We start from the raw sequence: 72,089 nt of genomic DNA on the forward strand, positions 1-72,089 counted from the left end.
TTACGCATTGAAGATGCAATTATTTCCTTATTCCTTGTAGGGAAGAGCTCGTACTTGGTTCCTTGGGTTACCTGTCGGCTCAATTACTTCTTGGAATGCACTAGCAACATAGTTTGTTTTGTGATTTAACTCGCCAACAATGAATACTCGTCTCTGAAATGATATTACAGCTTATCATTAGCTAGATGATGAGAATCTTTACACCACATGGGAAAATTATAAGTCTTTACTTCAACATTGTCCCTTGCACGGCATTCAACAGGAAACACAAATTGAGATTTTCTATAATGGGGTGAATTCACACACGAGGAATCTTGTCAACACATCAGCCAATGGTCCTTTGTTGGATTGTACTTATAATGATGCTATTGGAATTCTTGAGAGAATTGGTCAGAATGATTATCAATATCCTAACTCTAGAACTGCACAAGCAAAAGCTACTTCAGGAGTTATTGAATTGGACACAATATCTGCACTTAGTTTTCAATTTTCTTCTCTTGCAAATATGATGAAAAAATATGCAAGGGACTAGTGACGTTGCACCTATACAAGTCGCTCAACAAGTCGATGTTCCTACTTTTTGTTGTGAGATTTGCAGTGATAACCACAGCGATGAAGATTGTCTACAACATGCAGAGAATGTCCTTTATGTCAGTAACATCTGCAACAATTCTTATGGTATCTCTTATAATAATTCTGCACGCAATCAACAGTCTTAGGGAACTCACAATGCAGGACAAAATGCTGCGACATTTTGATATAGGAATATATCTACTCAAGCCAATTATAATTCATGATAAGGGAATTACAATCAACAACAGCAGAACTACAATCAACACACTCAGATGCATCCAAACAAAGCCAGATGCTTTCATACCAGAATCAGACGCAGCCACAACACTCTTTAATGCTGAATCAACATGTTCAAGAACATCGACGATAATAGTACACGCAAGCTTCTCCTTCTAACTCATTAGCAGCTCTTGAAACTTTAATGCATGAGCATATGACTCGTACAGAAGTTATTGTGCAAGGGAATTCATCTTCTATCCGGGCATTGGAGGCACAATTAGGACAACTTGTGTAACACTCTTAACCCATATCCGTCGCTGGACTAGGGTTAAGAGGCATTACCGAACAATTAGTATCACTATACAAACATTTCATATACATTGATCATGTATCATCATATCAAATTCATTCATAATCACATTGTCCATTAAATAGGTTTACGAGATCTAAAACATGATTTTAAGAAGGTTCGGGACTAAACTGGTTACACATAAAAATTTCTAAAACTTTAAGAATTTTCTAAGTAACAGACGTCTCACACCTGTGTGAACAGCCGCGTGGACGAATATAGGCCATTTGCAAGGCCAATTCGCCAACCATAAGGGTCAACCCTACACAAGCACATAATATACCATTATTCATCAATTGTGAATATCAATTTTGAACACTTCCACTAATGCATCAATAACTTTACTAAAGCTTACCATATAACCACAATCACATTCCAATTATAAAGTCATCTACATATCAAACCTCACATTATAAACAAGCAAAATCTCATGGCTCAATACATTTCAAACATATAGGCACCAATAGCCAAAATCACTTATACACTTAACAAACCAACTAGCCTATACATGCCACATAACCAAAATTTCAAACCTTTTAAGTACCGAAACCATAGCTGAATAGTGTGATGAGATCAACAATTTCCAACTCGAGCGAGCCTTCGGAACACTATAAACATAGAAAAATAACATAAAGTAAGCTATAAAGCTTAGTAAGTTGATATGTAAATAATAAGCAATCTATTAACCTGCTTTTACCAATCCTCACAACATGTTCTCAAGATAATACAATCAAAATTGCACATAGTTCCACTATTTACTCATGTTCACATCAATCTATCTACTCGAGCCATAGTCACTAAATTATTTATATCTTGGGCTATAGAACTCCAAATTAAGATCTGCTTGATTTTCCCAAAACTAGACTCACATATCTTCTTACCATAAAATTTTCAGAATTTTTTGTTTAGCCAACAACTACATTTAATTCTTCACAATCGTCCCTATTCTGCTGTTTGACAGTTCCGACCCTTCTTCTCTAAAAATTAATTATCTCTTAATACGAGATTTGGATGATATTCTTGTTTATTTCTTTTGAAAATAGACTCATTAAGAATTTTAATCATATAAATTATAACCCATAATTATTTTTATACAAATGATTTTTCAAAGTCAAAATACGGGATTCCAAAATCATTCTGACCTTATCTAAAAAAATTCAAATATCTCATAATACGAGATTCTTTTGCTTACACCGTTTCTTCTATGTGAAACTAGACTCAATAAGCTTTAATTTAATTTCCTATTCAACCTCTAATGCGATTCTCACAATTTTTAGTGATTTTTCAAAGTTATACAATTGTTGCTGTCCAAAACTGTTTTATTGCAAATTTTACTCTTTCATGATTTTTTTCATACATTTCATAAAATTTTGTTTCCAATTCCATACATCCTCATAACACATATAATATTTCATCTATACAATTCACATAGATCATATTTCATTTCATTCTCAATCATATAATCATTTATATAGCTAACTTTAGCTTTCACAAATTTAATCAATTTAATTCTCATATAACATTCAATCCATACTTCCATATAGCCAAATGAGCACATTTTGGTATACAACATATTTAAACACATACCTTTCTCATTTCATATACATGATATAGTATGAACTCACCAATTCACTTTCATTCGATTCTCACATAGGTTCTGTGTTGTCTTGCTTAACTCGATCATACTTCCATTCTCAACTTTCATTTACTTGTTGATTTCTGTCACGACTACTTTGCTTTCGTTGTACCATCACTTATAACCATGTTTCATCCACTTTTCTTGTTGAACCATTTGGAATACTAAAGGATACTCAGGGATATCGTACACATAGTACCGTAACAATGCCATATCCCAGATATGGTCCTACATGTATCCCGTATCAATGCTACTAGCCCAACCATGGTCTTACACAAAATCACATATCGATGCCAATGTCCCAGACATGGTCTTACATGAATTCTCATATCGATGTCATATCCCAGATATGGTCTTACACGTAATCTCGGTAATCCTAATGTCATAACATTTGTATCCTATCTATTCCTAAGGTTCAATCGGGACTTTTACTTTGTCGAATCTCTGTCGAACATTTCCAAATCATTGTAATCATAATTAAATTAAATATTTAAGCATTCGCCATAATTATATCAATTAAGCATTTAAACATGTATAATTTAATGCTTATTAAACATACGAACTTACCTCATTCGTTGAACCGACAAATTAGGTCAACTAATTCGATACTTTATTTTCCCCCTGTTTTAGATCTAAATCTCGTTTATCTCAATCTACATAATATAAAATTTTACTTATTTAATCATCATTTCATTCAATTTAGCACAATTTACACATTTTGTAAAAATTACATTTTTGCCCCTATTATTTCACATTTTTGTAATTTAGTCCTTATCATATAAAATCACAATTTCATGAAATTAAACACAAACCCAAGCTAGCCCAATTTTCCATATATTACTACCAGCCCATATTTTCAATTTATTTCACATTTTAACCACTAAATTTCCACATTTCATAATTTAGTCCAAAATTGACATTTTTCTAAAAAAATTCACTTTACAAAAGATGAAAAATCTAACATCATATATTCATAATCTATCATAAATAATCAATTTACTCAAGCATTAAACAATGGAAACATGTTAAATCTTTAATAGTTTTGAATTCAGAGGCACGGGGTAGCTAGATTACGAAACAATGATCACAAAAACATAGAAATAATTAAAAATGAGACAAAAATACATACCACACAAGCTAGGAAATAATTTTCGAATGTAAAAGCTCTCAAATGGCTTTTCTTGCCCTAAAATTTGGTTGAAGATGGAGAAGAAAAGACGATACATTTACTTTATTTTACTTAATTTATCATTATTAATTAATTTACTTTTATAACCTTTAAACCATTTAAAATTTACACAAATGCCAAGCTATCACATTCCACTATCAACATTAATGGTCTAATTACCACATAGGGACTTCCACTTTAAATCCCTATAGCTATTTAATACCTTTAGCTATTAGAACTCAACTTTTACGCTTTACGCGATTTAGTCCTTTTTACCGAATTAAACACTTAAACGATAAAATAATAATAAAATAAATTTTATAACCTCAAATTTGTGGTTCTAAAACCACTGTTCTGATTTAGCTAAAATCGCACTGTTACAACTTACTTCGAAACTGAATACTCGACCACCGGGCACACTACTTAGTGACACAAAAAATCCTAGTCCGATGGGGAAAGAACACTGCAAGGCTATCACTCTTAGGAGTGGTAAACAAACTGGCGAGCCGACTACAGACTCTACTGTAGCACCTTAAGATACTAGTGAAGTGATCCCTAGTGAGAAGGTTGAATCTGAAGAGCTTGTCGATGTACAAGTCAAAGAAGTTCCACAAATTGTCACTCATATGCCTAATGTCTGACCCTCGAAAGTGTTGATGCAATCAAAGGTGTCGGGGCAATCAGATGTACCTCCACCTTTACCTTTTTCACAAAGATTTAGGGAGAATGAGCAGGATAAACAGTACCAACAGTTCCTGAACAAACAAAAGCAACTTCAGGTCAATATTATTTTAGTAGACGCTCTTGTAAAAATCCTGAATTATGAGAAATTTATGAAGGAGCTCTTGTCCAAGAAGAAGAAACTCAATGATATAGAAACTATTTTACTCACAAAGGGTTGTAGTGTTGTTTTGACAAATAAGTTGCCCCCCAAAATGAAAGATCCTCGGAGCTTTACTATCCCATATTCAATTGAAAACCATTATTTGGGAAAAACTTTATGCGACTTGGGAGCTAGCATCAACCTAATGCCACTATCCACTTTCCCTAATGACATTGCAACTAGCAAATCGATCATTGGCTCAACTTGAAAGGCAAATCAAAGATATCTTAGTTCATGTGGATAAATTTATTTTTTCGACTGATTTTATCAAATTTGACAGCGAGACAGACAAGGAGGTTCCCATAATCTTGGGACGACCATTTTTAGCCACCGGACGAACTCTTATTGATGTTTAAAAAGGTGAACTAGCCATGCGACTTAATGGTAAGCACATTGCCTTTAGTGTTTTTAAATCTATTCAATGCAAGGATAAAAAATAATGTTATACTGTCGATGTGCTAGATGATCTAATTGAGGAAGAATTCAATGACCAAAGCACATTACTTTTTGAAAAGTTTGCACTGACATCTAATGATGAATTCTTAGATAATTTTGATAGCATGGTTGAAGCTAATAATATTGAACTCAAGCATGGATGGCAGATTGAATCCTTAGACTTAGCCAGCAAAACAACTCCAATTTTCAAGCCATCTATTGACGAAGCTCCTACTCTGGAATTGAAACCACTACCTACTCATCTTAAATACGTCTTTCTTGGTGATAACAATACTCTTCCAGTTATTATCTTTGTAACACTGGATGTAACTCAAGAACAGAAATTGGTCTATATTCTTAAGCAACATAAATGAGCTATTGCTTAGAGTATTACCGATATTCGAGGCATTAGTCCATCTTTTTGCATGCACAAGATCAAGTTGGAAGATGAAGGCAAGCAATCGATTGAGCAACAAAGAAGATTAAACGAGAAGATGAAGGAAGTTGTTAAAAAAATTATAAAATGGCTTGATGCTGAAATTATTTACCCTATTTCTGATAGCAATTGAGTAAGTCCAGTGAAATGCGTTCCTAAAAAGAGTGGCACAACTATGGTTAGCAACAAAAAAGATGAATTAATTCCTACGCGCATTCCTACGGGATGGCGAGTCTGTATGGATTATCGCAAACTTAATGCTGCCACAAGGAAGGACCACTTCTTACTTTCTTTCATTGACCAAATGTTGGATAGGCTTACTAGAAGAGCCTATTACTGCTTCTTAGACAGCTATTCTGGGTACAATCAAATTGCTATTGCACTAGAGGATCAAGAGAAAATAACTTTCACTTGTCCCTTTGGTACTTTTGCTTTTCACCGTATGTCTTTCGGTCTTTGCAACACACTAGCCACATTTCAAAGGTGCATGATGGAAATATTCTTGAATATAATTAAAGATACTTTAGAGGTTTTTATGGATGATTTCTCAATCTATGGGAATGATTTTGATTATTGCGTTGACAATTTGGATAAAGTATTGCAGCAATGTGAAGACACACATCTTGTTCTAAATTGGGAAAAATGTCATTTCATAACAACTGAAGGCATCGTGTTTGGCCACAGCATCTGTAGTCAAGGCATTAAAATAGAAAAAGCTAAAGTGGAAATCATTGAGAAATTACCTCCACCAAAAAATGTGAAAGGTATTAGTAGTTTTCTTGGGCATGCGAGGTTTTACCGAAGATTTATTAGGGATTTCTCAAAAATTACAAAGCCCTTATGCTCATTACTGGAACAAAATATAGAATTCCTCTTTGACGATGCATGTCTGGATGCATTCATTCAATTAAAGACACAGCTAGTAAATGCACCCATTATCGTTGCACCAGATTGGTCTCAACCTTTTGCAGTTATGTGTGATGTAAGAGACTTTGTTGTGGGTGTTGTTTTAGGACAACGCAAAGGAAAAATATTTCACTCCATCTATTATGCTAGCAAAACTCTTACAGAGGCTCAAATCAATTATACCACTATAGAGAAAAAAATTTTGGCTATAGTATTTGCTTTCGATAAGTTCCGTTCTTATCTTGTCGGAGCAAAGGTTATTGTATTTACTGATCATTCAGCGTTGAGATATCTTTTTTGCGAAGAAGAATGCAAAACCAAGACTGATACGCTGGATCCTACTGTTGCAAGAATTTGACATCGAGATAAAAGACTACAAGGGTTCATAGAATCAAGTTGCAGACCATTTGTCTCGATTGGAAGTTGGCAGCAAAGATGGAAACATATTTCAAATTGTCGACGCATTCCCAGATGAGAAGTTATTTGTTGTATATGCAACCTCTTGGTATGTGAATTTAGTTAATTATCTAGTGTGTGGAAAACTCCCATTAGGTGTCACAGGCCATAAAAGAAAGATTTCTTTGTAAAGTAGTGAAGTATTATTGGAACGAGTTGTATTTATTCAAAGTATGCAATGACAACATTATTCGGTGTTATGTTCCAGAAGAAGAGATGCTTTCAATCCTTAAGTAATGCTCCTTTTGGAGGTTATTTCGGTGGCATGCGAATTGCTGCTAAGGTTCTCCAATCAGGATTTTACTGGCCTTCATTATTCAAAAACGCCCACAATTTTATGAATCAATGCGATAGGTGTTAGTCAACTGGTTCTATATCCCGACGCAATGAAATGTTGTAGTAGCCAATTATGGAGGTTGAATGGTTCGATGTTTGGGTATGAATTTTATGGGACATTTCCAAGTTCATTTGGACATCTTTATATCTTAGTAGCTGTTGACTACGTCTCGAAGTAGGCTGAAGCTGTTGCAGTTCCAAAGGGTGATGCAAAGACAGTGCTTAATTTTTTTCACAAGCATATACTCACCCGTTTTGGCACACCAAAGGCATTGATTAATTATCAAGGTACACACTTTCATTGCAACTAAGTGGCAGTCACACTGAAGAGATATGGATTTAATCATAGAATGGTTACTACTTATCATCCACAAACTAATTGACAAGCTGAAGTATCGAATCGACAAATTAAAAACATTCTTGAGAAGGTTGTGAACCCTTTGAGGAAAGATTGGTCTTCCAGACTGGATAATGCTTTATGGGCATTGTGGGCAGCATACAAAACTCTATTAGGGATATCGTCGTATCAGTTGGTTTTTGGAAAAGCATGTCACTTGCCAGTTGAACTAGAACACAAAGCAATATGTGCAATTAAGCAAGTGAACATGGACTATGAAGCTGCTGGAAAGAAAAGGTTGTTGGGAATCACTAAACTAGAGGAGATTAGGCGAAATACCTATGAAAATGCTGTAATTTATAAGGAAAAGACAAACGATGGCATGACAGAATTATTTTGCAGCGACAATTTATCGTGGGTCAACAAGTTTTATATTCAGTTCTAGACTGAAACTTCACCCGGGTAAATTACGCTCTTGTTGGTCTGAACCTTTCGAAGTTGTCTTAGTATTTCCTCATGGTGGGGTCACAATAAGATATTTACATGATGGACACAGGTTCAAAGTAAATGGCCAACGATTGAAACATTATTTTGGGAATATTGATCAAAAGTAAGCAGAGACCATTAAATTGGTCAAAATTTTTAAATTTTTATGGAATTTATTATTATGTAATTTTATTTTGTTTTTGTTTTTGTTCAAGTTTGTTTTACTTTTTTGTGTGTAGAATAATGAGGTACCATTATCGACGTACTTGGGCTTTATTTTCAACTCATTAGCGATAGTGGTCTATACCGAACCACTGAAGGTGACCCCTCCTATACAAGAAGCAACGATGTTGCCAGGGCAACACCAAAATTGAGGAGTGATTCAAGGACCGTGCAAAGCCCAAAGAAAAGAAGAGAAAGCACTCCAAACACAATAAGCGCAAGAAGGAGGAGAAAAATAGGAGGAAGAAAAAACATTGTGCAGCCACATTGATGGTTGAGGAAAACTGAGTTAGATTATTTTAAGTTTTAGTTGTAGTATTCATGCATTGCATGCAGCTGTAATTTTCATTTTGTTAGTGCATATTTTCGTTGCATTGTTATTGTCATTACATTTTAATGTTAGTGCATTGGGGACATGCAAACTTTAAGTTTGGGAGAATGCATATGGGGTTTGGAAATACACCTACATTTAAAAAAATAGTTTAATGAAGCATGTAAGGTTTATTTATGGTTAATGCAAATGTGTTTAAAAAGTTTTGTTACATTCGATGCTTAATTCTTGAATCATGTGAATTATCAATGAATGAGTTGGTTAAATTTGACTAAATGTTGTATCCTCAATTCTTTGATGAATGATTTAGGTTGCATTAGTAATGAATGACTAGTAGCATTCCTTGAATCTTGAATGAATTTTCCTTTTATAGCTACTTATATATAAAATTATGAATAAGAGACACTCTAAAGTGGGTGTATTGTAAAACCCCAAACTCGGCCTAGACGTTATGGCCGTAATTGGTGTGTCATATTGAAGTATCTCTCAAGATTTAGACTTGTTGATTAAACTCGTTTCTTAAGTTCGGAAACCTCTTTAGTAATGTTTAACGGAACATTTAACCAAATATTTTCCTTATTAACTGCTATTATTATATTAAGTTGATTTAAAATGCGAAAGCATTTGAAAACTCTAACGTTTAAAACTCCTGTCTTTGAAAACAGTAATTATTTTAAATTCGTCATCTCCTAATCTAGCAATTTAAAATATTCAAGGAAAACCCAATTGAAAATTTAAACCAACTTAAAGGCCTTATTACAAAAACAAAACCCAATATATAAACTAAGTTAAAATAAAAGCAAATGTAACAGTAGCAGTAGTGTGGCCACCTCCGAGTCCCTTGCAACACCGAATCGTCTATGGCTGAGAATTACCTACACAATTAAAAGGAGAGGGTGAGTTTACGAAAACTCAGTGTGTAATCCTCTACCAAACAGTCAACATACAATATGCAGTAACAGTCTGGGCCTGATCCCTATTCAATAGCAGTACAGTGTGGGCCTTAGCCTATTACAGTAACAGTGTGTGGGCCTTAGCCCAATACAGTAATAGTACAATGCAGTAATGCAACCCATTCCAATCCAGCCAACACACCACTCCGTACCACCAACACACCATGTGGGGATAAAATCGACCTACCCAACCAACACACCAATATCACAACAAAGCTGCAATAGTAGTGATGCAGCAACGCTGCCAATAACAGTAACGCAGCAAAGCTGCCAGTAACAGTATATGTGGCAAAGTCACCAGTAAAATATATTCCCCTATACTAGAAACCCAACCCTGTGCAGTATATCATGTCATAAATCATAAGTGTATGCAGTCTGTCATACTCAGTAACAGTCATATATATATATCATAGAGCAAATCGGTCTTATACGTATTTCAACTCTTAGGGGTATAACAGTAATTTTACCTTTCGAGGGTATTTTAGTTATTTTACCCTTCGAGGGTATTTCGATCATTTTACCCTTCGGGGGTATTTTGGTCATTTTACCCTTCGAGGGTATTTCAGTCATTTTACCCTTCGAAGATATTTCAGTCATTTTACCCTTCCAGGGTATTTCAGTTATTTTACCCTCTGGGGGTATTTCAGTTATTTTACCCTTCAAGGGTATTCTAGTCATTTTACCTTTTAGGGGTATTTTGGTCATTTTACCCTTAAGGGTATTTCTGTCATTTTACTCTTCGAGGGTATTTCAGTTATTTTACCCTTTGAGGGTATTTCGGTCATTTAACCTTTCGAGGGTATTTCGGTCATTTTACCCTTCGAGGGTATTTCGGTTATTTTACCATTCGGAGGTATTTCTTTTATATTTCTTTTCTAAACGCTGGTGATTATTTTCTATTTCATGTTTGTACGGAAGTATACATGATTTCTGGGTTAAATGTTATTTTATTCAATCTTGCTTCTACTGTTTAATCTTTGGGTTTGAATGTTTTTAGCATGGAAATGTTATTGCAGCCACTGACATTGGAAAGTGCAGCGACAGTTCAAGCTAACAAGCATGACAACGGAAGTTGCTTGAGGATTAGAGGAATTTAATCCACTTGTCCTTAATAGTGTTCCATTGCCATCATCGGAAGGTGTGGCTAATGTGCATGTTTAAGTCTTAGATTAAATATAGAAGTTGAGATTGGTAAGATATTAATTACAATTTAATGTATCGACAATCACTTATCATTTTTTACCTTGTAAGCACTTAGTATTCTGTTGAATATTCACATTGGGGATCCCAGTTTATCATTATTATATTTTATCTTATTTTTTTCAAGTTATTGCTTTGACAACTACTCTCACAATTTATCTCGTTTCTATATATTTATTGCATTGACATTGATAGACAAAAGATAACCATCCTCGTGTGATCGATACCTGACAGACTCACATCTGTCTATTATACTTGCATCGATAGTGTACACTTGCACATTATTGCTATGACATTGTGAAAGACAATGATCGATAGCGGAGGAATGTTGAATGGTGATGGTCACCTGGTGGACGCCGGACAGTGGTTAGTGTTTCGAGCTGTCGGGTTAGGGCGTGTGTCGGATGGTGGTGATTGATGTCGAACTCGAAGGTTCGTCACTACATTGGGTTAGGGTGGGAAATATGATGGCCGATGGCGGATGAGCATCGAATGGTAATGGTGACATGATGGACGTCGGACGGTGGTAAGTGTTTCGAGCTATCGTGTTAGGGTGTCATTCGAAGGTAAGTGCTGGATGGTGGTAAGTGAAGTCAAACTTGAAAGTGCGCCACTGCATTGGGTTAGGGTATAAAAAACGATGATGGTGACTTGGTGGATGCCAAATGGTGGTGATTGGAAGTAGGGATTTTGGGAGATTTTAGCTTAGGGATTTTCAATTTTGGGAGATAACTAATAAGCTTAGGGATTAGGTTTTTAGTTTTCATTTATTAAATTATTTTTAGTTTTTTGGAATTAGTTGGGTTTATAAATGTATATTGGATTGGGTTTATATTGGGTAGGAGTGTTAGGGGCGGGTCAGTGGGCTAATACATATAATATATAATATTAATTATTAAGTTCAATTAATTACCAAATTTTGAACCGAATTAACTGATAACCAAAATTCTAAAAAACTATTAACCGGCCTTCGACTGAACTAAGTTCGACAATTGACCAATTAACTGAATTATATCGGTTCAATCGATTAATTCGATTTTAACCAAAGTTTGAACACCCTTAATTGTAACATCCCAAAAATCTCAATGTCACTAATAGTAGTATTTCGAAAGATAAATAGCAATCTTTTTCCAAAAAAAGGTAAGAGGTTATCAATTGAATAATGATAATAAAATTATATTTTGACATTAGGAAAGAAAGCGTGAATAGTGAAATTTTAGTAAAGACTAAAGTGAAAACTTGTGAAAGATGGACTAAATGTAACACCCTCATACCCAACCCGCTTGCCGGGACCAAATACCGAAATGTTACATTCGTTGCCGAAGCAACTTGAGAGAAATTCAGTTCAAATACTCTTCCTAATCAAGTTAACAAAAAAATTTGTAGTTAGTATTAAATTTATAAATTACATTCTAAGCTTTAATCGAGCTTTTGTTAACTCCATCTAAGTTTTATCAACCACTTAGGACCTGTTTACAAACTTTCCTTTTCTAACATCAGAAGCATCGTTGCGACATCAGATGGCCACGTCGCGACATGCAATTTATTTTTCTCAATTTCTCTAAGTTTTAAAATTTCTTTGTAGTCTAAAACCTACTTCCTATTCCACTTTTTACTTCATTCGCTAATCATTCATTCATGTAACTTATTCTTAACTCTTAGCATCATATATTCACACTAAAATACTATATTTACACTTTATGCAATTTAATTACTATATCTTGAAATTCACTATTATTCCTATGCTTATATTTTCCATTTCAACACAATTTGATTCTCAATCAAATTTATAAGATTGACACAACTATTAAAGTTATACAAATAATTCCATTAAGTCATCATATTACATATGATTCTCAAACAAATTATAAGATTACACATCTATTAAAGTTTTACAATTCATTTAAACTATTCTTATGTGCTAGTAGTTCTATCACTTAAAATAATTTTTTAGCATCATACTCTTCTACTATTATTTCCTCCTCCTCCTCTCCATTCCACATCATTTATGTACGTTTATTTTTATGAGAATTTATGGCTTTTAGTATTGTATGCCTATATGCAACATTAATTTCAATTTTACCAAATACATAATTTTAGCAAAGTTGTCCACTTCAGTAACAATCACTAAATTATTTATATCTCAATATACATAATTCAAAATTAATATCCTCTTTTTTTTTTTTTGAAACTAGACTCATTGAAGTTTTTACTATAAAATTTTAGAATTTATACCTAAGCCAATAAATACAGTTTATTCTTCAAGTCTTCTCATGTTCTGCTTCTAAGCAGCAATGACCCTTCTTCACTAAAAATTAAATATATTTTAATACAAATCTCGTATTATGTTACCATTTGTTTTTCTTGATAGACTCATTAATCTTTCAAGTATATAAACTTAATCACCTAAACATTTTTGTACAATTTATAATGAATTTTCAAAGTTAGAATAGAGGGACCCAAAATCATTCTGACATTGTCTCACAAAAATTCATATATCTCATAATTAAAATTCTTTTGCTTACACAGTTTCTTCTATGTAAAACTAGGATCAATAAGATTTCATTTCACACTTTAATTAACCTCTAATTTGGTTTCTATAATTTTTGGTGAATTTTCAAAGTCAAACTACTGTTGTTGTCCAAAACTAATTTAGTGCAAAATGTTGATAACCAAGTTCGTAATACCCTCATTTCCTTTCTCTACAATATTTCTCATACTCTACTTTAATATCATTTTCATGTCTTTTATATAATATCAAACTTAAAAATATATTGAAATCTTGATATTCTTACCTTGTCCTATTGATTTAAAACTTTAACTTGATTTTCTCTCTCCTCCAACTTCTAGTTTCTTGAACCCCTGGTGATATTTTTGTTCCCCATAGTCTCCTTATCATTTTTCTCTCTTAGTGGTTATGGAAATTCCTTGAAATTTTAGGTAAAAGTGGTAGATTTTTGTGGAAGGGCCAAATTGTAAAGAAAGAAAAATTTTCTTCTTCTTTCCCCCTCACTCACGTTGGAAAGGTCAGAGGATAATCTTTTTTTCTTCATCTTTCTCTCCTTTTATACTAGACATTTATAATAAAATATCTTATTAAAATATTAATAAAGGAATATTTATCTAATTAAATAATTATAGAATAACATCACCATTGCCTTCTAGAATTCTCTCTTTCTAATTAACCATTTTACCCTTTATGATTTTCAAAATTCCATCCTTGAATCATCACTTAATTTGGTAAAATTACAATTTAGTCCCTTATACTTTTTTCTTATTCAATTTGGTCCTTATTCATCTATTTTCCTTAATTTTTAAATCCTTCCACTTTTAAGATATTTACACTATTGGCCCTTCACTTCAACTATTCCATATTTATACTTGTTTCACAAAATTTTTTTGTATATTTACAATTTAGTCCTTCCTTAATTTAATACATCATGTCATGCTTCTTGATTTAACTTTCTTTGATATCCTGCAACTTTCACTTTTTTGATCTTATACCTTGTTTCACTAAGATTTTATGTCATATTATTTACGACTAAGGGAGTTTTGAGGATGTTACACTAAAAGTGAAAATTTACCATTTTAGAAAAAGGGGAAAATTTAACATATATATTTTTATGAATGTGACATGGATATGAATTGATAGGTGGAGTCGAAAAATTGAGATATGGACTAGATTGAAAATTGGTTAAAAGTACACGAACTAAAGTACAAGTTTTCCATTTTAGAGGAAGGATCTAAGTGCAATTTCTCACTTTTAATAGATATTTGGAGACATAATCATGAGGTTAGAATATCTAAATGCTAAGGTGTAAAGGAGAAAATTTATGGAAATTAAGGAAGAAATGTGTTGAAATTTGATTGGTTGGTAATTAAAAGATTAAATTAAAAGAAAAATAACATGTAGATTTTTCTACATGTTATAAGGGGAAAATGGCAGCAACAATAAGCAACTAAATAACAATAAATAAATAAAAATAATAAAAGGAAGAAAGAAAAGTAAGGAAAGGAAAAATCTTTAAAAAAGAGAATATTATGTAAAATAAGAATATTTGGCTTTTAGGGGTTGAATTGTAAAACTATGTAAATTTGAGATTTTATAGACTAAATCGTAAAAATTGTAAAATTTGAATTTCAAGAACTATTTTGTAAAAACTCTAAAATCTAAGGTATAGAGATTGTTTAGTAAATTCTGAAACATTTAGGTATAAACATGGACACAATAGTTATATACTTGATTCCATGAAATATTTGATAAATAATTATGTATGAAATTAAATAGTAGAAATTTGAAGTTGGTAAGTTAGATTTGTTGTTATTTGTATGTGATTTGGAATATTTATTTGAGTTATGTATACAAATTTGTGATAAATTAGTGTGAATATGTAAAATTAAATTCTAAGGCTATGAATAAGCTCAAATGGTGAATAGATGTATAAATTTTGATATAAAACACGCAAATGAATTTCAAAAGTTAAAATTGAGTCCAATAATAGCAAATTAAGTGTTTGAATTATGAAATGTTATTGAAAATTTTAAATGTGGCATCTCTTATCTGGGTCTGTTATCGGGGGTAAGGGGTGTTACACTTATTTTTCTTTGTATACCACATTGATGTTATGTTTGTTAAGAATGTGTCAATTTTAGTTTTTTTTTTCGTTCTTGACCAACCTCTTTTCAATGTTGGCCATGAGTTCTTTAGCCGTGGTAATCTTATCAGACATAATGTCCCAAAATGTTTCAATGCATGCAATGATGTTGGTAGGTATAATAATTGATGGATCAAACAAAACAATCTCACAGACTTCAAATATAAACCAAAATAATAATATAAACCCCATCTCAAGATATTTAACACTCCATTAACCATTTCCGTTAGCCATTGAATGAAAAAGGTCACGTTATTATTTTAGTTAACTATTTAATGAAAAGTGACCAAAACAAAAAAGATCACATTAGTGATGAAATTGAAAATTTTTATAATTTAGTGACCAAAATAGAAACACACTAATAGTTGGGTGACTAATTGTAAGTTTACCCAAAAATAAAAAACTAAAAATGGGAAAATATATTAAAAATGGGATAATGTCACATTTAGTACCTATACTTTTATAAATGTCTACTGTGGTACTGATACTTCAAAATTGTCCAATGTGGTACCTGAACAACCAATTGCTGTATTATTTGGCACTTGTACTTTCATAGAATGTCCAATGTGGTACATGAGCTATCAATTTATGTATTATTTAGTACATATATTTTCATAAAATGTCCAATGTAATATGTGTATTTTTATGATAATTGGAGTAAACATCCATAGTAAATGCTAAACCAACCAATGAAAACACAACACGTGGATTTTTTCACCAAATCATTAATTCCACATGAATGATATAATATTATGTGAAAAGATAAATAAAACAAACAAAAAAAAAGAAACGATAGTTGAAGTCAAGTTATTCAACCTGTCACACCCGAATTTCCAAAATACCTGAACTCAATGAGGAGTCAGGGGACTGATTAAATAGTAATGGAAAGTTATGGGTACTAGCGAGAAATTTAGAGAATTAAGTGGCTCGTTAGGAGAAAGTTAGACTCCTAATCTGGTTTGGTTAGATTGGGACTGACTAGTTACATAGTGGGAAACATAATAATTAGGGCTGTGTGGTGGTGACAGCTTGTGAAGATTGCGCTATAAGGGTATATTTATAAGTAAGAGGACGAGAGAAGAGGGGGGATTCCTCAATCCTGTTTACACATTCTTCTTTTCAAAATTATCTTCTTGTTCTTCAGTCGTCTTGAAGAAGAAGAGGTTGTAATCGTGGGAGGAGGCTTTGCATATTGTAGCAGTCGTAAGCATGGATGTCAAGGAAGGAGAAATTGAGAGACTACTGCCAGGTCTAAGGAGACACTAGCATTCGAGCAAGCCATGGTGACAAGGATAAGGAAATAAAGTGAGTTTTTGCATTCTGCTTTTGAATGATAAACGATGATATGCTGTTTGCATGAACTAGGGAATGCATAAGTAATCTGTGCATGGATATTGTAGTTGAGTCATGACAAGCTAATTATTGTTTCTTTAAGATAGATGATGATTAGATGCATGTATTACATGACAACTGAGGAAAAAATCTCAATGGGATAAATGAAGTTAGGATGGGAAATGAAAAGTGAAACCTATTAGTTACTGCCTCGAGCGAAGCTCCGGAACTTATGAAGGGAACACTACGGTGTTTGAGCATCAATGTTGGGTGGTGTAAAGGAGGTAATGGGAGGAGGATTCGGGTAATATGAATTATGGAAAGGTATTTACCACGACGATGATATCGACTAGTCCTTTGGGGTGACACCATGATGACGGTATATGGCATAAGATCATAGACAAAAGACGATATGACAGTCTAGTATGAAGCATGTTGCGTAAGACCATGGATGTAAGACTCCATGGTAGCATAGTACAAGGTACAAGGTATATGGTGTAAGACCATAGATGAAAGATGCTATGACAGCCATGTATAATGAGTAAGACAATAGATGAAAGACTTTATGGCATTATAAGATAGTACGTTAGGATGGCGAATCGGTGTAAGACCATGGATGAAAGGCTAAACCATGGTGGTATGATGTCAAAACATTACAAAAGGCCCGCCGGATTAGTAATGTGGAAAGGGCTATTAAGATGTAAGACATTGGACCCCCAACGGGAAAGTTCACCACACTAGAGGTATGCCATAAACTAAAATAAAAAAAACAACATGAATGAAACGATAAAGTGTATATATGCATAAGCAAGGTGCGCCCGAGGGGTGTGGGTTTTCAAATTAATAAAGAGATTCGCCAAAGGCAATGCAAAATGGGGCCAACAGTACGACAATCGAGTCCACTAGAGAAGCGGTGAATCTTATGAGGAAAAGCAGATATGGGGAAAAACTTTGTTACCCTAATGTCATGAACCTTAGGTTGATGGAAGGACCACCGGCACTCAGTAGAGAGAAGAGGTGGCAAATGGGTGATTAAGTGGAACTCGGACAATAGGGATTTGTAGGTGAGGGTCCACCAGCGGCGAAATAAGTCTGCTGACAATCTTGGGGAAGATAATTCGTCAAGTAAGAGATATAAATTTGGGGAAATTTTGGCTGGTATAAATATTGGAAATTTTAGGGTTTTTAAAAAAATAAAGAAATTTTGAGTTAAAAATTGTTTTTTTTAAGTAAAACTTATATTATTTAGGTTTAGTTTTTTTAAATTTAGTTTAATTTTTCATTTTTTGTTTTATTTATCTTTTCACATAATATTATATTATCTATATGGAATTAATGATTTGGAAAAAAATCCACGTATAAAATTTTTTTTGGTTGGTTTGATATTTACTATGGGTGTTAACTCTATGTTCCATATTAATACAAAGATTGATAGTTCAAGTATCACATTGAACATTTTCAAAGTATAAGTACTACATTGGATATTTTATGAAAAGTATAAGTACCAAATAATACAAAAATTAATAATTCAAGTACCACACTGGATATTTTCAAAGTATAGGTGCCAGATTGGACATTTTATGAAAATACAATTACCAAATAATACACAAATTGATAGTTTAAATACCATATTAGATATTTTGTGAAAGTATAGGTACCAAATGTGACATTGTCCCTAAAGAAATTAGTGGTAGATTTTTGGAATACCGAAAAGGCAAGATTCTCACAACATCCATCTACACCGTCCGAAACGCAGAAATCAAACAGTACAGTACATGGCTCCACCTTCAATAATCAAACATTCCGAGAATCTTTCTCTCTTATCTCTTATTGGTCCGTGGATTTCACTTCCTTCCTTGCGCCTTTATATTATATCAGCCCATTTCCCTTCCCTCTCATAGAATGCATTGGGCTCAAATGCTTTAATTTCTTTACTCCCACTCCAATTTTTCAAGCACCAAAAAAAAAGAAAGAAAGGAAACAGAAAAAGAAAACTGTAACCCGCTCTTAACTTCTTCGCATGCAGTCGGAGCTCCGGCTCCCTTAACGGAGCCCTGTTTGATTGTCCAATTTTCAAACTCTTTTAGATCTCTGTCCTTTTATCTTTTTAGATCTCAACTAAACCAAATAATAAAGCAAGGAAAAACAGGTGGAAATAATATAAAAGATTTCAAAAAATGTCGAAACCCTGGGGTGGCGTCGGCGCGTGGGCCGCCGAGGCCGAGCGAGAAGAAGCGGAGGAACGTGAAGCTGCGGAAGCCGCAGCCGCTGGGCCCACGGCTGAATCGCGGAGTTTCCCTAGCCTAAAGGAAGCCGTTAGCGCGAAGCGCAAGAGTAAGAAAATGACTCTCTCGGAGTTCACCATGGGGACTTATTCGTCGTCCGCCGGCGCCGGAGTTGGTGGTGGTGCTAGGGTAACGGATTACAACAAGCTTACGCCCGAAGAGATGATGCTCCTCCCCACCCGACCCAAAGAACGTACCCCCGAGGAAATGCAGTATGGCCGTCTGGGAGGTGGATTTTCGTCTTATGGTAGGTCCGGTCCATCTGCGGGTCGAGGTATGCGTGAACGTGACGGCAGCGACGGCTCATGGGGCTCCGGAAGAAGGCAGTACGGAGGTTTTGATGAAGAACGACGGGGTCCGCCTTCTAGGGTTTCTGATTTTGATCAGCCGTCGCGTGCCGATGAGGTGGATAATTGGGCAATAGCAAAGAAAACGACTCCTTCGTTTGATTCGGGCCGGCCTAATCGATACGGTGGGCTTGGAAGTGGGGGAGGTGGTGGGAATTCTAAGGCCGATGAGGTTGATAATTGGACGGCTGAGAAACGGCCAATTCCTGCTCGACCTTCGTCGTTTGGTTCAGGTTTTCGTGACTCTGGACCGGAGCCTGATAGATGGACCCGAGGTGGTGGTGGGAGTGGATTCAGAGAGGAAAGGCCTAGAATAGTTTTGGATCCTCCTAGAGGGGAGGTGAATGAGACGGTGGTTAAGACAAATAAGTCTAATCCATTTGGGGCAGCGAGGCCCAGGGAAGAGGTATTGGCGGAGAAAGGATTGGATTGGAAGAAACTGGATTCTGAAATTGAAGCAAAGAAGGTAACTAGCAGGCCTACCAGCTCTCACTCCAGCCGGCCATCAAGTGCACAATCTAGCAGGTCTGAAGGTCCCCAGCTGCAAGGAATTGAAAATGTACTAAAGCCGAAGCCAAAGGTCAACCCGTTTGGAGATGCTAAGCCTAGAGAAGTTTTGCTGGAAGAGCGCGGTCAGGATTGGCGAAAGATTGATCTTGAACTAGAACGTCGTAGGATGGACAGGTTTCCCTTTCATTCCTCTAATCAACTTGTTCATACTTTATTTTGAAATAGTCTTGATGGTATTTTGTTTGAACTGATTTGCATCTGTTTCCTTTAATGTTGTTGTTAACGATGGTTTGAGATATGCTTATGTTCTTAGCATGTTTGCTTGGTAAAGTTTGTACCACTTTGCTGTCATCGCAGATTATCTTATAGTGGGTATACTGTGTTGTCTTATGAGCTATCATTTGTTGCTAAGACTGAAGTTGATGTAGAACAGCTCAAATGTCATATGATGAATTCAGTTTGATTATGACCTTAGATTTATTGAATGATGTTGCACCACTATTTCTTTGGAACCACAAAACCATAGTTCATGATCAGATTGTTATCATGGTGGCATTGTGACACATGTGGCATGTGAATTTCTCTGGTACCCTAACAGAATATGTAGTGGTTGAGCACACAGCTTACAGTGGCTGAAGTAGTTGATGTTAGGGCTCCATTTTAGAAACTAATTTTGGATTATGTTCGAGTTCTGACGGATTTCTAACTTCTCAATCAAGTTTGAGCAGCTTTTTCATGCGTTAAATACACACAAACTCTTATTTTCTTAAAATTGTTCCATGTATGAAAATGTAGATTGCTCTATTATGACTGAAATATATTCTTGGTTATGGTACCATAGCTCTAGGGGCTCGTTGAATAAAAAACTATGGTCAATTCATTTTTCTTTTTTGGTAGGTTAGAGGAGTTAATTTATTTCTTTTTTTATGTCCTCTTCTTGCTAGCCCAGGAGATTTCTTTTTCTATTTTCTTTTTCTTGACAGCAAAGCATTTCTCTATCTATGTTCCCAAAATTTACTTACATTTTACGAATAAAAGATGTTATAATTCAGTGTTGCTTTTAGTTCTTTATCTCCACTTGATTGCTTTCCAGTGCAGGAGATCAATGCAAATACAATATCCTAAACTTTATGTCAGGCACATGTAGGTAGCATATGCACCAGTAGTTGCATAGGAAACAGTTGCCTAATAAATTTTTTTTCTCTTCGGTCAAAGATTACATGACGATCCTACTGCATTTTTTTTAAAACATTCTGCCAGGCTTTTATGCTTCTTCATAGTTCATGAAGTGCTTATTTATTTTAGTTATAGTCCTTTTCTCCTTCATTCCTCCACTTTCAATCTTGTTCCTTTTATGGAAATTAAATCTTTGGTGGTATTTTGATTTGTGTGCTTCACTTCTTCTTTAGTTTAGTCTTGTTTCTCTTTGAGTTACCTTAATCCAACATCATCTTTATTTCATTTGCCAGATTTCTAATGCAACATAGTTGAATGCTGCTGCTTCTTTGTCAACTTCCTATCTGATTTACCATTTTTCTGTGGTGATGGAATGCTTTGTCTTATTTATATTATTACTTGTGATTTCCTGGGTAAGGTTGTCATCTAGGTTGGTTCAGATGCCCCATCTGTTCCTTGTGCTTGCTCCTAATAGTGTCTAAATTCCATTTTGCTCCCTTCTTGCTTACAAGCAACTTTGAATATATTTGCCATATCATCATGTTCTTCATTTCTAACGAGAAAATTGTTTCAGACCAGAAACAGAGGAGGAAAAGATATTGAAAGAAGAAATAGATAATCTGAAGAAAGAGCTTGAGAAGGATTCAACTCCAGCTTCGGAATCTGCTTTGGACCAGTCTGCTTTACGTGACACACTACTTCATAAGGAGAGGGAACTAGAGAAACTTATCCGAGGTTTGGAGAACAAAGTTAAATTTGGGCAAAAAGCTGTTGAAAGGCCTGGTTCTGGATCAGGCAGGATTGGCGGCAGCTACTCTGATAGACCACCCTCTCAGTCTGGTTCTAGTGATAGCTCTAGAAATATGGAGTTCATGGATAGGCCTAGATCTCGTGGTACTGTAGATGGGTGGACAAGACCTGCTGATGACCGAAGAGGATTTCAGGGAGGATTTCAAGGTGGCAGGGATAGAGGATATCCTGGAAACAGAAATGTGGACAGGTAAGGAAATAAATCATTACTAGTTAAATCTCTCGTCTTTCTGCTCTTTCTTTATCTATTTTCATGGAAAACTTGGCCTACTTATCTGGATATTTTGTTTTTTTCTCCCTTTTTCTCTTTATAGATATAATAAATAGGATAATTTGCGAGTTTTAGGAGTGTATTATCCAAGGTCCTTTTTCATGTAGATCAGAAGCCTTTGTTCTTTTTTAAACTTAGAAACTGAGCAATTTTATAAGTATTCTTTGATCCCTGTATAAAACTAATATATCTTGATGAATTGAACTATTTACCATTGCTTTCATTGTCTCTAATTCTATTACCTGTACATAATCTTCTGAGATTTCTAGCTATATATTGGCATAATTTGGCCTTTCATAGCGAAACATTTAGCTAAATATTGGCCATTCTAATTTTTGTGTATATATCTGCTGATGGAAATCACTGTCTCGTATATATGGCTAATGGGAAGTATGTTGGTTTTTGATATGGCAGGCCAAGGTCGAGGGAGAGATGGTGAGCCCTGGAATTGGCATTGTTTTGTTAAATTCTGTCTTCAACTTTTGACTACTTGAACCAATAATATTTTGTCGCCTCACATCTTTTCTTTAGTTGTTCTCTTCTTTTCTGCTCTGGTAAAGTGGAGCAATGATTCTTCAGTGTCGGAATGCCGAACTCTGCGTTAATCTATTGTTAAATCTTTGAAACTATGTATGGCCTTTCCACCACTCTCTCTTTTTTTTTTTTTGTACACTTTTGACTCAAATTTTATTTAACATATGCACTGTGGGATTCACCAGTTCATTGTTGAGATTCCTTTTGAAATGTTTAACAGATATTCTGGCATATTGTTCTCTTTTGTTGGAAGGTTGAGGATGGATGGTTCCCGAAATTATTACCTTTTATTTTCTTAAATTTTGGTACGAGGTAATTTGTAATTGAGATGGAACCATCGGAGCTCGGATTATTTGTTCTCGCTAAAAGGAAAAGAAATTAGGCTTAAAACAAAAATAATTCAAGTAGTCATTTGAGGTTGTTAATGTAGGGCTAAAGGGTTTGTTAAGAAGGAAGAGTATGAAATGATCATATTACGAAACTACATATCCTTTATATTCAAATAAATGATGCCAATAATTTGAAGTTATTGTTTAAATTTATTTTGGTTGGTTCAAGTCTAAATTTATGATTTTAATTATTATTATTATTATTATTATTTGTAATTATAGTTATAGTTATAAATTAAAGAAAAAGAAGTCTTAACTAATTAAGCTTTATAAGCGAAGCTGGAAAGCTTTTTCCTTTTCCTGGATGTTATAGGGCATGATTGATTATTCAATATGTATGTTTAAGAATGATTAAATTTTATGGTGATGCACGAACACCTGTGAGGTTATGAAGTAAGGGTTGGTGTCAGTGTATCAAAGTCCACACGATTGATTGTTTCATGGTCAGCGCTGTTTGCCGGAAGTTCAACACCACTTCAAAAATCTCGTTGTTTGCATTGACAAAAAATAACTCAGTGCTCTCTTTCCCCTTCAGCCAACTCTCTCAACTTTTCTCATTATTTTAATGCCTACTTGCATTCGTCACAGACTAATTTATCCTATATATATAAAAAAGTACAAATAGAATTTGTTTGGATAGATTTGGGTTGCCCAGTTCCAGGTTTGAATATTTACGGCTGCTGCGGATCCACTTCCATAAGTTGAGTTGACCTTCACATCTCAATCTACAACTAAACTATTACTAGATCTTCTCCATCTAAGGTATCTATATTTCCTAAATCTCCCTTTTTATCTTCTAAGCATATTCGTAAGTGTTTCAGACTCTTTTATCTTTGGCATTGTAGCAGAAAATTTGTCTGTTGTATAACATAATCATAGTAGTTTCCTATTTGACCTTAACTCACAAGTTTAAATTTATTCTCATAATCTTCTCAATCGCTGAATCTACAAAACTTACTCTATTATTTCATTACTCAGTTTTATGAACGGTGTTATTGATTTTAGGGGAAGCCTTGGTAGTATTAGCAGCAAGAAGACTGTAATGGCAGTCGCAATCAGTTTACTACTTGTGGCTTCATTGCTTGGTTCATCCTGTGGTTGTCATTTTCCAGCTATTTACAACTGGGGGGATTCAAATTCCGACACCGGAAGTGTCTCCGCAGCATTCGGTCGGGTTCCCTGGCCTTGCGGTGAGTCCTTTTTTGGTAAACCTGCTGGTCGGTATTCTGATGGGCGTCTCATAATTGATTTTATAGGTAAGGGTGGCTCGATTCGCTTGGCATAGATGGTTTGCGAACCTTTATTTGTTTGTTTTCATACCTCCATAGATGAGATGATCTCTTCAAGCCCATTTCTTCTAAGCAAGAAGACCTGAGAGACTTATTTTGTTATCAATCTGTGCACAGCTAATGAGTTGAAATTGCCATTCTTGAGTGCATACCTTGATGCAATCGATTCAAACTTCAGACACGGAGCGAATTTTGCAGCAAGTGGATCGACGATTCAACCAGCCGATGACAAATTATTTGATACTGGTTTTAACCCCTTATCTCTTGATATACAGCTCTTGCAGTTCCAACAACTTAAAGAGCGCACCAATGAGCTTTATGATCAAGGTTAGATATGCATACTTTGTAGACTGCTCCATAAATTGATATGCAAAAGGTTTATATCTGTCATGAATGGCAATGACTAATATATTTCTTGCTTGTTTTTCAGCCAAGAATCCGGATATTACAGATAGGCTCCCTAGGCCAGAGGAGTTTTCAAAGTCCCTTTACATATTAGATTGTGGGCAAAATGATCTGCATTATGGCATTATAACAAGTATAGAGGATCAGTTTAAGGCATTCATTCCCAATATAATCAAACAGTTTGCTGCAGCAGTAGAGGTATTTCTCATGCTACTTGTACAATTGTGATGATCCGCTTCGGTGTAGATGACATTGAGTTGAAAGTCGTGATTTTCTACATTTTCAGAAGCTGTTTCAACAAGGAGCAAGAGTGTTTTGGATACATAATACAGGTCCCATTGGCTGCTTGCCTACTGTCATCATAAATTTCCCTCCAAAGCCCGGGAATGTGGACCAAGCAGGCTGCATTAAATCCTACAATGAGTTGGCTCAAGAATTCAACAAGCAGCTTAAAGACACAGTTTCTCAACTTAAGGCCAAGCTCCCTGGTGCAAGGCTTATATATGTCGATATCTACTCGGCTAAATTTTCTCTAATTAGTGAAGCCAATAAATATGGTATGTCTTTTAACCCTGTTATTTGACCTCCATTAGTACCCCAAGTTCCGTAACACCGCGGATAGAATATACTGACGTACATACTTGAATTGGCGATTGCAGGCTTTGTTGATCCATTTGTAAACTGTTGCGGTGACCATCATGTGGAATGTGGGAAGACGGCAGTGGTGAACGGTACTGAAATCTTTGGTGCTTCATGCAGTGATCCTTCAAAACATATTAGTTGGGATGGCATTCATTATACTGAAGCTGCAAACTATTGGGTAGTCAATAGGATTTTGGATGGCTCTCTCTCAGATCCCCCTCTTCCTATTACCAAAGCTTGTCTATAATAACCTCACATATCTTGTCCTGTATCAAAGAATTAACCTCATTTATGTAATAATAACAAAATAAATTCGATTATTTATACTTCTCACAAACTAGTTAAAAAAATTTCCATTGAATTCACAAACTACTCGAATCAAACATTGAAATATTCAAATTGGATTCGCTCCTTACTTTAAGCTTAGCTCCACAATGAAACTTGAGAAGAAATTCAAGGGAACTGCTGTATTTTAATCAGTCCTGATATCGGTAGGCATTGGAGTAATCTTCAAGTAGTAGCTAACAATAAAATAATCAGCAACGTTTGAGTTTGAGGTTGTTATGAATTAGGTGATGCACGCTTGTCGATTCCATTACTATAATATTATTCATACAAGGTCCACTTTAAATTTCGGATTTGCAAGAAAAAGGTTAAGTTCCACTCGCCAAGTACGGTCAACGTGTCAAATATCTGCTAGTCGTCAACCTGTTTGATAAAAGATCTGAAAGAATCAGTATGGAAGGGCAAAGGCCCAGTGTTGGTAATGGTATCATTGGGAGATGGAAGACTGCTTGGGCTTCAAGAAACAGCGTGAAAACTTTTACAATAGCAGCTTTCTTTGCCGTCGCTTTCTCTCTTTTCATACTGAGTGGAAGGCAAAGGAATCTCGGTGGATCCGGTACTTGTGATTTTCCTGCTGTATTCAACTTTGGGGATTCCAATTCTGATACGGGTGGAAAGTCTGCTGCTTTCCACCGAATTCCTTTGCCTAATGGCAATACTTTCTTCCAAAAGCCATCTGGGAGATATTGGAATGGAGAACTTATTATTGATTTTATAGGTCAGTCTTTTTACTCTTTCTGATATTCATGAAAATTTCTAATCTTTTTAGATGCATCCGTACGAAAGACTTATCTGTTCGCCACAGGTTGTGGTTTTCTTTTAATTCACTGGTTTTCTATATCTATCCGCTAAAGGTTAGAATTTGAGGCTTTCCATCGATTTAAAAGTTTAAACTTGGGTTTTTGATTGTGATTTTCTGTTTTAGGGATTAAGATGGAATTTGCCTCTATACTATCAGTCAATGTTGAATGTTGCTGTCATATAATAATTTCATTGAAGTTTTTCACTGTGCTTAATTCTTGAACATAGATACCAGAATTGACAGAAATCTATTATTTGAACTTAATAAACTATTCAATGAGCTAATTCTGAAACACAGTGGCAAAGCTCAATTTTGAGTGAAAATATAGTGATAAATTTCATGTTAATCCTGTTTTATAAGTGATCTGCTGACTGCTGAGTAGTTTACAATCTCTACTTTATAAGATTGATCTTGACTACCTTGTTTCTAAGAGATTCTCTTGCGTTTCGAGATGAATCACCTATTAAGGTTCCATTTATTCAAGTTTTCAGACTGAAACTGAATGTACACTCTATTTCTCTCTTCTACTAAACTCGGTTATTGTACCTTGCAGCTGAGAAACTGGGACTGCCACATTTGAGTGCGTATCTGGACTCAATTGGTACAAATTTTCGACATGGAGCTAATTTTGCTACGGGAGGGTCTACAATTCAACGACTTGATGCTAGAATGTTTAAGATAGGGTATAGCCCCATCTCTCTTGACATACAACTATCACAGTTTGAGCAGTTCAAAGAGCGAATAAATGAGCTATATAAAGAAGGTAATTCAAAAATTAAGGGCAAAAGTACTGTAAATTCTAAACTATTAATAATACTCAAAACATTTTGGCACGGATTTTTTTTTTCAGGTGTGAATTCAAACATTAAAAGCAAGCTTCCAAGACCAGAGGACTTCTCACAAGCACTTTACACATTTGATATTGGGCAAAATGATCTTGATTGTGCATTCAAGTCAATGACAGAGAAACAGGCTATAGAATCAGTTCCAGGAATTATTAACCAGTTTGCTCAGGCTGTTAAGGTAACTAAGATGTTATGCTTACACAATATATCAGTCTTCGGTTTCTTAGATTAGGAGATTGTTTTGGAAAATACCGTATCTATGATTTTTGCACATGATACTCCATGCTTGAAGCTTACTTTAAGCATAAATGAACGGTCTAATACTAAGTATTAACTTTCTTCATGTGGTTCCTTTTGTTGGTTCCGATTGTTAGCACAAATCAATAAATGGTGCTACTGTAAGTAGCATTTTGATGCTTTGAAATATTAGACATCCAAGCGGAAAGGAAATATATTGGCACCAGATATCCTTTTACATTTATTATTTCCCTAGGAAGAACTGGAAATGGCTTTGCTTATTTGTATATTATTGCATTTCCATGATAAGACTGGAACAAGGGGAAAACTCTTGAGAACTGATATCACAGCAACTTCAGGATCTTATTAGCCAAAACTAAGGACCAGTGTTTTCCTTCCCTGCAGCAACAATCATAATTTACCAGGAAACTTTACAGATTGTAAAATCTTGAAGGATTTAAAAAATGAATTGCTTCTCCATCATGTTGGCCAAAAGTAGTACTGCAGTTTGTGAAGTCTATTAACTGAAACGTAAGAAAGGGAAAGAAGCAGTTTTGACAATTGGCTTCAATATAGTCCATGTAGTTCAGCATATACTAATAAGAACAACATAATATAAATTCCCTTTGAATCTCCTATATCGCAATTAGGTTAACAAATGTGAATAATGTAAAACTTAAAATTTATGTTTTAACTCTATTTTTGTTTATCTTTCCCTTTTCAGCGGCTACATAATCAAGGGGCAAGAACATTTTGGATACACAACACAGGTCCAATAGGCTGTTTGCCCTTTGAGGTTCTGGATTATCCTCAGCAACATGAAAATGTGGATCAAAATGGTTGCTTAAGGTCTCTTAATGAGATTGCTCATGAATTTAACAGGCAGCTTAAAGATAGTGTTATCCAACTTAGGCTGCAATTCCCAGATGCAGCACTGACTTATGTTGATATTTACTCGGCTAAATATTCTTTAATTTCTCATGCAAAGCACCATGGTAAGCTTAGTTGCCTAATCATTTTGTTTCCACAACCAAAATTAATAAAAGATAATAAACCCCTATTAGAAACTGCAAAAACTGCAACTTTCTATAATGAGCTTCACATGTCATTCTGTGTTATACATTTAACACCGTTCCCCTGTTGCAGGATTTGCAAACCCCCTTGGATATTGCTGTGGGCATCACCGGGATAATCTGTGCTGGAGGAAGAAAACATCAAATGGAACTGAAATTTCAGCGACTCCATGCAGCAACCCTTCAGCTTATATAAGTTGGGATGGCATTCATTATTCCCATGCTGCAAATTTGTGGGTAGCTAACAAGGTTCTTGATGGATTGGTTTCAGACCCTCCAACTCCCATTACTGAAGCATGCCACAGGTCTCTTAATTTGTAATTTGTAAGCCCAATGCAGCAGTTTAGGTCTCAATAACCTGCAACATGGAAGTTACCAACGGTTGAATGATGGCCAACTATGCTGGTTCATTTAGTTCCATTGTAATTCAGTTCTAAACCAATGTATTTTGTTTATGCACTGATATGTTAGGTGCTGATTGACATGTTTTAGTTTATGTACAAGTTATGTTTTTTAAGTTTCAAGATAGTTAGTGGTAGTGGTTAAGTATTTGGTAGTTTTTTTTACTTTAAGATGTAATGTTTTCTGATGAAAGATGTGTGAGTTTCTTTGCATCTGTTTATCTTTCTTGTTCCCTTTGTTTTTACTCTCTTTGAACACCAACAATTGGTATCGATAGCTGCTATCTTTGAGGGCTTTTTGTTTTCTTTGTATGTGTTTTCTTGTGTTGAAAGAAAGTTTCTCTTTTCTCTTGTTGTTGTTACAATGTCATTAGGCAGCTTCTCACCAACTCCACCTCCCATCTTTGCTAGAGAAAACTACCACATTTGGATAGTGAAGATGAAGACTTATCTCCAGGCTTATGATATTTGGGATGTGATCGAGTCAAACAGGGAGCCACTACATTTGAGAGCCAATCCAACAATAGCTCAAATCAGGTAGCATAATTATCGCATCGTCGTGACGAGAGGAAGCTCCTCGTCACGACTTCAAGTGCTTTCCCGGCCTTGGCATCTTCATTGTGCTATTGGGCTCCCATGTCTCGCGGCTCGATCATCATCCCTTGTATTCTTAGACCTGAATTGGCATCCTACACACTTAAATAGCCCATTTGTCCCTCACGAGGCCCAAGTCGGCCTTACGGATCATCGAAATGGTACAAAATGAGTAAAAACGTTTATTTTATTAACTTTTAGTTTCTAACCTACTAATACTGAAAATGCAATAATTAATTATAAAAGTGTTAGAAAACAAGCCCATCAAGTGTAGAAATGACCTAAAATAACTACTACATTTGACATCAAGCCACTTCGTTAACTCATTGAAACCAGAAATGAATTGCGTGTTTGAATAGAAATAAACAAAATGAATAGAAAACAGGAATGGGAAACATTCAGGAATGATTATGGTTTTTCCCCCAAATGGAAAAATGAAATAATTTGGAAAAAAATGTAGGTTTCCAAAATGGAAATGGAAATGATTCATTTGCAATTCTATATAGATTACTTAAAAATAATAAGAAGAATGAATTAATGTTTTTTGAGCTGTTTTGAATCCCGAAAATGAAAACAAACCACTCGGTCATAGTGAACATGTTGATTTGTGAAATATTAAACATATTTTCTCAAAATTTTACCGGGGGTAAAATCGTATTAGGGGTAAAATAAGGATGAGAAAATTGTTTAATATAGAATATTAAAGTTTTAATCCAACTGAATCGGGTTGGATTGCATTACAAAATATTGGGTTAAAAGGCCCAGAAAGTGCTCGTAATTGAACTCAATGTAAGAGAGGCCCTAAACCCCTCATATAATATGAAGGGGGAGACAACCCTAGTAGGAATACTAGGGTGTGTTGTCCACCCCACTCCTACTCTAAGTAGGAAGCTGTTTTTCTATTTGAAATAAATCACTACAACTCATCAAGGGTTTTACCTTCTCTTCTTATAAATAGATGGCACAGATAATGCATAATACACAACTTTGAGAGATTATTACTTTGTCGAAAAATAGAGAGAATTTATTCTCAACTATTAAATATATTTTTCTAAAATAACAATTCTATCGGTTTCTATTAAAGAAGAGAGAATTTACATTTTCACCCCAAATAAAAGAGAGAAAATTTTTTCTAATTCTGTGTTTTGATTCAATTGGTTTGAGCTCAAACACGAAGCAGTTCGTGGTATGAGAATAGCGAAGAAGGTCTTTTGGTTGAAAGTTGAGAACAACGAACGTTCGCTAAGTCAAAAACATAAATATGAATTCGGTTAGGGTTTATTGCCATAAATATCACAAATCGGGTTGACTTCAAATTTTTAATTTTTTGCTATGCAAGAAAATTGTTTTCAAATCGGATTTTTTCCAATAGAAACAACAGTATAAAGGCAAGCTTTTACCTTTGCCTTCTTTATGTTTCTCTCCTTATGAAGTTTGATCTGGTTTATATTTAGATTGTTGGGAAGTGGAGCCACTTCATAATCTTCCTCAACAACTTCCCAATAATAACAACCCTCCATTATGCTTGCATTCTCACAGCCCATGCTTGATAGTTCTCTCCATCAAACACATGTGGGGCTAAGATAGGTTGCTTGATCCTGATTCCATTTTTCTCAAATCCTCACAAGTGTATCTCTCAGTTTTTCTCTTAGGATTCTCACTAGGCTTCTCTCATAGGTCCCTTAAGAAAAAAATAGGCTCTTGATACCACTGTTGTTTCACTAGAGAGCTAACTGAAGGCACATAAACTGAAAATGGAGAAGGATGATCAAAATTCATTAACTAAGTAATTGTTATATACATATCTTAAGCTAACAAACTTTAACAAACTCAGCTTTCTACTCCTATTAATAAGCTAACAAACTTAGCTTCCTTCTACTACTAATAAGCTAACAATCTCCCTAGAAACTAGGACTTTGACTAAGACTATCTTAATGACAAAAAAAAGACTTTTCAACTCTTAAGACACTAACACTAAGGATTTAAACATGGTTTGGAACTGTATTTTCTAACATACATGTGCTAGCAACCCCCATGGCATACCAATTATATCCTCACTAATCTACTACGTTTATTAGGGCATTTCATAATATGATCACATTAACACTTATAACATGGTTCTCATGCAAATAAAGATGATATCATGTTTTATGATATAGGGCAAATGTCCAATTCAGATCATTGGAGCTCTTTGAGCATCATCTATTGTCTCATACTTTCAATTTCCATATCATGTTTCAAATTCACTTATTAAGATTTTCAAGCATTTAGTGCTCTCAACAATATTTTCAAACATGCGTGCACGCACGCGCACACACACACAAATTGCACTTTACAAGATTTTCACCATTTCTCTTTTTTAAGATATCTCATTATATGAACTTTTACTTTTAGCCCAATTTAACAATAAAATCACATTATGTCATGTTCATGAATTTCATTGTGTTTCTTCTAATTATCACAACTCACTAGCTATTATTTTTCTCATATAAGTAATCTTAATCACATTTTGAATATACAATCATTATATACTTTATAACACCATTTTGTTCTAACAATTTTCGTAAACATTTTATTTAGGGAAAGTTAAAAAAATCCATGGTAATTACCTTTAGTGCACTATAGCTCAAATCAAGCTTCTTTACTCTTTCTCAAAACTTAAATCCATTTTATTTAACCACCTCAAGTCTTCTTCTCCACCCATCCCACACATCTCATTACAAAAATATTGACAACAATATTAATACATATGCTCCAACAACTTCTCTTACTAAATACCACAAATAAATAAGGTAGAGATGTCAAGAACATAATATTTCACATTGGTTTGGAGCTTTCTCACACTAACCAAGTTTTCTCTCACTAGCCATAGAAACACTAAGTCTTGGACAGGTGATATTGATGGAGAATATGAACTTAGAATTAAGTTTTCTACTAAATTTTAACAAAAGATCAAAGTTTGGAGGTTGGGATTTGGATGAGATAGAAGATAAAACAATAAAACAAAGAAAAAAAATTGGAAAATTTGTTTTCTCTTTTATTTCATGTCCAGCAATCATTATTAACTCCTATTTTCACAATTTAGTCAATTCCATTTTAGTCCTCTAACTTCTTAAAATTTATGGCTTGACCCCTAAGTACCATAAGCTTAGATAATCATTCTTGCAATTTCCTTTCCTAAAAATCAAATAGATTCCTTATGTCTTCATTTGTTGATTTTTTTTTTGAATTTTCCTTAGAATTTCATTGAATCAGACCTTGAAACTGTGTCATTTATTGTACCAAAGATTTGGGGCATTATAATGAACTAATACATGTATGATGCTAATATAATAGAAATAGTTGTGTAAAATATTTTGAAAATGGTAGAAAAATTACATACTTCGAGTTGAAGTTGAAAAAACTATTTGGCAATATAATCTAATATTCAATTTACATTTCCATTGACCAGGACAAAAAATGCATTCAAAGTATGATCGACAACAACAACAATGAACTTATATCTAATTGTAAAAAGACAATATGTAATGGTTTATTTGTTTTGACATGTCTAAAGTAAAAATGGGAGGGATAATTAAGATTTACAAATGTGATACCGAAAAGGATGTTTTGTGTGTGAAAAATGCAGAACATTGCAAAGTACAATATATAAGGCGTTATAGATGTGGTAATTTTCAAAATAAGAGGAATGCAACTATAACGGTGGCATAAGGAGGTGTACTATATCAACACATTTGTTGCAACTATAATCTCCATCAACTTGTACAACCTTCTTCCTATAAGCATGACATGCTAGGTAGTACCATCCAAATGAAGTGTGAGCTCCTAATATAATTTGTGGATTATGACCTAAGTTGTTGTAAGAGACTAATTAAAAAATCAATAAAGGATTTAAAAAAAAATAAAACTTTAATTATTAATTTTATAAATAATTTTAGAATGTAGTATATAGATTATTATCTCGTATGAGCTATAATTAATAAATTTAAGAACGTCAGAAATGTGTCTTCTATTCCTGAGTGTGCCCTCAAGATATAATTCGTTTTGGACTGTACAATAAACTCCTCAATTTCATTATGACCAATCACTTCTTGAGTGTGTCCTCAAAATATAATTCTTTTTGGACTATGTAATAAACTTTTCAATTTCATTATGGCCAATCACTTAATTTAAAAAAATGTAGCCGAAAGATATAAAGATTTCTTTCTTGTTAGTAAATGTAAATTATTAAATATCGACAAAAATGAAATTAATGTAAAATATTTATAATACCTATTTAAAATTTCAGATGTTTCTAAGAAGGTCCAAATTCTTATCAACTTGAGTGGTCTATGTGGATGAAAGATTGTGCTACCCTATAAGATTAAAAACATAAATAGAAGAAAGTGAATTAAACTTAATTTATCATTACATGTTATAATACACATATTGTGTAAATAGGACTTACCATTAAAATTTTTAACTATTGTCGAAGTAACAAGGACAACTATTTCATCATTTTTGGGATTGCAACATGCTATCATCTACTTGATAAACCCTTTGCCCCTAAAGAGTAATATGCAACAACCTATCGTTGAGTACATAGTTAAACATAATTTTTAGAATTGGTGCTAGCACATACTCTTTCAGAGATAAAAATTAATTATTTAAATTGTTGTATCATCATCTTTAAAGCGTTCTAGCCTCGAATTTCTTGAAACATAATTTTTTATATTTTTTTTCGAGCAACTAGAAATATTTGGTAGTTAGGGGAAAACATTTACTATGTAGATAAATGGTTTATAATATCTAAAAAATTAAAAATACGTGTAAGGTAAGTGTTGTTTTTTTCAGGCAAGAGCTGAGAGAAGTGAAGGGAATGAATTCAAATTTTTGTAATTGATCAGTAAAAGTTTAATGAAAGTGAGAGAGAATAAGATTTTTGTAGAAAATCGGTCTAATAGGAACCATAACACCTCAAATCAGCCTGGTGGGAACCGTTTTATTGGAAATTTGTCTGCTATGAACTGATTTTTGGTTCCATTGTATTTTGACTAATTTAAAAAAGAAAAGAAAATTGATCTATATTAATTCGCTTTAACTTTTTGACTGACGACGACATGACTAGTACAAACCTTTGTTCTTTGACCATGGCTAATCTGATTTTTAAGATAAATAATCACTTGATGATATTTAAAGAAAAACAAATATTCTCAAATAAGAAAAACCTCCTTGAAAGTGAGAAATAATTTGTTTGACACCAAAAAACTTGGAAATGGATTTAACTTAAACTCACCCCAATGCAAACACTTGTTCTATTTTGGTAATTAAGGAAAATGTGTATGAGATTGATATTTTTTATTTTATTTTATTTGCAGTATTGGGAAAAAAACTCAAAACTTATGAGGACAAAGAACAATATCATGGTAGATTTTGATGGAATCAATCACTTTCAAGTTACATCCTGTGCTGTATTTTTGAGATTATTGTTTTAAAACCATCAAATTTTTTTGAATTTTGTTTTGTAAAACATTTATTTATATTTCTTTTTCCCCCAAAGAGAAAGCAGATTCACTAAAATAAAAGAATTGCTTTTCACTCCCTAGTATTTGTATTAGCTTGATGTGTGTTATTGTAAGAAGAACCCTAATACCATATGAAAGGCAAAATTGTTTGTAGGGTAGAGTTACTCAGCCACATAATAGTGACATTATTGTGGAGGATAACTTTCTTTTGGAAAAATGTGGGGAAAAATTTTTAATGCAATTATATACTAATTCGGACTTGAGTGAATGTTTAAATATAAATATATGATTGATATATTATTACAATGTTATATTATAATATTAGTATTGGAATGTTTGAATTAAAGAACTTATACTATTATTACTTACATCTCTCATCCGTGTTTTGTTTGTCGATTAGAGCACTGAAAGTCTTTAGTAACGAGCGATCCAAATAACTTAATTGCTTTATAAATTGAGATAATATGTTCAATCATCTACCAAAGGTATTTTATATAAAAAAAATTCAATCTTAGAATTAAAAAAAAAAAAGGGAATTGTTTGAAAAAATATAGCCTATTAAATTTCTAAATAAGACTATAATTGAATGAGATTTTGGGTTCTAATAAAATCTTTTTCAATGAGAGTATCTGAACAAAAATTAACAAGTTTTGGTGTGGCAAAACTAAAGACTATGCGTTTTCTATTAGTTTGATTTCATTGTCGCATATAGACTTGATCATGGACCGGAGGGTTTGGGCAAAAATATAGGTACAATAAATGGGCTTGGACAAAAAAGGCCCATTTTTTAAACTGGCCGGGTCTCGAGTAAGATTTTTTGGCCTGGACCCAGTCCAACCCGAATTTGCCTAAAATTTTTTCTGTTGGTTTGTTGTTGTTGTTGTTGTTGTTGTTGTTGTTTGCTGTAATTTTGCTATTATATTCTACTATTGTGTTGTTATTATTTGACCCATGATCAGGTCTAGTCGCCGATCATTTTGCAAGACTCGTATTCTAATCCTAATATAAACAAAAAGTGAATTCTTGTATTTCACAAAAAAAAAAACTAAGGACATGATAGTTGAAAATTGCATTGTTGTTGGAATTAGATAGAATTGATAGTCAAATCAATTTAACAAAAATTGACGAGTGTATTTGTCAGGTAGGGTATTAAATCAGATTTTGAGTGGATGGTTTAGAAATGCTATTAAATTGGGAGTCAGTATCATTTCTTTACCCAATTTATTAGTCCAAACTCGTAAAATCAAGTCCAAATTGATAAAACCCAAAAATAAAAATGTAGTCTAAATAAATAAAGCTCATCTAAAAAATAAAGTTAAATATATATTAAAATTGTTATTTATTTGTGTTTATAAATTTTCTAGAATATTTTTTATTTTTTAAATTTTTGAACGATTTAATTGAAAACTGATGAAAACATAGAGAGGTTGTTAGTGCAAAAATAATTAACATAATATTATATTAATACAAATGATAGTAAGCAAAGTGGTGTATGAGTTGGATTTTTGACAATAAAAATAGGAAATTAGATAATATGGTGTGCAAAATCTACTAATTTATGCTATGCAAGGAAGCATCATCTTTTGTTGTTATACAAATTGAGAACATAATATTAGTGCATTTACAAGTGTTGGAGATAATTCACTACAAGTATTTAAAAAATCCCTAAATCGTTTAAGTTGTAATTAATGTTTGTGCCTGCGGATTTAACTCTGCACACATGTCTTGCAAACGTAAATTATTTGTTTGGTGCTTTTTAATTTTAATTTTCTATTTATTGTTTTTCTATTGTTACAATTTACAAACATTCCGACTGTAAATATGTCATTTTTCTATTTTACTTTATTTCTTTTTTTAATTTTTGGTTTCTTTCCAAATTGCTTTCTCTTAGATTGTTAAAGTTTTAACAGAATTGATGTCATAACTTATCACCAAAAAATAAAATAAAAATATTTAAATTCATAAAAAAAATTACTATGCATGTTATCACATCAATATTATTAAAATTGTAATTGTTTAATCATTTTTCATTAAAAAAATTAGTTTGATTAAACTAAAAGTTGAAAGTAATGTGTACCATCAAATAAGTAGACATTACAGATTATATTTATCATATTTATATATAATATTCACAATCAGGGATGAAATTAGAATTTTTGTTTTATAAAGGTCGAAATTAAATTTTAATTTTTACAATGATAAAAATATAATTTATTATTTTAATATTTTATATCTTTATAATTTTTAAAAGATTAAATTAATTTTTTATATTTTTAAAAAGGACCAAAATATGATTTTATCTTTATTAATTTAAAATTTAAAAAATTTAAATGAAAAATTTTCCGGGCATATCAGCGCCCGAGTTTCGGCCCTGATTCACAACCTTTGGTCCGGTGTTCATATTTAACATATCGATGAGGAGAAACCCATAAATCATCAACCTTAGCTTAAAGACAGTTTTTCTTGTATTGTTTCAACCATTATTTCCCTTTTAAGAACTGTTTATCATGAATGCCTTCAATAAAATTACTGCTAAATTTATTGCCATCAGATAAGGCAAATTAATGTATGGCGGAAAAAGTTACTTAAATATCTTTAAATTATGAATTTTATTCTAAATTCATTTTAACCTTTAAAACATTCTATTTTTATTTTCAAACATGTATTTCTTTTATTAAAACTTTTAAAAATAAAATATAAGGAAAAATTAATATTGTAGAAATAAATAAGTAAAAATCTTAATTTTGAGATTTTCAAAAGTTATCATTCATTCTTTTTTTCCTTTAATTTTTTTTTAATTTTTAATTTTAAAAATTATGTAGTAACATTTATTTTTCTTTAAAATTTTTATTTTAAATCATGTCACATAAAATTTTATGTGTCATTTATGGCTAAATTAATATTTTCAATAATGGAAAGACTTGATTTATATAACATTCATAGTGGAGTATTCTTGTTTTTGATCCGGGTATTTTTATATTTTTTATTAAAAGTAATATTTAAGCTATAAATTATGTTTAAAGAATACAATGTTAATTCGTACTATGTTGATAAAAAAAATTACTAGTGTAAATGAAAAATTGGAAAAGGTTATATAATTTAAAGATTAGTTATCCCTGTAAGTCTGTATAAAAAAATTATACATGTAAGTCAAATTTTAAGAGATTATGAAATCAGTAAAATATTTGGTGAAGGAAAATCGTAACAAATGTAACAAAATCATAGTTGATCCCAAGCTGTTAAACTTTTATAAGTAGGCATCAACTCTTCACTGAGTTTCTCCTCAGTTGCATACTTAAACTCTCCCTTACAGCAGTTTTGGATAACTCTTACTTTCTCCCTACTCCATGGCCTTTGGTCTATCTTCCATTTTTGTTATCACGATCTTTGCTATCTCCTTTACGAACCTTGCATCAGTGTCGTTGGTGCTCGCTAGAAAGCCATGTCGATTCCCTGCAATATTCAACTTTGGTGACTCAAACTCCGACACTGGAGGCTTGTCAGCAGCATTTGGCCAAGCTCCTCCTCCCAATGGGTTCTCTTACTTTGGCGCCCCCGCTGGCCGCTACACCGATGGTCGCCTTTTGATCGACTTCATAGGTACTCTTTTTACACCCCCACCTTACTAAAGTCTGATACTTTCCCCGTAACACAAAAATGTCAAAATCTATCAGAAATTGCATGACTGCAGTCTAAACGTTGAAGTTTGTATGATATTACCCTGAACTTGTTTTAAGTTTTTTGGGGTCATTTTTCAATATGTTTGGATTAAATCATGAAACCACGATATCAAAGATTGTTTTAGCTGCATATAATTTACTTTATCATTCATCGGTCATATTAGTCAGCATTATCTGTGATTATTCCTCATAATTGTCCTTTCTTGAGAGGAATTAATTACTGATGTTTGTTACGAAAAATCTTTTTCTAATGATTTTCAAATTGATACCCACGATCAGTGATTACAGATTCTTTGGTAAAGTTAAAAAAAAATGATTCTATTCATCTGAAAATTTATGAGAATTCTCTTAATCAGATTGTTCGGAGTCTCTTACAAGAAAGCATTGGTGACTATTACTAATTTAATCATGGCTAGTTATAATTATTTTCTTTATTTACCAAAAAAAAAATTGATATCCACAGATCCAATCCGGGAATATTAATGATGCAATTGAGTATGACAATGGTTCTATTAGTATATAGTTCATCATAAAATTATTGGCATCCACCGATGCTAGTTTTACTGGCATGAGAAAAAACAGACCATCTAAAACAGCCATTGATGTCCCTGTCTAAGATGTCCTTCCCTGGTCCCATTTTTCAGACTCCGATCTCCATAAAAAGGTGTAGCACGCGCAAATTGGATCTTATCAAATACAAGCAGATAAAAAGAAGTGTGTTTGGGAGCATGGGCCTTTGTTGTCTTGTTTCGATTTCAATTATTGTAATGCGTGAAGAAAATTGCCTTTTTCTCTTTGATTATGATTGATAACAGATAAAACTTAAAAATATCAAACCAAGAAAACACCTAAAGAATCTCAAAGGCTAAAGGGGTTTTGATCTTATTTACTTTTTCAGCCGAGAGCCTTGGGTTGCCATATCTAAGTGCATTTCTTGACTCTGTGGGGACTAACTTTAGCCATGGAGCTAACTTTGCCACTGCTGGATCCACCATTAGACCTCAAAACACAACTCTGCAACAAAGCGGGTTCAGCCCTATCTCTTTGAACGTTCAATTTTACGAGTTCAATGATTTCCATGCAAGGACACAAGTTGTACGTAAAAGAGGTAATCTTTTAATTACTACATTCCATTTACCTTATTTCTCAATTTCTGCCAAGAAAACACACACCCAATTTCTCCTGTTGTGCAGGTGGAGTTTTTGAAATCTTAATGCCAAAGAAAGAACACTTCTCAAATGCCTTATACACCTTTGACATCGGCCAAAATGATCTCACTGCGGGTTATTTCTCAAACATGTCTACTGATGACGTTAAAACCTATGTTCCCGATGTGCTTAATCAGTTCCAGACTATAATTCAGGCCAGTAAAGCTAACCTAATATTCGATTAATCATTAATCGTTGAATCAAATGTTTGAATATAACTTAGCATTGATTATTACTTTGAAACCTGAAATTGTGCAGTATATATATAACCAAGGAGGGAGATACTTTTGGATACACAATACAGGTCCTGTTGGGTGTTTACCATATGTAATGGAGCGTATCCCGGTCTTAGCAGGTCAAATTGATGACTATGGATGCGCCTCTCCGTTCAATGAAGTTGCTCAGTTTTTCAACCGTGGATTGAAAAAGATTGTGGAACAGTTACGCAAAAATTTGCCCCATGCTGCAATCACTTACGTTGATGTCTACTCAGTGAAATACTCCCTAATTAGCCAAGGAAGAAAGCATGGTGAGTGAGTCCCATTATGAAACAACTAAAAACTTCATGACAAATACAGGGTTGAAGTATTCATAGAAGGTTCTGGATTTGACAATTGGATTGGATTGATATGAAAAAAATTGCAGGGTTCAAGCACCCTCTTAGAACATGCTGTGGCCATGGTGGGAAGTACAATTATAACAAGAACTTGGGGTGTGGAGCAAAGGTTAACAAACATGGGAAAGAAGTGTTGGTGGGAGCTCCTTGCAAAGATCCTTGGACTTACGTAAACTGGGACGGGGTTCATTTCACTGAAGCTGCTAATAAGTACATATTTGAACGTATTGTTGATGGTTCACTTTCAGACCCTCCAACACCATTAAACATGGCTTGCTATAGGAATTAAGCTAGGAAGGGGAACGCAAGTCTTTTTAGATTTTTAGTTGTCTATTTTTGTTCGTTTTTTAATGGATTAAGCAAGTTCTATGTCATTCTTAAGTTGGGATCTCTTTAGTTTGATTATGGATTATAAAATGATAAACTTGGTATAATTTTATCTTTAAATTAAAATTTAATTAGGTTTTTTTTTTGTTTATTTCTTTATGGCATTAAATGATCAACTTAATTATTAAAGTAAAAATTTCCTTAATTATTTTTACTAAATTAAATATCGACTACCTTTTAAAAATTAATTACCTAATCGCATGAAACTTTATAGCTTATATTTTACCAAATAATGTTCCACTTTTTTTAAATGTATTTTTCTATTAAAAGTATAAATACTTAATCCCATATTAAAGTGTATTATTTTTATTTTTATTTTTACTTAGGGAATTAGTCACCGTAGTTAATGATGGATAGCCTAATTTCAATAATATATATAGAGAGAGTTGAGTGCCCTAACTACAAAAGGACGGAATTGTTTGTCCGTTTAAGGTTTGATTATGTTACCAACACAACAAGCAAAGGTTTATAATCAAATTTCAATTTGGTTAACACTTTATTTAGCATTACTTTTGAAAAGTACTTTTAAGCCCCAAAAGTACATTTAGAACTATAAATAAGGCTAAATATACAAAATTTGAAGTTAAAAATATTTTTAAACCCAAATGCAATGTAACACCCTATTTTGGCTCGGGTCTAAAAAGCCCAAACTACAACGGGCCTATAGGGCCCAAATCCAAACCAAACAGAGGCCAAAAAAATTAACCCCCAGATGACACTCAGAAACCCTAGGGTTTCAACAGCGCCGCAGCCTAGAGCCTCGCGCGATCCTCACCTGCAAGAAACAAACAGCAAAAAGGAAAGAAATCAAAGATTTGCACATCAAATAGGATCAAAAAGATACACTTCTTGATTTGTTATTCTTATTTCAGCTATATAAAGCCACTGAATGTACTGTAACGAGGATCGGAATTCGAAATCAATTAAAGAAAACAATTACTTTCACAACCAAAAACAAAGAAATCAAATACCGAAAAAGCAGAAAATCGATCCAAAGGTCTACATTTTTTTGCTTACTTTCGTTTACTGTTTTTTTTTGTTTATATTTTTATTTTACTAAAATAAATAAGAGAAGGAAAGAAATAACTTGTGTTTTGAGCCCAAATCGCCGTGAACGGCCGAGGAAGCCGTCTCCGAGGAAAGACGGCAGGAAACCGAAAGATTTCTTGGACTTTTGAGGCGTTTCTACTAATCTTTTAAGGGTTTTGAGCCCGGATTTGCGTTTAGGGGCTTCGGAAAGACCGGATCTGAGATTCTCCCCTTTTTCGGCCACCGCAGACGGCAGTGCCGTCGCCGGAGATCGGCGGCAGGAGCGGTGGCCAATGATCAGCCGGTGCCTGGACCTAGGCCGGAGAACTGAGGGGTTGAGAGCTTTTTTTGGATTTTTTTTAGAAAAGAATGAAAGAAATGATTTTTTTTGAAAGATTTTTGGCTTAAATAGCCAACTAAAACGGCACTGTTTTGGGCATGGGTTGACCCGAAACCGACTCGACCCGGCCTAGGATCCACGTGTTTTTGAGTGGAGGGAAAATTTCGCTTTTAGTCCCTCCGCCTTTTAATGTTTTTGCAATTGAGTTTTTCTTTATTTTTAAAATTCGCCCTTTAATTTATTTTCAATTTCAATTTAGTCCTCTTTGAACGGTGCCGTTTTATGGGAGAAGGGACAATTTCCTTTCCAGCCCCTCTGCATTCTTTGCGCGTTCAATATGGTCCTTGAGACTTCAATTATTTGCGAATTTGCCCTAGATTTTTATCACAGTTTAAAATTAATTTTTTTTTAGAATTAATTTCAAAATATTTTTTTTCCTTTTTTAAGTTTATATATGTAATCATTATCTTTATGATCTATATATTTATTAACTTATATATATGTACGTATATATATATTATACTTTCTATACATATTTTATAATTTCTATATATATATATGTAATCATTATCTTTATGATCTATATATTTATTAACTTATATATATATGTACGTATATATTTTATACTTTCCATACATATTTTATAATTTCTATATATATATATTTTTCTTTATTCTCATGAATGTATTATACATAAATTTATTTTTTATATAAATTTTATATTTTCTTTTTTTTCATAATTTCAATGTATATCTTACATACACACCTTATATTCGTTATTTTTTTTTTAAGTTTGTTTATTTCCATCACTCGCTTATTCATTTGTGTTTTTATTTATATTCAAAAGAATGTTTTTTTTTATTTTGCTCATTTGTTAGAGACTTTGCATGTCATTGGTTTATTTTTATTTATTTATTTATCTATTTATATTATTTCCATACAATTGTCGAATTTGTTATTGTTATTTGTTATTGCGACATTTTATACACGCATTCAATATAACATTACATCATTTTTTTACTCGAGTTTAAAAATAGAAAGTTTTCAAAACTGAAATAATACTCGTATTTATGATTTTCAAGGAAATTGAGCCCTAACTTATTGGGTTCCAATTTACTTCGTTAAATCTAACAATCGAGAATTGCTCGTAAATCAAAAAATAAAATGAAAAGCTTGTTGTCAGGAATTTAATATGTTGTGTCCTAACGTATTGGATGTGACATATTGATTTCTCGAGACAAAGATTTTTTTTAAAAATAATAACAAAGGAAATATTCCAAGTTTAGGATTTTGAGAAATTGTGCCCTAACGTATTGGGCTGCGATTTCTTTATAAATCTTAAACAAATGAATATTCTTTTAAATTTTATTACACGAGTGTAATACCAATTATTTGCCCAAGCCCACATAATAAAACAAAACAGAAAAAAATAAACAGTCCAACACTAGCAAGCCCAATAACAGGCCTAACAGCCAATTTTCAAACCCTAGCCCAACAAAATCAATTTGCTGAAACCCTAAGAGCCTTCCTAGCAGCATGTAGCGCCGCAAGCCCCCGCCTCTAGCAAGCGTCCAGTTGCTGTAGGACTCGGAGATCGGCCTCCCCACGAGTGTCATTTGCGCGCATGGCACCTGCAAAAAACGAGCTCAAAAGAGTCCGAATGAGAAGAAACGGTAAAATAGTGCTTGTATTGATCTTTTTCGGGCTATAAAAGCCTTTGAAAATCTGTAAAGAGGGGGTGGGGAATCAAGAGAGAACAGAAAATATCAGTATTTTTAGGTGATTTTTTTCCTTCTTGGAAGTGTCCATCATTTATTTATTTATATATATATTTTGTATTTTCTTTTATTTGGATTTTATTTCACTTAAAGTAACAAAGAAAAGAAGGAGAAAGGAACTTACCTGGTGCCGTTGCAGTGTCCCCTCTCCGTCGCAATCGGAGGCCGGGGCTTCATCGGAGGCCAAAGGTCGGCCTAGCGGCGGCGGCAATAGGAAAATTGAAAAACACTAGCAGAGAAGGCTAGGGTTGTTTGGTGTTTTTTAATATAAACTGCTTTTTTTCTTATATTTTGTTGGGTTTTATAACAGACGAAACGACACCGTTTAGCTGGGGAAGGGTTCGCGCGTCGACCTGACCCGCAATTGGGTCCGCGCGTCTCCACCCTAAATAGGGAAATTGCGCAGCTAGCCCTCCCCCTTTTGCGACACGTTTTAATCAAGTCTTTTTTTATAAATTTGGCCTTTAAACTCTGCTTATTTTTTAATTTAATCCTTAATCAATTTTTTTTAGTTCTTTTATATTATTTGGCATTGTGTTATTATTATATTATTTACTATCATTATTATTATTATTATTATATTTCCTATTCATATACATTCGCATATTTTATATGTCATATATATGCATATTTAATATATATATATTAAGCTTTATACATGCATGCATATATTTCATTCGTACATTTTTTAAATTTCTTTTTATATAGTTTTTTTCATTTTAACTTTCACATGCTTTATATTTTATACATACTTATACATTTTTTATTTTGTAAATATATACACATATACATACTTTTATGGTTTTTTTTTCTTATTTTCATAATTTTACATATATATAAATACACACACATTTTAGAATATACATATATAATTTAAATTAAAGTATTTGTTTCATGTTATACATTAACTTTTTTAACATGCCTTTTAAAAAACATATATTTTGGTTGCGTCAAAGTATTAAAATCGTCATATTTTACAAATTTCCAAAATATTTGGCATTTATGATTCTTGAGAAAGATCGTGTCCTAACTTACTGGATTGCGATTATTTTTTGATGAATTTAGAAAGCCAAGTATTCATTTCGCAATAAATTCACAAATTTCAAATAAAAGCTTATTCTCGGGAATTAAAAAATGTCGGGTCCTAACGTACTGGTCATGACATTTTATTATCTCGAAATAAGAATTTCTAAAACAAAAGGCAATATTCGATATTTTGAAGATTTAAAAATATTGTGCCCTAACTCACTGTGTGTGGTGTTTTATTTCTTTGAAATAAGAATGTTTTATTATTTTGATTCATTCACGAGATAAGAAGTTTTCTTTTAAAATCTTTTCAAATTTTCGACACCAAGACATTAAATAATCAATTTGGTACCGATTTTGGGCGTTACGAGGGTGCTAACCCTTCCTCATGCGTAACTGACTCCCGAACCTGTTTTCTCAAATTTCGTAGACCGAAATTGTTTTTAAGGTGAGCCGATCACACCTCAATCAAGGATCAGTGGTGACTCTAATTTTTATTTTTAAAGTCGACAACTAAATTTTTGTTTTCAAAAAATGGTTTCGACAGCTTGGCGACTCCGCTGGGGACGTTAGAGAGTTGAGCCATGACTTGGTTATATTGTCTTTATGTCGAAAATTAAAAGTTTTTCTTAAATCATGATTTCCTTTCTCATTTATTAGTTTTCATCGTGGTTCATTTCCATGGTTGAACCAAGTCGGTTAATCTATATTTGCATTTTGCATTACATGGTCCGTTTTACCCCTTTAAGTGGGAGCAAGAAACTAGTCCTTCGTGAGGTTTTCACCTTCGTGCAGGGTAGTGGACCGCTTCCGGGATACTTCCGTACCTATGTCTTCATGAGATTTTCATCTCCGTGCAGCCATAGGGAAATGTATCCCCCTGAACTAAACTCGATTCATATGAGCCTATAATGGGTGAGGATCGAGGAATCTGCTGGTTCGGGTACCCTTACTCTAGAAATTAAACCTCATATAGTGAGCTTTAGAAACTTACCCTAGGAAGAACAATACCAAACCCTAGTGGATTCCTAAATAAGTGTTCTTATTATTTCATATTGGATTATATCTTTATATGCGATGCTTACTTGGGTTTATTTTGTTTGATTGCATGACATCATGATTGCATAGCATTTCATCCTAAAAAGAGGTGTTGATTCACATTCGATTACTAACTTAGAATACTTGTCATGGAATACGGATTTCTTGATAAAGTGGAAAACAATACGGTTCTCCGAATATAGTCCAAGAAAGAGTGATACGAGAAGTGTAACAAGAGGAGTATACGACTTTGCTGCGTTGATTCAAGATTAGCAAATATTATTCAAGAGTCGTCAAACATCCCAACATTTTTAAAGAAGCTAATGAACGTGAGTGAGCAAGGAGTTATGACCTAGATCAAACAAAAAGGAGCTCAAATTCGCTAGATCATCTTAATATCTGAATGGTCGATGTCTTTGCTTGGAGTACGAGGGCGAAGCCGTATATATATATCCGCTTTGTGTAAAAAGATTTGTTTTCTAAAGAAGTTTTTCTAGTAAAGAATTGAACCAGAATCAACGTCTCTTTTGCATTCATTGCACGCATTTACATTACATTACATCATATGCATTAAACACCGTTAAAAGATCCTAATTAACTAAAATCATTGCTCAGTTAACCTGGAAACTGACCAACCAACTAAACACCGTTACGGCACTCGAGCAAAGATTAAAGACATAGATCAGAGATTGGAAAAGCTCGAACAGCACCAGAAAGAAATACAAGACCAACTCCAGTTACAAGTGCAGGAGCAGTTAGATAAGATGCAACGGGATATGTCAGAGAAGATGCAGGAATCCCAAAATAATATGAGGACAAAGTTGACCCAACTATTAACTGGAGGGGGTGATAAAGGAAAGGGTCCCATGGCTGATATCGAAGAGGGTAACGAGGATGAATCACTCTATCCTCCAGGCTTTACTCCTCCACATGTGCGAACTCAAGCTGAATATCCACACAAATCTACTATTACAATCAGGCCTCAGCAGTTCCAGGCCGGTGCTTCAAACTTCCAGGCTGGATCGGGCTCTAACCCTGGAAACCACCATGCTAATTTCGCCATTCCTGACTTTAATAAAGTGGTTGAAAAATAAAGAATAAATGAAGAGTTACCAAAGCAGTTAGAAGAAAGGTGCAAATGGCTCGAAGAGAAATTCAAGGCGATGGAAGTCACTGAAAGCTATCGTGGGATTGATGCTAAAGAGCTGAGTTTAGTTCCGAATTTGGTACTCCCTCATAAGTTTAAGATGCCAAAATTCGAAAAGTACAATGGGACAAGTTGCCCAGAAGCACATATCACCATGTTCTGTAGGAGAATGGCTGGATATGTTAACAATGACCAGCTATTGATTCATTGCTTCCAGGATAGCCCCACAAGGGCAACATCTAAATGGTATAATCAACTGAGCCGTAGTGTGATTGGTTCATGGAAGGATTTAGCACAAGCGTTCATGAAGTAGTACAATCATGTAACAGACATGGTTCCTGACAGAATCACCCTTCAGAATATGGAAATGAAGCCGAACGAGAGCTTTAGGCAATATGCACAAAGGTGGAAGGAGGTGGCCGTTCAAGTTCAACCGCCGCTATTGGAAAGAGAAATAACAATACTCTTTATCAATACGCTGAAAGCCCCATTCATGATTGATAATGGAGGGAATGCAATGTATAGAGAAGTGGCGAGATTTTCACATCGACGCCATATGTGCAGACACAACTAAAAGGGTCTTGGTTAGATATTCGCCTTAGAGGCGTTCTAAATAATGGAACTGCAGAGGAAACCCCTATAGCATTTAAAGTCTGTTAGAGTAATGTTCAGAACACACTTGTTGCTTTTAGCCTAGAAGCAATAAGAACTTCTTTGTGAAATAGGCTCATGTCTGAACATTACTATTTTAATAAAATACATCATTGCAATCATCTTTAAGCAAATGTTCTTTCATTCTTTACGATTCTTTCATTCTTTTGGATTTTTTCTGCCAAGCCATTCATTCATTCATACATTCTTTGTATATTCTTTGGCACCTACAATAAGTCCCTGGATATCAATGACATGATTAACACTGCTACAAATTCAGAATTTCCTTTTGAACGAGACATGTGTCTAGAAGGATTTAATAACTTTGGAAATGACACAGATTGTAGTCTATCTCGGGACTTGTTGAGGATGGTAGAGCAGGAAGAGAAAAAAATTTACCTCATGATGAGATAATGGAGATTGTGACCTTGAGGGAACAGGCATGACCGAAAAACAAAGTAAGACATTGTTGAGTTACTTCAAGAATTCAAAGATGTCTACGCATGGCCATACTAGGATATGTCCGGGTTAAGCACTGTCATTGCAATCTGAACAACAGCACGATATCAGAAATTTGTAATATGTTCAAGATTAATATCATGATGTGGTGAAAACTCTACCGGAACAGTGCCTCTCTCTTTAGTTCATATTTTTTCTATTGAAGTTGAAATTCTTTCTCTCCGGGTATTGGCTAAGCAAGTTGGATGAAGCGGAACGGATCCAATCGCAATGTGATCAATTGAACTTGATAGGAGGAAGAAGGCTAAAAGCTATTCATCACGGTCAGATGTACCAGAAATGAATGATGCGAGCCTATAACAAAAGGTTCATCCTAGAGAATTTCATGAGGGTGATCAAATGTTGAAGATCTTCCCTCTACAAAAAATATTTTGGAGGGAAACGGATGCCAAATTAGGGGGAACCTTATGATTATAGAGAAGGTTTTTTTCCAAATGAGCTTTGATTTTGAGCGAGATGGATGATAAACCTACAAAGTCCTACAAACTCAGATTCAGTCAGGAAATACTCCGCTTAAAGAAGGAGAGGACCAAGGTAAAACCCGCAAAGGGCAGTTTGAGTCCAAAAAATAAAAATAAAAAAGGAAAAGAAGTGATATGAAAAAGTGAAAATGAAAACTGAAAAATGGAAAAGTAAAATGGAGAGGCTAAGGTGAAAACCCACAAAGGGCGCCTTAGACCAAAGGGAATTTGAGTTGAAAACCAAAATAGGCGGCTCAAATATTGATCAAATGGGGCATGAGTTAATTAGAGCAGCTCAAATACTGATCAGAGCGGGGCATACAGTGGTCTTGCTATACATGAATCAACAGAAAAGGGTAGGCGACATCTTGGGGCATCGACAAAGTACTATAGATCTCCTAAACACATGTTAAACTCAGAATGGTCTTCAGAAAGTCTGTACAGAGAAGTTCAAGTTGCGATATCTGGGGCACCTAATCCTTATACCATTTTTGTTATTCTTGGAACACTTCATTCATTACCAAGATACGCATTCCTAAATCAATTTCTTTGTTATCCATCTTTATTATCTTTGATAATATATTCATTTCAGAGCCATGCTCTAAATCAATTCTATTCCTACCCATTGTTATGATATCTTGCAAGTATGTTGCATTAGAATAATGATGAATGGACTAATAAAACTTTCATAAAGGAAGTTTTGCATATTACTCTAGAAGTTTCTAAATAATATAGGAACCTCAAACAGGACTGTTGTTTAGGACGCACCAGGTTCAAAGGTTGGAAATCTAATAAGGAAGAGTCTAAATTAAGACTATCCCTTTGAATTTTGTTGTCTAAAACATTGATTGAAAAATGGAAAGATGTCGTGTTGGTGACAAAGCTTAAACGAACAAGCAAGAAATGATCACCGAATAATAAGAAGAGGTTGTTCTTGGAGAAGAAAATTCTTCATTTGTGCATGAGCATTTGGTATGACTCCCTAAGAATGGTGAAAATGACAAAAGAGCTTCACATTCTGCATCCTTGAATTGTGATAGCGGAGGATTGAGAAAAGGCTAAAACTTTCTACTCTTGGGTTACAACGGGAAGAAGATGGTACAAATTTTTGCATCCCAGTGGATCAAACTTGGAGGTTTACAGTGGGGGCAATCTGGTCAAGTGTTTCTTTGGAGATGCCAGCCGAGCAAAAAGGCGCTATAGCACATTTGCGATAAAACTTTAATAAACTTTGAGTAGTGATAACCCAAGTGATAATGAGGGATCATTCTCGAAAAATGACATTCTGCATTCATCCAAATGTCATTCATACATGTCTAGTTAGGAGCATTTGATTCATTCTGTTCATGACATCCTATTAGGCATAATTAGGTTCATAAGATGAATTATACAGGTTATGTTCCACAGAGAACAGATCGGTGAAATCATAAAGCCTTATCTCCCTGAGCAACAGTGGGGCAAGTTGAAAGGCAGCAGATCTTGTCTTCATGTATTGGCGTGAAGTAGATCGAAGAAAATAGATCTTGTCTTCATGTATTAACGTGAAGTAGATCGAAGAAAGCAGATCTTGTCTTCCCATACTGGTGGTGAAGTAGATCGAAGAAAGTAGATCTTATCTTCATGTATCGGCGTGAAGTCGATCGAAGAAAATAGATCTTGTCTTCATGTATCAACGTGAAGTAGATCGAAGAAAACAGATCTTGTCTTCATGTATCGGCGTGAAGTAGATCAAAGAAAACAAATCTTGTCTTCATGTATTGGCGTGAAGTAGATCGAAGAAAACAGATCTTGTCTTCATGTATTGGCGTGAAGTAGATTGAAGATAGCAGATCTTGTCTTCCCATACTGGTGGTGAAGTAGATCGAAGATAATGGATCTTGTCTTCATGTATTGACATGAAGTAGATCAGAGATAGTAGATCTTGTCTTCATGTATTGACATGAAGTAGATCGAAGATAATGGATCTTGTCTTCATGTATTGACATGAAGTAGATCAGAGATGGTAGATCTTGTCTTCATGTATTGACATGAAGTAGATCGAGGATAATGGATCTTGTCTTCATGTATTGACATGAAGTAGATCAGAGATAGTGGATCTTGTCTTCATGTATTGACATGAAGTAGATCGAAGATAATGGATCTTGTCTTCATGTATTGACATGAAGTAGATCGAAGATAATGGATCTTGTCTTCATGTATTGACATGAAGTAGATCAGAGATAGCATGTCTTATCTTCATGTATTGACATGAAGTAGATCGAAGATAATGGATCTTGTCTTCATGTATTGACATGAAGTAGATCAGAGATAGTAGATCTTATCTTCATATATTGACATGAAGTAGATCGAAGATAATAGATCTTGTCTTCATGTATTGACATGAAGTAGATCAGAGATAGCAGATCTTATTTTCATATATTGATATGAAGTAGATCGAAGATAATGGATCTTGTCTTCGTGTATTGACAGGAAGTAGATCAAAGACAGCAGACCTTGTCTTCCTGTATTGGCAGCGAGGAAGATCAATGGTACAAGTCTTATCTCCTTGAAGTATCAATGAGCTGACCAATCCTATCTCCTTGAAGTTGCAATGGAGTGGATTAAAACCACAAATCTCATCTCTCTGAAGTTGCAGCAGAGCAAATCGCATCAGATTTATCTTTAAGTTGTAGCAGAACAAGTTGAAGCTATAAGTCTTATCTCCCTGAAGTCTCAGTGGAACAGATTAAAGATAGCAAATTTTGTTCTTTTGAGAAGCTACAACGTATGAATCCTATCTCGCTGACATTGCAGTGGAGTAGATTGAAGCACCAGTTCCTATACCTCTGAAGACGCAGCAGGAAGGAACGAGGCTACTTGAAGAGGAAGAACGCCAATGTCCATACGTCTAGGCAAAAATTGGTCTTTTTAATTCTTTGCTTCATTCTCGTTCCACGATAACGAGCAAAGAGGGGCAGCTGTAATACCAATTATTTGCCCGAGCCCACATAATAAACCAAAACAGAAAAAAATAAACAGTCCAACACTAGCAGGCCCAATAACAGGCCCAACAGCCAATTTTCAATCCCTAGCCCAGCAAAATCAATTTGCTGAAACCCTAAGAGCCTCCCTAGCAGCACGTAGCGCCGCAAGCCCCCGCCTCCAGCAAGCGTCCAGTCGTCGTAGGACTCGGAGATCGGCCTCCCCACGAGCGTCATTTGCGCGCACGGCACCTGCAAAAAACGAGCTCAAAAGAGTCCGAATGAGAGAAACAGTAAAATAGTGCTTGTATTTGATCTTTTTCGGGCTATAAAAGCATTTGAAAATCTGTAAAGAGGGGGTGGGGAATCAAGAGAGAACAGAAAATATCAATATTTTTAGGTGATTTTTTTCCTTCTTGGAAGTTTCCAGCGTTTATTTATTTATATATATATTTTTTGTATTTTCTTTTATTTGGATTTTATTTCACTTAAAGTAACAAAGAAAAGAATGAGAAAGGAACTTACCTGGTGCCGTTGCGGTGTCCTCTCTCCATCGCAATCGGAGGCCGGGGCTTCATCGGAGGCCAAAGGTCGGCCTAGCGGCGGCAGCAATAGGAAAATTGAAAAACCCTAGCAGAGAAGGCTAGGGTTGTTTGGTGTTTTTTAATATAAACCGTTTTTTTCTTATATTTTTGTTGGGTTTTATAACAGACGAAATAGCACCGTTTAGCTGGGGAAGGGTCCGCGCGTCGACCTGACCCGCAGTTGGGTCCGCGCGTCTCCACCCTAAATGGGGAAATTGCGCAGCTAGTCCTCCCCCTTTTGCGACACGTTTTAATCAAGTCTTTTTTTATAAATTTGGCCTTTAAACTCTGCTTATTTTTTAATTTAATCCTTAATCAATTTTTTTAGTTCTTTTATATTATTTGGCATTGTGTTATTATTATATTATTTACTATCATTATTATTATATTTCCTATTCATATACATTCGCATATTTTATATGTCATATATATTCATATTTAATATATATATTTTAAGCTTTATACATGCATGCATATATTTCATTCGTACATTTTTAAAATTTCTTTTTATATAGTTTTTTCATTTTAACTTTCACATGCTTTATATTTTATACATACTTATACATTTTTTATTTTGTAAATATATACACATATACATACTTTTATGGTTTTTTTTCTTATTTTCATAATTTTACATATCTATAAATACACACACATTTTAGAATATACATATATAATTTAAATTAAAGTATTTGTTTCATGTTATACATTAACTTTTTTAACATGCCTTTTAGAAAACATATATTTTGGTTGCGCCAAAGCATTAAAATCGTCATATTTTACAAATTTCCAAAATATTTGGCATTTATGATTCTTAAGAAAGATCGTGTCCTAACTTACTCGATTGCGATTATTTTTCGATGAATTTAGAAAGCCAAATATTCATTTCGCAATAAATTCACAAATTTCAAATAAAAGCTTATTCTCAGGAATTCAAAAATGTCGGGTCCTAACTTACTGGTCATGACATTTTATTATCTCGAAATAAGAATTTCTAAAACAAAAGGCAATATTCGGTATTTTGAAGATTTAAAAATATTGTGCCCTAACTCACTGTGTGTGGTGTTTTATTTCTTTGAAATAAGAATGTTTTATTATTTTGATTCATTCACGAGATAAGAAGTTTTCTTTTAAAATCTTTTCAAATTTTCGACACCAAGACAATAAATAATCAATTTGGTACCGATTTTGGGCGTTACGAGGGTGCTAACCCTTCCTCGTGCGTAATTGACTCCCGAACCTGGTTTCTCAAATTTCGCAGACCGAAATTGTTTTTAAGGTGAGCTGATCACATCTCAATCAAGGATCGGTGGCGACTCCAATTTTTATTTTTAAAGTCGACAACTAAATTTTTGTTTCCAAAAAATGGTTTCGACAACGAGTATTTTGGACTAATTCATTTTTGAGGAATTAGAATGTCGTGCCGTAACGCATTGGGTGTGACATTTTCTTTCTCCGAAATGATAAGAGTCTTAATAAGTAATTTTTTTTAAGTTTTTATTAAGGATCATATTTTCAAATTTTCGACATTAAGACACTAATTAATTAACTATGTACCAATTTTGGGCGTTACGAGGGTGCTAATCCTTCCTCGTACGTAACCGACTCCCGGATCCATTTTTCAAAAACTCGTAGACCAAAGCTATTTTTTTGGTGATCCAATCACACCTCAATAAAAGATTGGTGGCGACTCCCAATTTTCATTTTTTTAAGTCGACAACTAAATTTTTTTTTGTTTTCAAAAAATGGTTTCGACATGCAAAAACAATTTTTTCCTAGTTTTTGTGTTTGGGAAAAGTGCTTTTGGGGTTAAATGACATTTTTAACCTTTATCTATAATTTAAAGTATTTTATGTAATATTTATATTGGATATAAATTTATTCTCCTATTAAAATTTATTTCAAATATATAGGTTATATATTTAAATTTGTAATTGTTTTATTTTAATATTTAAAATACAGTTTATATATTCTAATTTAATTTTACAAATAAATTATATTTTTTTGAAGAAAAATGTTGGACTGCTTATTATTAAAAAGATAGCACCAAAACATAAATCTATAACAAAACTCATAAAGCCCAAATTAAACACCTTCCTAACCAAAAATCCCTTTAAAGCAAAACTGCCCAAGGCCCTATCAGCCTAAAATTCCTTATCTTAATCTTAATCCTACCTTTTTCCTTAAACCCTAAGACGAAGCCGCAACTAGCCACCAAAACTTGTCGGTCACTTTCCTTATCATTTCCCATGCTCTGACCAACCTTTCTAAAACTCTGTTTCTCTGGGCATCCCAGCCATGGCCAAGTTCTCTTCCCCGATTCGATTCCGTTTACCGATTTGCCCATACTAAAATGCCTTTACCTAGTTCTTACAATTTCCGTTCCATTTTCCCAAATCGTTCTTCTTCAGCATCTACCTCTTTAACCCACTCACTTTGTTGTTTCTGGACTTTGCTTTAGATGTACTATCTCTTTCAATCTTCGCATACTGTTCTTCCTTTTCACTGAAGTCTCTTACCTATTGCGTAGCAATCCTCGAAAATCCTCTGCCACAGCGGCTAACACTGCCCTAGAAAGTCCGTTATTCAGATAAGTATCATCTCCTACCCTTAATCCCTTTTCGCAAGGGTACGTGCCACATTATTCCCTATTCTTGAAGCATATTTGAATTTGCAATTAACAAAGTTTCTCTTTAGGCGCTTAACATTAAGAATATAGGCTCTGATTTTTTATCTATTGTCTAAGTCTTCCTGCAATTTTCTTAATATTGATAGGGCATCACCCTCGATGTCGACTCTTAAATAACCAGATTCGACTTCAAATTGGATTGCTTGTACACAAGCCAAGGCTTCTGCTGCAAATGCATTTGGTATAGATGTGATCATCAGTCGGGCTTGACCCAAGCAAAAATTTAGGCTCGTTTGCTAGGCATGGGCCTGACCTGGCCCAAAAATGAGCCTAAAAATTTTCCCAAGCCCGGCCCAGATAAAATACTAAATCTCAGGCCTGACCCTGCCCGCCCATATTAATTTTTTTATTATATTATTTTTTACATAATTTTTAAATATATATAATACATAAAAAATACTAAAAATATTAAAATAAATATTTCCGAACAAATTGAAAATGAATTTTAAAAATATGTAAACTTAAATAATACTAAGATAGATGCAACTTAACAAGAAAATGTCTCTAAAATAATAACAAAATTAACAATAAAATAAGTACTATACAATATCCAAACAATAACAACAAAATAATAGCAACATAATAGTAAAATGGTAGCAAAATAGGTAGAAAACAACAAGAAAATATCATTAAAATAACAAAAAATAGCATATTTTTTTTGCCATTTAATGAATTTGGGCCGGGCCGAGATTGGGCCAAAAATGTCTTACTTGAGACTCGACCTGTTTTTAAAACGAGCCTTATTTTTTTTTGCCCAAGCCCATTTTTCGAGCCTATATTTTTGCCTAAACCCTCCCACTTTTCAAACGGGCCTTCGGGTCGGGCTGGGTGGCTAGGCTCATGAGCAAGTCTAATTTGATATATTTTTGTTTTAGTATATTTTAGCTTTTAAAACCTGACCTTCTTCATCCTAAACCATTATTTCTTGTTTTGTTGTTGATATGCAGCATCAAAGTTTATTTTGACATGCATGAGCTCCGGTGGTCTCCACCGTTCAATCTCTATTCTCCGAACAGGTGGCTTATTCTTGATTCCTTCTAAATCCAGTAAATAATTTTCAATAAAGTGCTTTATCTCCTCTCTAGTTTGTTTTTTTCTCTCATGAAATAATTTATGTCTTGTTGTCTATAATGCCCATATAGTACATACAATTGTTCTGCATTTCTGGTTCGAGTAGCTTTTCAAAAGAAACTAATCCATTCATTGTATTGTGTATAATTTTGCTCTTGTGGCCACTCAATCTACAGTTTTGACCAAACTTTTGATACTGTAAGGCAACCTCTAAAGACATGCTCCACACTCTCCATATAGCCTTGACATTTTGGACAATCGGTCGAGCTTACTAACCTCCATTGATATAGGTTGGATATATTCATTAGGTAGTTGTGTGTAGACTTTCATACCATAATTTTGATTTTAGAGGGTAGATCTAGTAGCCATAATTTTTTGTACACCAATTTGTAATTATTTTGGCCAATTTGTAAATTTTTGTTGTCGTTTTGTAATAAGATTTTGTAACCACTAACCGAATAGTCTCTTGAGGCTTCTTCGCACCATACCAATCTGTCTTCATGTTGATCAACTAGGAGGGGTATACATAATATTCTTTTCACATCTTCCTCACAAAAGGTGTTGACTAATTCCTCATTCCAGCGATTTGAAATTTGATCTATTAAGTCGGAAACTCATTTGATATTCTGGTTTATCTTTAATGTTTACACCTTGTGATCCATAGCACCTAGTATCCATGCATCGGTCCAAACCGATATTTGATCCCCCCGAACTAACACACCAGCATATCCCTTTCTCAAGAAGTCCCCTAGTTGACCAAATACTCTAGGTATAAGATGGTAAGTTTTCCAATTGCGCATTCATAAAATTTGATTGCAGGTAATACTTAGCTTTTAGGGATTTTGCTAACAAAGAATATGGATAACTCATTAACGTCATCCATGTATTGCTAAAAGTGCCATATTGAATTTTGATAAACATCGAAAATCCATACCTCCATCTTCTTTTAATTCACCCAGTTTCATCCATTCGCACCAATGAATTCCCCTATTATTTTATTATTTTTGACACCAAAATCGTCTCATTAAACTTTCCAGTTCAACACAATAAGATTTTGTTTACAAAAAACATACCACAGAATAAGTAGGGATTACCTGTAAAATTGATTTAATAAATATTTCCTTACCACCATGCGAGAGATGCCTTGTGCTCCACCCATTGATTTTACTTAGTACTCAGTCTCTCAAAATTTGAAAAGATCTTTTTTTTCCCTTCCCACCATATTAGGTAAGCCCAAATACTTTTCTGGGTTTCGTAAAGTTCTTACCTCTAATGCATCTGCAATTTGTTCCCTCATTTGCTCCTAAACATTGGAGCTAAAATAAGTAATCGATTTCTCAAAATTTATATACTGTCCCGAGCATATTTCATATTCTCTTAGAATCGTTTTTAAAATTTGAGCTCCTCTCTCTGTAACGTCTTTGAATAAGATACAATCATCTGTAAATAAAAGATGAGTAACAATCTGTCATCGACGGCACACTTTTGCTCCTTTAATTCCACCCTATTGCAAAGTTAATCTCATTAGAGATGAGAGTCCTTCACTACAAATTAAAAACAAATAAGGACTTAGTGGGTCACCTTGTTGCAAACCCCTAGTTGGTTTAAATCGATCCCCGATCTATCCATTTATACATACCGAATAGCTTACTAGGATGATACATCTTAAGGTTAAATCCACAAGGGACTCTGTAAAGCCCATCTTTAGTATAGCTTTTTCTAGAAACGTCCATTCAACTCTATCACATGCTTTAGTCATGTCTAGTTTTAATGCTAAGCCTTTTGTGTTGTCCCATCCTTCGTTGTTTGAGAGTGTGCATCAATTCATACGCAAGCAAGATATTATCAGTAATAAGTCTTCTCGGAACAAATGCACTTTGGGCTTCTTTAATACATATATGTAAAACTTTTTGAAGATGATTTGTTATCATTTTTTATATGATTTTATAAAGAATTGTGCATAGACTATTAGGATGAAAGTTTTTGAGGTTTGTTAGGTGGGCCACCTTTGGAGTAAGAACTATATTTTTCATATTAACACTTTCAAGAGAGCCCCCCCTTGTTCAGAATATCAAGGTAGAATTCCCCAACCTCCTTTCCTACAATATGTCAATATGTTTGAAAAAATAATACCGAAAATCCATCACTTCCAACAGCTTTTGTCGGCCCCATGGTTTTTAACGCAAGGACAATTTCTTCCATTGTATATTCAGTAGTCAACCCTTGATTCATGCTCGTTCTAATACAATTTTCAATACCAAAAAGGATATAGTCCAAATTGTCAATACCACCTGAAGAAAAAATATTTCCAAAGTACCTCTTTGCAACAACTGCCATTCCTTGTTGATCTACAGTTGTTTTTCCTTGTTCGTTCTCCAATTCATCAATCTAATTCATCCTTCTTCTTTGGGATACAAAATTGTGGAAAAATATTATATTCTTATCTCCTATTTTTAACCAATTCGCTCTTGGTCTTTGCTCCTAATATCTTTCTTCCTTTTCAATTTCCAAGTTCAATTGTATATTTGTGTCAATTAGCTCTGCTAAATTTTTATCCGTTCTTTGCAATCCATCAAGATCCTCTAATTTTACGAGCCATCTTCTTGACAATTCCTTCCTTAGTTTTTTTTATTCCTACTACCCATCTTTGTAAGCCCTTTTCCCAAACTTCAAATCGCTCCACTACACTTCCCCTACTTTGCTCCCATAGTCGCTTCACCTCCTCTTCACAAGAGTCTTCCATAGTCCATCATGCTTTGAATATAAAGCCTATCCTTGTGCTATTTACTTTTTCCAAATTAGTTTGAAACAATAGAGGGTAATGATCAGAGAAAGAATGAGATAAATGTCTGATTGTATATTCGAAAAATAAGTTAATCCATTCCAAATTCGTCACCCTTTTTTCGAGACGTTCCTTTACATTTGTTTCTGGAAGGTTTCCCCTCTCCCAAGTGAACTCTGCATACTCTATATTCTCAAGATGACAGTCTTCTAGCGCTTCCCTAAATTCCTCCATTCATTCTTCATCCTTTGGTAATCCTCCTCATTTTCCAAAAGAATAAAGAATCTCATTAAAACCCTCACAAAACAGCCATGGATTCAATTGTTCTCTTTTTAACCTTCTTAAAAAAATCCTATATGCCACTTCTTTCCTAAACTTCTAGGGCCCTATAGAAACCTATCAACCACCATTTTGGCTCATCTCCATCTCCTTCAATATCAACATCAACATGATTAATAGAATAACTTCTTAAACTGATGGACAAATCTCCCTTCCACCCTAAACTTAGCCCACCCCTTGTACCTAAGGATGGTACATCAATACCATTATAGAAACCACATCGTCTTCGAACTCTTTTCATTCGTGTATTATCAATCTTTGTCTCCATGATGAAGATAGCTTGGGGATTATGTTGCTTCAGTGAGTATTGAAGCCTTCTTACGCCCCGTAGACTTCCCAAACTATAGAGATTCCAACTTAAGATTTTTATTGCGTCCAGTTGGCTTCCCTATTAGTAGCCATTGATATTTTTTTGTTTCAAATCTCTTCGTGTTCCATCTACTGTAGTCTAACCATCCCTATAGCTTTTTCTGTAATTTGTTTATTTGACCTAGGTTTTTTCTTGCCCTCACTATTTACAATTGGAAATTAGTCACTATCATCCTCTATATCTTCTCTTTTTGTTCCTCTGGAAGATTCAATTCATTTCTTTTATCTTGAGTCCCTCTTCTTTCCAAGTTGAAACCTAAAATAGAGCTCATAAAGATTTCACTTTTTCATAGAGTAAAATTCCCTGTTGGTTTACCACTTCTACTGACCGTTTGTATTCCCATGAAGTCCCTAAAATTTCCTCCATCATTGTCCTCCCTCAACCAAACACTTGGAGTAATCATTTCTCTTCTTGGTTGTGCCTTCAGGGACATATCTCATCCATACTTTACTTCCTTCATCCCAATATTTATTCTTTTCCGAAAAAATTATCTCCATGCCTTAAACACCCACACAAGAAACATAATAAAGACAATTTTTCATATCTAAATTTCACATACAAAAATTTGATTGTGATGCAATTACTTTTTTCTTTCTTCTTAGTAGTTTCCTTATATCCAATTGAACCCTAATTTTCATAAAATTTTTGTAACTCTAACTTGACTGTCTTGCATCTTACTCCAAGAATTTCCTCACGAAATCTCTAAGCTATTTCGCCACGCTTTTTGAGAAAAACCTTGGTGAAAGATCATGTACTTGAACCCAAAAATCCAAGAAATCCAAAAGAACAATATTCGGGTCTTCCCTTTCCCTCAATCAGTGCAACACAAGAAGGTGGTTATTGAAGGTCCATGGTATTCCACTCATAACACGTTCCACATCAACTTCATTAAAGAAAAAAATAGCGCTTTTCTCCTAAATCTAATATTTGTATTCCCTCCAAAGGATGCCACAAGTTAGCCATAGTATTTTTCATGGAAGCACTACACCAAAACAGGCTTTTAGCGGCATTTTTAGTTGCGTTTGGGTAAAAAACGCCGCTAAAAATCGAGCATTAGCGGCGCTTTACATAAAACGCCGCTAAAGATCGACCTTTTGGGGCTTTAGCGGCGTTTTTGGAGAAGTGCCGCTAATGTTTAGGGCTTTAGCGGCGTTTTTGGAGAAGCGCCGCAAAAACATTTTATTTGTCTAATTACTATTTAATTTGTTTATTTATATGAATTAAAATTCTATTTATTTTTAATTGAATATTTGTTAAAAATGGATAAATTTGAAATAATGACCTTAGAAATAATTTGAAATAAAAAAATAGAAAAATATTTGTTAAAAATGGAAAAATTAAAATACTATTATTTTAAAATAATTTTAAAGTTTTTTGGGTACATGACTGATTGATTTTTAATTTATATATTAAATAATTTCATATATAATTGTAAAAGATACGATAGTATTAATTTTAAAATATTTAATTAATTATCATTATAGTTTAGGGTTTAATATATATGGTTTAGGGTATATGGTTAATTTAGGATTTAAGGCCGGTTTAGGATTTACAGTTTTAAGGTTTATAGATTATGGAATTAGAGATTCTGGTTTAAGGGTTGTGATTTAGGGGTTAAGGGTTAGGGATTCTGGTTAGGGTTTAGGGTTTAAATTAATTAGTGTTTTTAATTTATATATTAAATAAGGTTTAAGGGTTAGTAGTTAGGGGTTTGGGGTTTGGGGTTAGGGGTTAAGAGTTAGTGATTTAAGGTTTAGAGATTCGAGGTCGGGTTAGGGTTTAAGGTTTAGATTAATTAGTATTTTTTAATTTATATATTAATTAAGTTCTTACATAATTGTAAAAAGAGGGGTTATGGGTTAGGGGTTTAAGGTTTATGTTTTATGATTTAGGATTTAGGAGATAGGGGTTTAGCTAGGAGATAGTTTAAATTATTTAAGAGACAATGGATCAATTTTATATATATTAAATGGTTTAGGATTTAAGGTTTACTTTAGATTTATTAAACGATGAAAATTTATACAATTAACTAATGTTTTTATATTTAAAAATATTTAATATAAATTTAGATTAAATGGTTTAAACCATTTGATATATTTAAATATTAGATTTAAAAAATTTGATAAATAAATATATTGAGTTTTAAATTTGAACTATGAAATTATAAGTATCTTTTATTTAATAACAATTTTCCATTTAAATTCAAATATGAAAATTTTTAGTAATCCTTTTCAAGAGTCGAGTTTAGACATAAAAATTGATCTCGACTCAATTTGGGACAATTAAAGCTTCATGTTGAAATTAATTAAGGGAATGTAAACAAGAGAAAAGAATGCTTCATGTGCATATTTGATAATTTAATTATCTAAGCTATAGCTTATACTATAAAATGAAAGTTTGATGGGTGTGTTTGTTTAACAACATACAATATTATTGGTCTCCTTGATTTTGTTTTTTTCTTTTACTATTATTATTATTTTGTTTTTTAAATGTAAATTTAAATTTAAATTTTTATCCAAATATTTACATATTTATATTTCAATTTATCTCATTTTTATATAATTTATATAAAAAGTAGTTTAATTTGAATATTACTTTCCCTCAAAAAAATTACAAATTTGCTTACTTAAAATATTAAAATATTAAAAGAGTTATTATTTAATATACAAAATAAAAAAATTTTAACAAAGTAAAACGGTGTCATTTTATTCAAAATAATATAATTTTTTGCGACGTTTTCCTAAAAAACGCCGCAATAGATAAGTAATAGCGGCGTTTTTAATAAAAACGCCGCAAAAATCATTTAAAAAAAAGGCGCGTTTTATTTCCAAATTTCTCCGCCTAAAATCTCTCCAAATTAAAGGAGCTCCGCTACTAAAGCAGAAAGGTTTTTGAAATTCCTTTTGTGCTTTCTTTTTGTCAAAAAAGAACAAAATCCCTAAACATAAGAGTTTCTCCTCAACCTTGTAGATAGCTAAAACCCCTTTCTTTTCAGTTCTCATTTAAACCCTAAATTCCTAATAGCAAAATCTAAGCAACAAAGCAATGGCAGAGGGGGCAGGAGAAGAAAAGAAGAAATTTTCAATCTGGGATTTGCCAGATGTGCCAATGGGTCAACTTCCGCCGCATCTTGAACTCCAACGAAGTCGTGTTTCATGCAATAAGGACGCCCCTATCCATGTATTTCTCTCTTACCCCTTTTTTTTATCACCTAAAGCACACATCTTCAGTTGAAATTTTTTCATGAACACCCTTTTATTCATATATGGAGTGTTAAGAAACAGTGGTTTCTTGGGGTTGTTTAATTGGGTAATTAAAAAAAATGGAGCCTTTTTCCTTATTTGGGGTTTGGGTTAGTTTCTTTGTATCATCTGTCTTGTTCTGTTCTTAAGGTTCTGAAATTTGTGGGTCTCTTTTTTTGTATTATAATTAAACGTCTTATGTTTTGGGGGCTTTTGTTGCTTGTAGATTGAGAGTATTCAATATTTTGGCGCTTATGCATCGATGGGAATTGATAATAGTTCACGACTTGACCGATTCTCTAACAACTTTAGAGTTGAAGTGGTTCGACTCAATGAAGATGACATGGAGTTTGATATGATCGGTCTGTGACTTTTATATATCTTTCTGTGACTTTTATATAGGGAAAAGAAAAGAATGTCAATATTATCTTTCTGTGCACTAAAAATCTAGAAGAAATTATGATATCAAATGAAAAACAACAAAGAAAGACTAGTATTAACATTTAAAAGGAATTTTATATATCTTTTCCCCCTTAGAGTGTATTGATTTAGAAATACTGATGGTTCAATTTGACATCTAGTCTGAGTTAGTCACTGACTGGTCCAAACTTGGTATAACATGGAACTGATGTAAATAGACTTTTCTGTACTTATTATTGTACATGTGCATATAGAATGTCTGGTCTGAAAATAGCTGAGCAAAAGACTGAAGGGAAGGAGGTTTTAAACTTAAAAGCTTTCTTTTGGACTCCAAGTACAGTTATTTTTCATGGTGACTTGAATATATTCTCTGGTGTTTGGTGGTAGGATGTGGGAACTACTTTTTTTTTGTTTGTTTGTTAATTTATCAAATATTCAACTATACAACTCAGCGCAGATTTTTCTGATTTGATTTTATTGTTAATTGCACCATATTAGTCTCAGTAACTAATCTAGTTTAACTGATATGATATCTTCTTTTAGGGTCTTACATGGTTAACTGGTCTCCAAAGTTACAGACTGCTGTTTCTGACTTGGTATGAATCTAGTCCACATTCATCTTTCTCTGCCTTTTATCTGTCTTATTTTTATGTGTTGAAACTGCTTTGATCTTTCTTTTTATTTTATATTAGACGGAGAAAGCATTTCTCAAACACCCCAAGGTGTTTTTAAGGTGAACTAGCTTCTTCCATGTCTATTAATTCTTGGTGTTTTTCGAGATCTGGGTTAAATTAGTGATGGTTTTTTTTTTCTGTTTAGATCTTGAATTAATTTGAAATTTGATTTGGTATTTTGGCGGCTTGAATTTCAATTCAAAATATCTGTTTTCTTAATGTAAATTTTGTGATACTTGCACTTGGATCTGCAATTGTTTTTCCCCCTGCTAAATTATGAATCCATCTGTTACAAATCTGTTTTGCATTGTTCATCAAATAACATGCACAAATAATATTATTTGTATATATTTTGAGGAAAATTATAATATTATTATATATAATCAATGCAAAATTTTTAAGGCACCTTATTAAATACGGAATTTATAGGCACGAAACTAAGAATGATTGAAGCTTCTGCAAACTTTTTTGTTGTCAACATGGCGACTTTAGCTTTCTCAGCATCAATAATTACTGAACTGTTAACCTTAATCTCCTCAAAATCACATTCCTTAGCAAGCTTCATAACTAGCTTAACGACACACTAATCTCTTAAAAGCAAAGAATTTAATTGAAGTTCATATTTTTGCAAGTTAAATTTAGTAGAGTCTGTCGTCATTCATTGTGTGGTTATTTGTGTTTTTCGGCCACTTTATGTAATGAACATTATAGGACACCTTTATCCAATACTGGTTTTTCCTGTCTTTAACTGCTGTTTTTACATTTTAAACGCCAAAGGGTAATGACTAATGACCCTATATATATGTATGTATAACATATATTGAGCTCCTCCTCAGTTTCACAGAATTTTCCTTTTCACCAATTTCTGCTATCTCAAAGGTATATTCATTGATTCTTTATGCTAAACTTTGAATTTTTCTTTCTTTCTCTTTTCTGCGCTGGGGTTGAATTTTTGGAGAATCGACTTTCCGGGTCTGTGGGAATTGACGGAATGATGTTTGTTTTACTAAATGTTGATTAAATTTGAGGACTTCTTTTTAATGGGGTTCTGTAGTTTTGAGGTGGGAAAAATGAAACTTGTTTGATCAGATATTTTATCTGTTTACTGAAATTCAAGATTGATTGTCATGTTTCAGTGTTTATTTTATAGTTCCTGGGAAAATGAGTACTTGAAATTTGAGGTTTTCCTTTGCTGGGTCTGTAATATTTGGGACAAGAATGAAGCCTGTTTATTGAAATTCTTTCATTGTTTTTTCAATTGAAAGATTACTTGTATTCAAGCTTATGAATTTTTTTCCCTTGAGAATTTGGAGTTCTTATTAAGTGAACCTGTGATTTTGTCATATTATTTCTTTGCTTGCAGTGGTCCAAAACTTGTAGGATATGAGTGAAAGAGTAAGGCAAAAATGTTCACATAGTGAGGAAAAATATCAGACAAACATTAGTTTGGAGACACTCGATAGTGGATGTTTTAATTCAGCTACAGTTTGTAGAGTTGATTGGACAACCTTGCCTGATGATACAGTTATTCAACTCTTCTCTTATTTGAATTATCGAGATCGAGCTAGTTTGGCATCAACTTGTCGAACATTTAGGCTCTTAGGTTCTTTGCCCTGTTTATGGGGGTCACTGGACCTCCGATCTTACAAATTTGATACTGTAGCTGCAGTCTCACTCTCCTTGCGATGCAAGAATCTCCAGAGACTTAAATTTCCTGCAGCAGGCTCAGCAGATGCAATAGTTAGTCTTCAAGCAAGGGAACTTCGAGAAATAAGTGGTGATTTTTGTCGTGACATTACCGATGCTGCACTTTCTGTGTTTGTCATAAGTTCTTTAAGCACACCTTTATCCAATACTGGTTCTGCTGTAATGAACTGGATTTTGAGAGTTAGTTGCCTATTATTTCCCATATACTTTTAAATGTGTGTGATCTGTTTTACTCATTTCAGGTATATCAGGAAGTGCATGAAAAATTCAGAGATGCCGTAATTGCCCTTGTAAGTTTACATCATTGTGTCATGGTTAATTGTATATAGGTCACATTTTGAATAAAAAAAACTAAGAGGAGTTGTTACTTTATTAGATTGATAAAGAGCGTGAGGGAGAACAGATAGACCGAACATTATTGAAAAATGTATTGGGTATTTTTGTTGAGATTGGCATGGGACAAATGTATCGTTATGAGGATGATTTTGAAGAAGCCATGCTTCAGGATACTTTATTACCAAGATTTCCTTGATTAAGTAAATGTATTATATCTTTTATTACCAAGATTTACTTGATTAAGAAAATACATTGTATATTTTATTACCTTGCATATGTATTATTTATTTTAGTTTTGATTCTAAATTTTTATTTTTATTTAAGTGTTCTAACTTTTGGATTTTAATTGTGCTATTAATTTATTATTTTAAATTCTAAATTTAAATTCATTAATTTTTATATTTATATTTAGTTTTAAAGTTAAAATTTTTGTATAAAATTTAATTTAAATAATAATTTTTATTTATCCTTAAAATATAATATAATATTTATCATAGAAATAAATATTATTTGAAAAAATTACTTTTTTAAAAGATAAGTTTTTAGCGGCGTTTTTGTGAAAAGCGTCGCTAAAGGTCATGGTTTTTAGCAGCGTTTGCGGGAAAAAGCGCCGCTAAAGGTCATGGTCTATAGTGTCGTTTGTGGGAAAAGCGCCGCTAAAGGTCATGGTTTATAGCGGCGTTTGTGGGAAAAGCGTCGCTAAAGATATTGGTCTTTAGCGGCGTTTGTGGGAAAAGCGCCGCTAAAGGCACTGGTCTATAGCGGCGTTTGTGGAATAGTGCCCCTAAAGGTACTGGTCTTTAGCGGCGTTTGTGGGAAAAGCGCTGCAAAATTAGCGACGCATTCTATAGCGGCATTTTTTGCGGCGCTTTGAAATACTTTTAGCGGCACTAAAAAACGACGCTAAAAACCTATTTTGATGTAGTGAAGGGAAGTAGACCACACTTGCTGTTAGACAACAACCAACCAAACAAAGATTATAACCTGATTTTTGCATACTACGCTCAACCCCAAATTGTATAATTTCTTCTTCCTCATCATCAAGACATAACTCTGCTATGTCTTTCTCCATTGAAAAATGTATTCCTTGTGCGCTGACTTCTTCCTAAATGCAGACTTCTATCTGGACATCGCCTTTAATTGAAAAAATAAACCAAATCCAATCATTGTTGTTGTCGTTCTTGAAATTCTTGCTTTCTTGGAATATATAAACACCGACTACTTCTTAAACATCGCATTCGATTGAAAAAATAAACAAAATCCAATTGTTGTTGTTATCGCTCTTGAAATTCTTGCCTTTTGGAATATATAAGCGTTGCTTATTAGCGAAGATCAAAACCCTAGAGACTTTTTCCTACCAATTTTGGCAGACGAATTTCGTGCTATCGTAGCAGACTCTAAAATATATCATTATAAGACAAATAAATAATATTAATTGCTTACAAATATTCAAAATTTGTATTTCATATACCAAAATATTAAGCAATAATAAATTATTTTTATACTTTTATTGAAATATTGTAATATTAATAAACTTAAACATTATTTAAATGATTTTTTACTTTACTACATCATATTTAAAATGAACATTTTATTTCTCAAAAGCACTTTTTGACAGTAATACTAAACACTAAAATCTTAAATCAAAATTTTAAAAAATAGACACTTTTTAAAAGTAATATTAAACTAGCCCTAAATAGTGTAATATTATTTTCGACATCGAAGCCTCCCATTAAATATTATAATGGCACGATGAAGTCTCTCGAAAAGTTAACACATGTTCATTTATTTGAACATATACAACACGAAAATGATCAAGATACCCAACATGGTTTAAGGGTTAATGTAATGATTGTCTATGTAAAATGTAATATAAAATAAGGGAAAATACAAAAATAGTCATTATATTATTGATTTCATTCTATTTTGGTCATTCAATTATTAGTTTTTTCGATTTAATTACTAAATATTTTAAAATTAAATATTTTAGTCACTCTCCCATTAGTTGCAATTAGATGAGTGACGGAAAGCTAACGTGAGTTTTTTTTATTGGTCTAATTACAAATTTAGTCATCTAATATTTACACATTTGTTGACAAATAAAATCAATAAGAAAGAGGAGATATTTAGGTATAATGGTGGTGGTTCACCCTTGGCTAGAGTAGAGAGCCATCAATTTCGATGGATTGAATGGTCGTTTGGTGGGATTGGTTTAGATGGAGTTAAGTGTCTTAGTTTCTCTGTATCACTCTTGCCTTCTTAAATGTTATGGTTAGGCTTATATATTGGAAACAATGGAGTCCACGTATACAGGGTTTACTAACATTAGAGTTATACCTTGTTTTCTTGATATGATTTCTTAGGAAAACTAAGTAATTAATGAGTCTAAGACCCTACGTGTGCTCAGCAAAGGTAGCCTTGCAACGGTCTGACACGGTGTTGACTGTGGCTTAAGGTTCGCTTGATAGGAGGTTCGCTGAATAGGGACACATGTATAATATGTGGTTTGCCCGTTGAGGACACATGAAAAAGGTACAACAATATTCTATCAATTTGATCTTAAATATAAAAATTCAACAAATTTGGCCCTCAATATTTATAAAATTTGTCACTTTAATTCAAATTCTAAAAAGTTCAAAAATTTTAGCTCTTAACATTTATAAAATGACAAATTTTTTTTTAAAAATTTTGTAAAGGTTGAAGGCTAAATTTTGTTTTTAGTATCTAAAATATTATTTCGTTATAATTTTTTATCCACATTTTTAAGGAGGGTTTAAAAAAATTGTTGACTATTTTACCTAACCAAATGACGCCATGTGACATTTTTAATAAAAGATAAAAAAATTATTTTATCAAATATATATAAACTTTAAACATTTATAAAAATAGAAAGAAATATATATAAATCTAATATACAAATAAAAAATTAAAAAAAATATTTTAAAATTATAAAAATATATAAACTCTTAATATATGTATATATATATGAAATAATTAAACTTTCTTAACCAAAAAATCAAAAGAAATTTTGGGTTTCTTCTTCATTGAGTTTTTCAAATTGCTTCTTTTTTCATGCTTAAATTTTGCTGCTAACATCGTTGGTTCATATGGAGTGGATTTTGGAATCTTGATTCCGGGGTTATATTATGTATACATATATAAATATAAATATAAATATAAACCCTAAACCCTATATATATATATAATATACCACAAAAGGATGCATTTTCACATGGCATTTGTCTGTATTTTTTTGGGAAGTCAGAGAATTTCATTTTTTTTAAAATAACTTAAATCATTCCAGGTGAAATAAATAAATAAATAAATTCAAACCCAGAATTTATTTGAAAACCTTAGAATGTGGTTTCATCCAAATCGGATTTAATTAAGTATTTTTCTAAATCCATGATTAATCAAAATCCTAATAAGTCAAATTTAATTACGAAAAGGAAATAGTTAAATTGTATTTAATTAAGGGTAATTTATCAATAAAAGTTTTTTTTTAAAAAAATTACCGAAATTGGCCCATTATTTTATTATTTACCGGAATGGTTCTTTTCCGGGAAATCGCGTCCACGTCAGCGTGAGTTGCTGACGTGGCAGCAAATCGCGCCCTCAAGGACGTGATTTGCTACCACGTCAGCAACTCGCACTAACGTGGACGCGATGTCAACCGCGCGTGAACAGTACCCAACGGTCAAAAATTTGACCGTTGCCCCCCCAACGGTAAAAAAAAAAACTATAAATACCCCACCCCTTTTTATTTTTTCACAAACAAATTCTCTATCATATTTCCTCTCAATTCCTCTCAATTTCCTTCCAAAATTCTCTCAATTTCCTTCCAAAATTCTCTCAAATCTATATTTAATTTCAATTTGCTCTCAATTTCCTTCAAAAATTCTCTCAAATCCATATTTAATTTCAATTTCCTCTCAATTTCCTTTTTTAAAATAATTTTAAATTTTTTTATATTTTTATAAATCGTAAAAATTTGTACGATTTCATCAATGGCAGGATCATTGACTCGTCTTGATAGGCATCACATATCGGTGGAACAAATGACAATGGTAAGTGTTAAATTTAATTTTTAAATATTATTTAAGAATTTTTTATTTATGCATTTTTAGATAATTATTAATTTATTATTTGTTATAAAAGTCTGAAGATCGGGTATTGGAATGCAATATCCGGAATATACATGCTCCTCCATCACCGTTGGTAGAGAACTACCTGCGGGAAGCGGGTTTTTGGCACGTGGCGACGGTGGGCCGGGGATGCAAGTTGGACCCAAAACTGATCAGTGCGTTGATCGAGAGGTGGGGACCCGAGACGCACACATTCCATCTTCTATGTGGAGAGTGCACTATCACTCTAGAAGATGTTAGTCTGCAGTTGGGATTGCCGGTGGACAGACACCCAGTCACCGGGTCTGCCCAATCTAGCAATTGGGAGGTGGTGTGCTACGAGCTTTTGGGCGCTATTCCGGAGAAAATGGAGGGAGGTAAGGTCGAGATGGGCTGGTTACATGACACATTCCCTGATCCGGATGAAGATTCAACTGAAATTGAAAGAATCCGATATGCTCGGGCATACATTCTTCAATTAATTGGAGGTTATCTATGCCCGACACGTCACGGAGCCGTGTACATCTAAGATGGCTGCTAAAACTTGTTGATTTTAGAGCAGCCGGTGAATTTAGTTGGGGGTCTGCCTTCTTGGCAACATTATATCGGGAGATGTGCGGGGCGACGCGACCGAGGAGAGCAAACATCGGAGGTTGCCTGTCACTACTGCAGTCATGGGCACGGTTTCGCTTTCCATTTCTACGTCCTCGAGTGAACCACCCATATACTTTCCCACTCATAACGAGGTAAATTTTATTATATTACATTTTACAATTATTATGTAGATTTTTAAAAATAAAAGTATCCTAAAAATTTATTTAATTAGGTGGAACCATCCCGCAAGTTATGCTCGATTACCGTCCTCTCTTGAAGATATACGGCTTCTATTGGACCAACGGTCGGAAGCAGAAGTAAGTATTATTGCAAATAGATATTTCCATACATTCGCTATTCGATTGATATTTAGTATTTAGTATTTAGTATTATGTATGTATATAACTAATATTTCTATCATGTTTGTCGAAACTGTTTTTTGAAAACAAAAATTTTAGTTTCGACTTTTAAAAATAAAACTGGAGTCGCCACCGATCCTTTACTAGGGTGTGATCGGCTCACCTTAAAAATTATTTTGGCCTACGAATTTTGAGAAAATGAGTTCGAGAGTCAGTTATGCACGAGGAAGGGTTAGCACCCTCGTAACGCCCAAAATCGGTACCAAATTGACTATTTGATGTCTTAGTGTCGAAAGTTAAAAAGATTTTAAAATAAGCTTGAATGATGAAATTTGCAAAAGGATAACCAATTGTTCAAGTCATGTAAAGAAATCGAGTCCCAATACGTTAGGGTACAATTCCTCATAATCCCCGAACTTTGAATATCCACTTTTATTTTTATGCGAAAATCTTCATTTTGAGAAAGTAACGTGCCACATCCAATACGTTAGGACACAACAAGTTAAGTTTCCAAAAATGATTTTTATACTCATGCATTCTGAATAAAGAATGTCCTCGGTTATTTAAGATTAACAAAGAAAATCAG

General features: G+C 33.6%; 5 protein-coding genes across 16 annotated transcripts; all 5 read left to right on the forward strand.

Annotated features, from left to right (window-relative positions):
* Positions 1-18,809: 18,809 nt before the first annotated feature.
* LOC107909714 (eukaryotic translation initiation factor 4B2) lies at positions 18,810-23,035 on the forward strand. Its single transcript, XM_016837345.2, has 3 exons — positions 18,810-20,229; positions 21,806-22,231; positions 22,727-23,035. The coding sequence occupies exons 1-3, from the start codon at positions 19,091-19,093 to the stop codon at positions 22,749-22,751; spliced, it is 1,590 nt and encodes a 529-aa protein (XP_016692834.1). The 5' UTR covers positions 18,810-19,090; the 3' UTR covers positions 22,752-23,035.
* Positions 23,036-23,256: 221 nt separating this feature from the next.
* On the forward strand, positions 23,257-25,891 carry LOC107909717 (GDSL esterase/lipase At5g14450). 2 transcript variants are annotated; one of them, XM_041088905.1, is made up of 6 exons: positions 23,257-23,997; positions 24,241-24,491; positions 24,642-24,851; positions 24,955-25,127; positions 25,216-25,486; positions 25,589-25,891. In XM_041088905.1, exons 2-6 carry the CDS (start codon positions 24,278-24,280, stop codon positions 25,816-25,818), a joined length of 1,098 nt encoding a protein of 365 aa, XP_040944839.1. In that variant the 5' UTR covers positions 23,257-23,997; positions 24,241-24,277; the 3' UTR covers positions 25,819-25,891. The 2 variants fall into 2 exon arrangements, with proteins under 2 accessions (XP_040944839.1, XP_016692838.1); XM_016837349.2 differs by lacking the exon at positions 23,257-23,997 and having other exon boundaries at positions 24,218-24,491.
* Positions 25,892-26,309: 418 nt separating this feature from the next.
* On the forward strand, positions 26,310-29,487 carry LOC107909715 (GDSL esterase/lipase At5g14450). Its single transcript, XM_016837346.2, has 5 exons — positions 26,310-26,634; positions 27,272-27,481; positions 27,569-27,741; positions 28,525-28,795; positions 28,947-29,487. The coding sequence occupies exons 1-5, from the start codon at positions 26,310-26,312 to the stop codon at positions 29,192-29,194; spliced, it is 1,227 nt and encodes a 408-aa protein (XP_016692835.1). The 3' UTR covers positions 29,195-29,487.
* Positions 29,488-38,505: 9,018 nt separating this feature from the next.
* On the forward strand, positions 38,506-41,310 carry LOC107909716 (alpha-L-fucosidase 3). Its single transcript, XM_016837348.2, has 5 exons — positions 38,506-38,972; positions 39,951-40,160; positions 40,246-40,415; positions 40,519-40,789; positions 40,906-41,310. Exons 1-5 carry the CDS (start codon positions 38,720-38,722, stop codon positions 41,163-41,165), a joined length of 1,164 nt encoding a protein of 387 aa, XP_016692837.1. The 5' UTR covers positions 38,506-38,719; the 3' UTR covers positions 41,166-41,310.
* A 21,574-nt stretch (positions 41,311-62,884) lies between these two features.
* On the forward strand, positions 62,885-66,650 carry LOC107909713 (DNA-directed RNA polymerases I and III subunit rpac1). Of its 11 annotated transcripts, XR_005910472.1 has the most exons (7): positions 62,938-63,227; positions 63,516-63,651; positions 64,253-64,305; positions 64,402-64,442; positions 65,747-66,160; positions 66,333-66,380; positions 66,467-66,650. XR_005910472.1 is itself a non-coding variant. In XM_041088906.1 (6 exons), exons 1-5 carry the CDS (start codon positions 63,093-63,095, stop codon positions 66,370-66,372), a joined length of 405 nt encoding a protein of 134 aa, XP_040944840.1. In that variant the 5' UTR covers positions 62,938-63,092; the 3' UTR covers positions 66,373-66,380; positions 66,467-66,650. The 11 variants fall into 11 exon arrangements, 2 of the variants coding, with proteins under 2 accessions (XP_040944840.1, XP_040944841.1); XR_005910471.1 differs by having other exon boundaries at positions 62,885-63,227; positions 65,747-66,380; XR_005910474.1 differs by lacking the exon at positions 64,402-64,442.
* The last annotated feature ends 5,439 nt before the right edge of the window (positions 66,651-72,089 follow it).

Source organism: Gossypium hirsutum, chromosome D02 (genome assembly GCF_007990345.1).
Source record: "Gossypium hirsutum isolate 1008001.06 chromosome D02, Gossypium_hirsutum_v2.1, whole genome shotgun sequence".
NCBI lineage: Eukaryota > Viridiplantae > Streptophyta > Magnoliopsida > Malvales > Malvaceae > Gossypium > Gossypium hirsutum.

Excerpts from the sequence above, each read along its gene's own strand:
- LOC107909714 (XM_016837345.2), top strand. The coding sequence starts at position 19,091 with ATGTCGAAACCCTGGGGTGGCGTCGGCGCGTGGGCCGCCGAGGCCGAG. Across the intron at positions 20,230-21,805 it reads GAACGTCGTAGGATGGACAG|ACCAGAAACAGAGGAGGAAA; the intron begins GTTTCCCTTTCA and ends AAATTGTTTCAG. Across the intron at positions 22,232-22,726 it reads GGAAACAGAAATGTGGACAG|GCCAAGGTCGAGGGAGAGAT; the intron begins GTAAGGAAATAA and ends TTGATATGGCAG.
- LOC107909717 (XM_016837349.2), top strand. The coding sequence starts at position 24,218 with ATGAACGGTGTTATTGATTTTAGGGGAAGCCTTGGTAGTATTAGCAGC. Across the intron at positions 24,852-24,954 it reads CAATGAGCTTTATGATCAAG|CCAAGAATCCGGATATTACA; the intron begins GTTAGATATGCA and ends CTTGTTTTTCAG. Across the intron at positions 25,128-25,215 it reads AGTTTGCTGCAGCAGTAGAG|AAGCTGTTTCAACAAGGAGC; the intron begins GTATTTCTCATG and ends CTACATTTTCAG.
- LOC107909715 (XM_016837346.2), top strand. The coding sequence starts at position 26,310 with ATGGAAGGGCAAAGGCCCAGTGTTGGTAATGGTATCATTGGGAGATGG. Across the intron at positions 26,635-27,271 it reads ACTTATTATTGATTTTATAG|CTGAGAAACTGGGACTGCCA; the intron begins GTCAGTCTTTTT and ends TGTACCTTGCAG. Across the intron at positions 28,796-28,946 it reads TTCTCATGCAAAGCACCATG|GATTTGCAAACCCCCTTGGA; the intron begins GTAAGCTTAGTT and ends CCCCTGTTGCAG.
- LOC107909716 (XM_016837348.2), top strand. The coding sequence starts at position 38,720 with ATGGCCTTTGGTCTATCTTCCATTTTTGTTATCACGATCTTTGCTATC. Across the intron at positions 38,973-39,950 it reads CCTTTTGATCGACTTCATAG|CCGAGAGCCTTGGGTTGCCA; the intron begins GTACTCTTTTTA and ends TTACTTTTTCAG. Across the intron at positions 40,161-40,245 it reads ACAAGTTGTACGTAAAAGAG|GTGGAGTTTTTGAAATCTTA; the intron begins GTAATCTTTTAA and ends CCTGTTGTGCAG.
- LOC107909713 (XM_041088906.1), top strand. The coding sequence starts at position 63,093 with ATGGCAGAGGGGGCAGGAGAAGAAAAGAAGAAATTTTCAATCTGGGAT. Across the intron at positions 63,652-64,252 it reads CATGGAGTTTGATATGATCG|GGTCTTACATGGTTAACTGG; the intron begins GTCTGTGACTTT and ends ATCTTCTTTTAG. Across the intron at positions 64,443-66,332 it reads CACCCCAAGGTGTTTTTAAG|GTATATCAGGAAGTGCATGA; the intron begins GTGAACTAGCTT and ends TACTCATTTCAG.